At 43.1% G+C, this 72,089-nt stretch overlaps 2 protein-coding genes across 3 annotated transcripts; one reads left to right on the top strand and one right to left on the bottom strand.

Moving 5' to 3' along the window:
- Positions 1 to 15,195: 15,195 nt before the first annotated feature.
- LOC124012483 (centrosomal protein of 44 kDa-like) lies at positions 15,196 to 26,292 on the bottom strand. 2 transcript variants are annotated; one of them, XM_046326139.1, is made up of 11 exons: positions 26,147 to 26,292; positions 25,799 to 25,897; positions 20,792 to 20,939; positions 17,346 to 17,492; positions 17,046 to 17,141; positions 16,705 to 16,857; positions 16,363 to 16,578; positions 16,023 to 16,089; positions 15,764 to 15,882; positions 15,466 to 15,503; positions 15,196 to 15,329 (listed from the first exon to the last, which is right to left on the bottom strand). In XM_046326139.1, exons 2-11 carry the CDS (start codon positions 25,888 to 25,890, stop codon positions 15,281 to 15,283), a joined length of 1,125 nt encoding a protein of 374 aa, XP_046182095.1. In that variant the 5' UTR covers positions 25,891 to 25,897; positions 26,147 to 26,292; the 3' UTR covers positions 15,196 to 15,280. The 2 variants fall into 2 exon arrangements, with proteins under 2 accessions (XP_046182095.1, XP_046182096.1); XM_046326140.1 differs by lacking the exon at positions 26,147 to 26,292 and adding an exon at positions 26,075 to 26,095.
- A 377-nt stretch (positions 26,293 to 26,669) lies between these two features.
- LOC124012485 (F-box only protein 8-like) lies at positions 26,670 to 41,264 on the top strand. Its single transcript, XM_046326142.1, has 6 exons — positions 26,670 to 26,950; positions 31,942 to 32,339; positions 33,576 to 33,702; positions 34,465 to 34,583; positions 34,695 to 34,891; positions 38,490 to 41,264. Exons 2-6 carry the CDS (start codon positions 31,951 to 31,953, stop codon positions 38,675 to 38,677), a joined length of 1,020 nt encoding a protein of 339 aa, XP_046182098.1. The 5' UTR covers positions 26,670 to 26,950; positions 31,942 to 31,950; the 3' UTR covers positions 38,678 to 41,264.
- Positions 41,265 to 72,089: the final 30,825 nt, after the last annotated feature.

The raw sequence follows: 72,089 nt of genomic DNA, 5'->3' as shown, positions 1-72,089 counted from the left end.
GTGGTGAGGGTAGGCAACAACATCTCCACCCCGCTGATCCTCAACACTGAGGCCCCACAAGGGTGCGTTCTGAGCCCTCTCCTGTACTCCCTGTTCACCCACAACTGCGTGGCCACCCACGCCTCCAACTCAATCATCAAGTTTGCGGACGACACAACATGGGTAGGCTTGATTACCAACAACGACGAGACAGCCTACAGGGAGGAGGTGAGGGCCCTCGGAGTGTGGTGTCAGGAAAATAACCTCACACTCAACGTCAACAAAACTAAGGAGATGATTGTGGACTTCAGGAAACAGCAGAGGGAACACCCCCCTATCCACATCGATGGAACAGTAGTGGAGAGGGTAGTGAGTTTTAAGTTCCTCGGCATACACATCACAGACAAACTGAATTGGTCCACCCACACAGACAGCATCGTGAAGAAGGAGGCTGAAGAAATTCGGGCTTGTCACCAAAAGCACTCACAAACTTCTACAGATGCACAATCGAGAGCATCCTGTCGGGCTGTATCACCACCTGGTACGGCAACTGCTCCGCCCACAACCGTAAGGCTCTCCAGAGGGTAGTGAGGTCTGCACAACGCATCACCGGGGGCAAACTACCTGCCCTCCAGGACACCTACACCACCTGATGTCACAGGAAGGCCATAAAGATCATCAAGGACATCAACCACCCGAGCCACTGCCTGTTCACCCCGCTATCATCCAGAAGGCGAGGTCAGTACAGGTGCATCAAAGTTGGGGACGAGAGACTAAAAAACAGCTTCTATCTCAAGGCCATCAGACTGTTAAACAGCCACCACTAACATTGAGTGGCTGCTGCCAACACACTGACTCAACTCCAGCCACTTTAATAATGGGAATTGATGGGAAATTATGTAAAATATATCACTAGCCACTTTAAACAATGCTACCTAATATGTTTACATACCCTACATTATTCATCTCATATGTATATGTATATACTGTACTCTATATCATCTACTGCATCTTTATGTAATACATGTATCACTAGCCACTTTAACTATGCCACTTTGTTTACATACTCATCTCATATGTATATACTGCACTCAATACCATTTACTGTATCTTGCCTATGCCGCTCTGTACCATCACTCATTCATATATCTTTATGTACATATTCTTTATCCCCTTACACTTGTGTCTATAAGGTAGTAATTTTGGAATTGTTAGCTAGATTACTTGTTGGTTATTACTGCACTGTCAGAACTAGAAGCACAAGCATTTCGCTACACTCGCATTAACATCTGCTAACCATGTGTATGTGACAAATAAAATTTGATTTGATCTTTTAATCATCTACAACTGTTGGCACAGTCAGAATGTGGACAAGACCGGGACAAAGGTTAGAACTAGGTATAAACAGGGCTTTTGAGAAGTATGGCTCGATTAATTAGATATTTAGAGAGAGTTTTCTTTCCACAGAGCAGCCCTTGATGGGAATATGGCCTTTTCAACATGCACCACTGGGAATTGAACTCACAACGATGTTGTTGGTGGTAGCTCCACACTCTTACCCACTGAACCAGACGGGACCTTTTTTTAAGGTTGGCAAGACAATTGGACAGACGAAAGCAAAAGTTCCACCTCAGTTTACTCAGATACACTGATTGGAAAGCCTTGACAGGTGTGAACAAAATGGTGGAAGCCCATCGTTAGGCAGCCTTTCACCAGAGGGATATGTATAAAGCAGCATCAATGAGTTAGCCAGCTAGCTAATTTGCCAAAATCTTCTGGAAAATTATTAAAATTTTAAAATAAAACTTGAAATTGGCATGGTCTAATTGACTCGACAACCAATAACACATATCAGAGTTCAGATTTCTTAAATGAACCAGAAAATAAAGTTATTTCTGGTTGTTTATCAAGGTTAGCTGGCTAACTCATTGATCCAGCTTTGTAGTGTACCCCTCTGGTCGGTTCTTTCAGATCAGTGAAATGAATGAGGAGAGAGGACAGGCCTTTCAGACTATGCAGAAAGAGCTAAAGCCTCACAGTGATTCTGGTCGTATTCCCCTGCTCAGACGTTGCACGCATCCTCCGATGGCCGAGCGCCATGTAATCAACTGTGCAGTCGGGCACCAGTTTGCTATAACACATGATGTGTTTAGCTGATACATAAAATACCTATCCAGATGTTGTAAGATCTGGCATGCATCGACAAAGCTTGGGCAGAGGAACGCGCCTATTGTAGGAAGTAGGACACAGAGCCCTCTAGTGATCTTCACTAGGCTGTACACCTGCACCTGCATGGATCCACAGCGAAGCCTTTTCATCACATGAAGAACCAAGCCTCTTTACCTGAGTCAAAGGTGAGTTTTAAGTTCTTGTTTACTCATAGACTCTTTGTTATTCTTACAGTGATTCGTGTTGACTTTTTCTACTCTGGAAATGCTTTTATTAGATCTGGTTCATCGAAAAAATATTGAGCAACAAGATGACTAATGTCTATGAAGAAACTCATGGGAAGGGTAAACCCATAGAGCTAGATAGAGGACTCATCTTTATGTCTGCGCCATTATAGAATCTGTGACAGCATGGGCAGTGCCATTGAGGCTACAACCCATAGGACCCGCCACCCAGTTGACTACTTTGACCACTTAAAATGGCAACAAAAAAAGCATGTTGGAAGCCCCCATGCTAAACTGGCCTTTTGGCATCGAGAGGCCTCTATCATTCTCTATGGGTAAAGCCCTTGAGGATCAGACATCTAGTTTCATCTCGGGAATCCTGGTGAAAACCAGTGACACAATGACTGCCATCTTGTAGGGTAACCCCCACAACATGCCAGAGAATGCAGTAATCGATACATTTGATAACAGGCAGTAAGAAAGACCAGGAACCTTTTAACCACCCGTCATACATTTAGCCATAGTGTTTCTTTCATTATTGCGTCACGCAGCACAATGTCCGCATAAACAAAATGCATAATGCTTATGCCAACTTTAGCAGTATGTTAGTCTTGTGTAAGCGCCATGATGATTACTTTACAGTAGTGTCACTGGCAGTTGAACACGTGATGTATGAAAACGTTTTGTCTGCACATTATTTTGAGATTTCCCTCCGTCATTTAGTGATATGATCTTTTAATGGCTTTGTAATGCAGTGTGTGTGTGTGTGTGTGTGTGTGTGTGTGTGTGTGTGTGTGTGTCTGTGTGTTTGCGTGTCTTTGTTGTATTACTGTGAAATAGGTGCATCAGCTTGACCTTGTGTAAAGTACTGTGACTGGCCTTAATGTGTGGTGCAGTGGAAAGAGGAGACAGATGGGTAGAACACAGCAGGAAAATCAGTGGTGTAAAGTACTTAAGTAAAAAAATACTTTAAAGTACTACTTAAGTCATTTGGGGGTCTGTATTTTGGGGGTTTTACTTTTAATATTTTTTGACAACTTTTACATTTACTTCAGTACATTCCTCAAGAAGAAAATGTACTTTTTACTCCATTAATTTTCCTTGGCACTCAAAAGTACTTGTCACATTTTGAATGCTTTGCATGACAGGAAATCTGTCCAATTCACGCATTTATCAAGAAAACATCCCTGGTCATCCCTACTGCCTCTGATCTGGCAAAGTCAATAAACACACATGCTTCGTTTGAAAAATGATGTCTGAGTGTTGGAGTGAGCCCCTGGCTAAAATGGTGTTGTCTGGTTTGCTTAATACAAGAAATGTGGAATAATGTATATGTTTACTTTGGTACTTAAGTATGAGAAATTACATTTAGGTTTGATACTTAAGTACATTTCAAATCAAATACTTTTAGACTTTTACTCAAGTAGGACTTTACTGGGTGACTCTTTTACTTGAGTCATTTTCTATGAAGGTATATTTACTTCAATTCAAGTATGAAAATTGGGTACTTTTTCCACCACTAAGGAAAAGTGGTATCCCATTGGCACAGATGTCAATTCAACGCCTATTCACGTTGGTTCAATGTAATTAAATTTAAATGACGTGAAAACAACGTTGATTCAACCAGTGTGTGCCCAGATGGATCCCGCTCTTCTGGACACATAGAACGAGCACACGACAACATGGGGATTTTCTCTCCTGTAAGGTTCTCGTGAACTCCTGTGACTCATTGCTTATGTTGTCTGAGGAGAAAATGGCACAGTGGAAATGACTTATGGTTGAGTCACCGCTGCCAAAATAGATTTCCCTATTCTATTTTTGACTATGATGATTCTCTTCATTTCAACCAACTACTGTTACTGTAAGGTCAAAGCAGCATGTTCTGGCAGAATGTGTTCAAAAAGTGATTTACACACATTGATATCAGCAGGACTACACCAAACTCATGACGCAAACTGTTGCCTTGTGCTGTGTAAGATAGGCTGCTAATTGGTGGTGGAGGGATGGTGCCAGTGTGAGAAGGTTAGGCTGCAAACACAGACAGTACTTACCAGACTAGAGGGTCACTGACTGGCTGCCAATTAATCTGATTGGCAGTCAGTCAACAAACTCCCTTCACGGTCTGAATAGAACGCCCCTTTAACCCATATATACCAACACAATATGTTGTCAGTATTCCTACGGAGCGTATAAAGCAGAAGATTATCTAATTCCTGTTGCATAGTAATAAGTAAGTTGACTGAGGATGGTGTGGTATTAGTGCCTCTGCTTTAGAGAACTGAAAAGCAACCAAAAGGTCAAAGGTCGTAGAGAAACAATACGAGTATATATGTCTGTAAGTCGAGCCGTCAACTTTCCCAGCATTGTTGCTTTCGCAAGAATGATATGACAACATGGAGCACATGTAGCAATGATGATTGACAGCCAGGGTTAAAATTAGTCACTCAAAGATAACGGACCAATTTTAAAGAGCATGCATCCATTGAAAATACCCTTAGGCTCTAATTACTGGCTACCCCTTAGAAAGAGTGTGAGAGACATTCTTATTCGTTCATGGAAGTTTACTCCTTTACCCTCTGTTTATCATTTAAGCTGCATTACATGACGCCTTGCTTCAGAAATGTCTAGATGTTTACGGAGACGTGTGTGACCTCGTCCTATCCTCTGCCGTGGTCGATTGGTTATCGACCACAGGATGTAGTTATTGTTTTGGAGGGGTTCGGAACCGATTTAAGATAAGAACTACAAAAGGTTAGTTAATATGTTCTTTACAAACTATGGTGGGAACGAGAGAGAGAGAGAGAGAGGGTACAACTCCCTGCCAACTCCCAGCGTTGCTCGGGGTTGAGATATCTTCAATGTAAACAGAGGCAGAAGGGCTTACATTGGCTCAGCATTCTATAAAAACTCTGCAAACCCTTAGCTCGGCGAGATAGTCTTGTGTTATTTATTCTCTAAACAGCCTTTATCCCAGCCATGTTTTTCAACCATGATGACTGGCCTGTTGCCACAAGGTCTGACAATCCGGCTGGCCTTTGCGAGAAGATGCTGTTTCTGTTTCATAACGGTCATGATAGAACAGATATATTTGATTCATTTTTCCTGGACAAATACAATTGAAGTCGGAAGTTTACATACACTTAGGTTGGAGTCATTAAAACTCGTTTTTCAACCACTCCACAAATTTCTTGTTTAACAAGCTATAGTTTTGGCAAGTCGGTTAGGACATCTACTTTGTGCATGACACAAGTCATTTTTCCAACAATTGTTTACAAACAGATTTCACTTATAATTCACTGTATCACAATTCCAGTGGGTCAGAAGTTTACATACAGTAAGTTGATTGTACCTTTAAATAGCTTGGAGAACTCCAGAAAATTATGTCATGGCTTTAGAAGCTTCGAATAGGCTAATTGACATCATTTGAGTCAATTGGAGGTGTACCTGTGGATGTATTTCAAGGCCTACCTTCACACTCAGTACCTCTTTGCTTGACATTGAAAAATCTAAATAAATCAGCCAAGACCTCAGAAAAAAATTGTAGACCTCCACACGGTTCATCCTTGGGAGCAATTTCCAGACACCTGAAGGTACCACGTTCATCTGTACAAACTCAGGAAGGAGACTCGTTCTGTCTCCTAGAGATGAATGTACTTTGGTGCGAAAAGTGCAAATCAATCCCAGAACAACAGCAAAGGACATTGTGAAGATGCTGGAGGAAACCGGTACAAAAGTATCGATATCCACAGTAAAACGAGTCCGATATCGATAGCAAGGAAGAAGCCACTGCTTCAAAACCGCCATAAAAAAGCCAGACTACGGTTTTCAACTGCACATGGGGACAAAGATCATACTTTTGGTCATACCTCTGGTCTGATGAAACAAAACGTTTGACCCAAGTTAAACAATTTAAAGGCAATGCTACCAAATACTAATTGAGTGTATGTAAACTTCTGACCAACTGGGAATGTGATGAAAGAAATAAAAGCTGAAATAAATCATTCTCTCTACTATTATTCTGACATTTCACATTCTTAAAATAAAAAGTGGTGATCCTAACTGACCTAAGACAGGGCATTTTTACTTGGATTAAATGTCAGGAATTGTGAAAAACTGAGTTTAAATGTATCTGGCTAAGGTATATGTAAACTTCCGACATCAACTGTATGTTTTCACCACTGATTTGTGGTGTGTTGTGGGCCAATGTGCCTCTTTCCATTCTATATCCTTCTTTACCCAGACTCTGATGCAGGTCCTGCCAACAGTCCACTGTCGTTTGTAGCATCTGCTCGGGCAGTGACCTCAGCAGCACATTCACAGTGTGAGAGAGTCGCAGTGTTTATTTTTCAACTCCATGTCTGAGTGACCTCCACAGCTCGCCTAGTGTGCTCGCTCACAATGATAAGATGTTATTGTAGGACTTCCTATAGCCCTATGGAAACTGTTTTGATTGGGAACCCAAAGGGCTTTTGGCCCTGATCCAACTATAACAACTTGGCTTCTATTGGCCGAGAGAGTGAGAAATAAGAGTCAATTTGCAATCAATCATTAGATGGAGAGGAGGAAATTATTTTCGGAACAAAACAATGAGGAGAAATAGTGGAGTTAAATTGGAGTTTTAGAAAAACAATCCTCAGCGTGAAGTAGGTAAATTGTCCACAGGATGACCGGCTTGGAACCGAGACATATGTTAGGTAAGATAATAACGAAAACTTAAAGTGAATCAAATCAACAATGACTGGATGTTTTTACACAGGGGCCCTAAGCGGGATATGGTTCGGCCATGAAGGTTTAGATAGCTGGCTAGACTAACTTACCTAGCAATCTTATCGACATGAGTGACTTTCAGTGACTGACATAACACAAGAAAAACTGCTGATGCACTAGCTAACAAATTTTGGTTTGGGCCCATACATTTCAGTCTTCACTGCCCGGTTTGGGCCCATACATTTCAGTCTTCACTGCCCGGTTTGGGCCCATACATTTCAGTCTTCACTGCCCGGTTTGGGCCCATACATTTCAGTCTTCACTGCCCGGTTTGGGCCCATACATTTCAATCTTCACTGCCCGGTTTGGGCCCATACATTTCAATCTTCACGGTTTGGGCCCATACCTCAGTCTTCACTGCCCGGTATGGGCCCATACATTTCAATCTTCACTGCCCGGTTTGGGCCCATACATTTCAGTCTTCACTGCCTGGTTTGGGCCCATACATTTCAGTCTTCACTGCCCGGTTTGGGCCCATACATTTCAATCTTCACTGCCCGGTTTGGGCCCATACATTTCAGTCTTCACTGCCCGGTTTGGGCCCATACATTTCAGTCTTCACTGCCTGGTTTGGGCCCATACATTTCAATCTTCACTGCCTGGTTTGGGCCCATATATTTCAGTCTTCACTGCCCGGTTTGGGCCATATATTTCAGTCTTCACTGCTCAGATTCGGCCCATACCTTTCAGTCTTCACTGCTCAGCTTGGGCCTGTACATTTCAGTCATCTATACCCGCAGCAGTCATTACAATGACTGATTACTCCAATTATCCTAGCATGGTGCCTGCCATGTCTGTCTGCTATGGGGCTAACCAATCAGAATGGTAAAGAGTTCATGGGCATGCTTGAGATCCAGCTAATTAGGGTGGGAATGAACTTGAATGTGGACTGGTGTGAGAGGAGGGAGGAGTGGCGGGGCTCACACAGATTCATATAGCACACACACACACAGGACCCTGAAGGAATGTGCCGAGGGCCAGCTCCCTTAGATTATCCCTCCTTCTTCCCTCTCTCTTTCTTTCTTTCTCTCGTTCTGTCTGTTTTCTCAGTGCTGCTGTGACTGATGAAGGTTGGAGTGGAGATGCAGATTAAGGTAGATGTGGGGCAGTGACAGACAGAGCCGTGTGTTCCAGGCAAGGCTAATCAACAAAAGACAATGACACATTCACTATGAACTTCTTTTCCTCTCTCTCACTCTGTCTTAATATCAGCCTCTGGGGGCTCTTAGTCTTGAGACACATTGTGATTACATTATGAATCATAGCTGTGGCTAGCGTATTTGTTTTAGAGCAGAGTGAATTGGGACGCTGATGGTTTCTGGCTTTCAGTTAAAAACTCTAGCTCAATTGGTAGAGCATGGTGCTAACAAAGCCAGGATAGTGGGTTTGATTCCTGGGACCACCCATATATAAAATGTATGACTAAGTTGCTTTGGATATGCTGAATGGCATAGATACTGAACAAAAATATAAACACAACATGTAAAGTGTTGGTCCCGTGTTTCATGAGCTGAAATAAAAGATCCAATAAATGTTTAATAGATACAAAAAGCTAATTTCTCTCAAATTTGTTTACATCCCTGTTAGTGAGCATTTCTCCTTTGCCAAGATAATTCATCCATCTGACAGGTGTGGCATATCAAGAAACTGATTAAAGAGCATGATCAGTACACATGGGCACCTTGTGCTGGGGGACAATAAAAGGCCACTCTAAAATGTGCAGTTTTGTCACAACAGAATGCCACAGATGTCTCACGTTTTGAGGGTGTGTGCAATAGGCATGCTGACTGCAGGAATGTCCATCAGAGCTGTTGCCAGAGCTAATGAAACTGTGGGTTTACACAACTGAAGAAGCTACGGACAACAAACACATTTGAATTGTATCGATGGCAATTTGAATGCACAGAGATACTGTGACGAGATCCTGAGGCCCATTTTCATGCCATCCATCCAACGCCATCATCTCATGTTTCAGCATGATAATGCACGGCCCCACATCTCAAGGATCTGTACACAATTCCTGAAAGCTGAAAATGTCCCAATTTATCCATGGCCTACTGACTCACCAGACATTTCATCCATTGAGCATGTTTGGGATGCTCTGGATCGACATGTACGACAGAGTGTTCCAGTTCCCGCCAATAACCAGCAATTTTGCAAAGCCATTGAAGAGTGGGACAACATTCCACCGGCCACAATCAACAGCCTGATCAACTCTATGTGAAGGAGATAGCTCACGCTGCATGAGGCAAATGATTATCTCACCAGATACAGACTGGTTTTCTGATCCACACCCTACCTTTTTTTAAAGGTATAGTGTCTGTGACCAACAGATGCATATCTGTATTCCCAGTCATGTGAAATCCATAGATTAGGGCCCAATGAATTTATTTCAATTGACTGATTTCCTTATGTGAACTGCAACTCAGTAAAATCATTGAAATTGTTGCATGTTGTGTTTTTTATTTTTGTATATGTGGAGGGAAGGGATTTTCTATTGAAACAGCTACTTGAGCAGATGGTGTTTGATTTACAGTATAATAGGTATGTTGTAGCAATAAGACAATGTAATATTAGAGCCTTGGAGGATTGACTGTTTTACTGCAATTTGTAATGAACGAAACTGATGACTGAGAAGACAATTGCAAAGAAAATGATTAATGGAATCAATGGGCTTCATTCAACATTCATTAGCCTTGGAGCGATTCCCTTTATTCAATACATATCAACATTAGGGAGGGAGGGTGCATGTTTCTAGTGAATACACTTCCTCCCCTTCCAAAAGCCCTACAGCTCCAGGTAATTACTTTGAGCTGAAATGGAGCGGGTCTCATCAACTCCACACAATGCAAGAGGTGTGTTTGTTCAACAGTGCTTCATTGTACTCTTTAGTCGTGTGTTGTATTCAATTCATAGAACATTCTTTTTCTTGGGAGAGGAATTTCTCTTGATAGACTACATACAGCAAGACACAGCCACAGAATCCCAACAACAATCAACACACACAGAAAACACAGGATGCACAGTACAGAACATAAAATCAAAACCCTCACACACAGCCAGTAAAAACAAGCAGGGTTTAGGGAACTATCTTGAGGAAACATAGCAGTGGAGAAGAAGTGATTAAGGACTTCTCCCCCGGCTTAGCCACATCTGGGTAGGGCAGGCCTCAGATCTGCTACTTTTGGTGCTCGCTCTGTAGGTCTATGATCAGACTTTACTACAGAGACTGTGTGGTCTCACTCTGCCAGCTGGCACCTGCTGAGCTCCCAGCATTAAGGTAAGCTGCTCCGCACACACACGCACACGCACACACACAAGCAGAGGGAAACATGCACACAATCACAAACAACTAGAGACAGACACACACACCACCTCCCCTGTCAGGGCTCACCTCTGATCTACCCATGTTTTTGCTGAGCTGCGTCACACTTACTCCTGACTCACACTGAAAGTCAATAACAATGTTCAGGAACAGTGCCTTGGATTTGCAATAGCAGACTCTGTTCCAGAATACTAATGTGTACATCCTTCCAGACAGGTCTAGACACATGACCTGGATGTTTCACCTCTCCAACAGCTTCAGCCAGCTAGAGGCCTGGGAGCTGAGCTAAACAACAGGTAAGAGGGAAGGAGAGACGGAGGGAGAAAGGTCTGAGAGGTTAGGCTAGCTCTGTTCTGACTTGCTGTCTCTAGAACAAGGGGTCAATGAATGGACCCTCTAGGAATGACCATTCAAATTTAGAGTGGCAATTTGCTCTGGAAACATTCCATCTCACAGAGCACTTTGCAAATATTCAAAGTAGCAGTGAAGGATAATTGTTCTCTTATACATATAATGACCACTAGAGGGCAACAAGGAAGCATTAATTAATAATGTCGGCTGGAATATACTGATAGTGAACTCCAGTGGTCAAATCCAAACATCACACTGTGGTCAACGAAATAAAGGATTGGCAAAAGCACTGCATTTTTGGTGAAATTGAGAACTGGTGAAATATAAAGATTTTGTCTGTGAAATATACAAGCATGAAAATCAAGAGGCATTTAAACACATCGAACACATTTGTTTTCTGACTCCGTTAATACATTCGGTAATGCAACATTTATTAGATGCCTTCATCGAAGAAGATGCATTGGGGGCAGTGGTGGAATAAGTACCCAACTGTAAAGATTCCTTAATAGAACATGACTCAAGTAAAAGTCATCCAGTAAAATACTACTTGAGTAAAAGTATTTAGTTTTTTTAAATATACTTAAGTACCAAAAGTAAATGTATAAGTAATTTCAAATGACTTCTATTAAGCAAACCAGAAGGCACCATTCCATGTATTGTTTTACTAATAGCCAGGGGCACACTCCAACACTCAGACATCATTTACTAATAGCCAGGGGCACACTCCAACACTCAGACATCATTTACTAATAGCCAGGGGCACACTCCAACACTCAGACATCATTTACTAATAGCCAGGGGCACACTCCAACACTCAGACATCATTTACTAATAGCCAGGGGCACACTCCAACACTCAGACATCATTTACTAATAGCCAGGGGCACACTCCAACACTCAGACATCATTTACTAATAGCCAGGGGCACACTCCAACACTCAGACATCATTTACTAATAGCCAGGGGCACACTCCAACACTCAGACATCATTTACTAATAGCCAGGGGCACACTCCAACACTCAGACATCATTTACTAATAGCCAGGGGCACACTCCAACACTCAGACATCATTTACAAATGAAGCATGTGTGTTTATAGAGTCTGTCAGATGTTCTCTTGATAAGTGTGTGAATTGGACCATCTTCATGTCCCGCTAAGCATTAAAAATGTAACTAGCACTTTTGGGTGTCAGAGAAAATGTATAGAGTAAAAAGTACATTAAAAGCTAAATGTGTCATAATTATAAATAGTAATGTAAAGTACAGATACCCCCCCCCCCAAATCTTTTTACTTAAGTACTTTACACCACTGATTGGCGGTTTGCCACTTAGAGAGCAGCAGGAGCTGCTGAAGACTGTCCAAGCTCCATGGACCTTTGTTTGAATGAAGGTCTTTGGTTCAGTTTGATTGAGTAATTTATGCTCTGACAGAGCTAGGCCTTTTGAATTAGAGTTTGCTCATGTTCTGGGCCACTCAGAACCATGGTTCTTAGCCTCAGAAGGTGACCATCCCTCCGGCGACCAATTTGGTGGTTGTTTAGCCCCAGGGAGGTCCTGGCTTTTGATCCCAGTCCCCAGCTAAGTTTGTCATTAAAAGTCTATATTTTGCCTTTAACCTGCCTCTTGAGTGTTTGTACCGTGGCCAATCCTCGATTACACCACAGCTTATGTGGTGCTTACAGGAATCAAAGCCAAATCTCTGGTGTTGCAAGCACCATGCTCCAGCACACTGGGTTGTCCTTTTATTTGGATCCACAACTCTCCTTGGTCATTGTTTTTTATTATGCATTTTTATGATATTTTAGGCCAGGATTCAATTAAAGAGCACTTTGTCAGCAAAGACCTCATTCACAGTACAACGCTGCATATCAAGAAGCTGATTAAATAGCATGACTATACACAGGTGCACCTTGTGCTGGGGACAAGAAAAGGCCACTCTAAAATGTGCAGTTCTAAAGTTGAAGGATTGTGCTATTGGCATGCTGACTGCAGGAATGCCCAAAAGAGCTGTTACCAGATAATTTAATGTTAATTTCTCTACCATAAGCCACCTCCAACGTAGTTTTAGAGAATTTGGCAGTACACCCAACCAGCCTCACAACCGCAGACCACGTGTAACCTTGCCAGCCCAGGACCTCCACATCCAGCTTCTTCACCTGCGGGATCATCTGAGACCTGTCACCCGAACAGCTGATGAAACTGAGGGCTATTTCTGTCTGTAATAAAGCCCTTTAGTGAGAAACTCATTCTGATTGGCTGGGCCTGGCTCCCCAGTGGGTGGGTCTATTCCCACCCATGGCTGTGCTCCTGTCCAGTCATTTGAAATCCATAGATTAGGGCGTAATGAATTTATTTCAATTGACTGATTTCCTTGTATGAACTGTAAAACTTAGTAAAAATCACTGAAATTGTTGCATGTTGCATTTATAGTTTTGTTCAGTATAGTTGACAAATTGAATAAGGTGTGTTAGCTCTGGAATATATCAAGTACATGAAAAGGTCTGGGGATCTCCATGAGAGGTTTGAGAAACCACTACTTTATAACATGCCTTGAATTGAATCTCAGCCTGAATGAGAAAAACTTTGAGCAGAATTAGACTTTCTCAAATGATTAATTCCTTGTCCTTTCTCCTAGCCTTCTTTTCAAAATGCAATTGATCTTCTTCATACATTTCAGTTCGTACAGGGCCTAGGGGAGCTCTACTGTGAGGAGGAAGGATGATTGAACGGGAGCTGGAGTATTGTCCAGTATAGCCAGAGAAGACATCTCAGAGGTCTGTTGGTGACCTCTACTGGTCAGGTCCATAGTCAAAGTAAAGTTACACAAGACCGGGTACTGTATGTAAAGTTGTTAGTGCAAATAAAATAGATTATTATAGTACCAGTCTAAAGTTTGGACATTCTCATTCAAGGATTTCATTTATTTGTACTAATTTAAACATTGTAGAATAATAGTGAAGACAGCAAAACTATGGAATCATGTAGTAACCAAAAAAGTGTAACAAATCAAAATATATTTGAGATTCTTCAATGTAGCCACCGTTTGTCTTGATGACAGCTTTGCACTCTTGGCCTTCTCTCAATCAGCTTCATGAGGTAGTCCCCTGGAATGCATTTCAATTAACAGGTGTGCCCTGTTAAGTTCATTTGTGGAATTTATTTTCTTATTAATGCGTTTGAGGTCAGTCAATCCAGAAAAGTGCAGTCGTAAAAACCAAGCGCTACGATGAAACTGGCTCTCATGTGGAACGCCACAGGAAAGGAAGACCCAGAGTTACCTCAGCTGTAGAGAATAAGTTAATTAGAGTTACCAGCCTCAAATCTCAACATCAACTATTCAGAGGAGTGAGTGAATCAGGCCTTCATGGTAAAATTGCTGCAAAGAAACCACTACTAAAAAGGACACCAATAAGGAGAAGAGTCTTGCTTGGGCCAAGAAACACAACCAATGGACATTAGACCGGTGGAAATCTGTCCTGTCTGAGTCAAAATGTGAGATTTTTGTTTCCAACCGCCATGTCTTTGTGAGACACAGAGTTGATGAATGGATGATCATTGAATGTGTGGTTCCCACCGTGAAGCATGGAGGAGGTGTGATGGTGTGGCAGGTAGCCTAGTGGTTAGAGCATTGGGCCAGAAACGGAAAAGTTGCAGGATCGAATCCTGAACAAGGAAGTTGGCCTACAGGGGAACAGTGGGTTGTCATTGCAAATTAGAATTTGTTCTTAACCGACTTGCCTAGTTAAATAAAAAAAGTTTAAAAACAAAAAAAATGGTGTAGGGTTGCATTGCTGGCGACACGGTCAGTGATTAATTTAGAATTCAAGGCACACTTAACCATCATGGCGCTAAGCCATCCCATCTGGTTTGCGTTTAGTGGGACTATCATTTATTTTTCAACAGTACAAATGACCCAAAACACACCTCCAGGCTGTGTAAGGGCTATTTAACCAAGCAGGAGAGTGGAGTGCAGCATCAGATGACCTGGCCTCCACAATCACCCGACCTCAACCCAATTGAGATGGTTTGGGATGAGTTGGACCGCAGAAGGAAAAGCAACCAACAAGTGCTCAGGATATGTGGGAATTTCTTTAAGACAGTTGGAAAAGCATTCCTCATGAAGCTGGTTGAGAGAATGCCAAAAGTGTGCAAAGCTGTCAAGACAAAGGGTGGCTACTTTGAAGAATCTAAAATCAATTTTGTTTGTTTAACACTTTTTTAAAGTTACTACATGATTCCATAAGTGTTATTTCATAGTGTTGATGTTTTCACTATTATTCTACAATGTAGAAAATAGTAAAAATAAGAAAAACCCTTGAATGAGTAGGTGTGTCCAAACTTTTGACTGGTACTGTATATAATGGATTGTGAACACAACCGATATTTATCCATGATACCTTTATTCATCACTCACATACTAATCTGGAGATCAATTACAAAAATACATATCTTTTTAAAGTCTGAATTTACATTGAGGGTTCTATACTTCTTAAAAGGCTGGACGTGTCTTTCATCCTAAAACAAAGGAGAAGAACAAAACTAAGTAAATAATTTAATTAAGTTAAACAAATGCAGTATTATTTTATATACAGTAGATGGTGTATTAGCCTGGGTTAACAGAGGGAATACAACATCGATCTAGAGTACTTACATGTTGGCTATCCTTTCCAATCTCTCTTTCATATTCTCCTAAAGAAAATGAGTCAAGACAGAATGAAAAACAAAGGGCTTGATTTAATCCGTATTGCGGAAGATCCGCGTAAAAATTAGATGGTAATTTCCAATTGAGTCGGCATATGCAGAGATTACCGTGAATGAAGTCTCCTCGAACATTGCCTTTAAAATGTCAAAATCCACGTACAACGTGGCTCTTTCACAATACGACAGATTGAATCCAGCCCAAATAGTCTAATGTTTCCATTATATTTACTTGTAATATCTGCCATTACCTCTGGGGGTGCCGTTGTCACACAGGGGCTGATGGGATAGCTAGCAGAAGGGGTGGAAGACTGAGGACGCTCACAGCCAGAGTTGTGTCGTAGGCTCTCTGGAGGACTGGGTCTTGACTCTAAGGGTATGTGAGCATCAGTTTAACTTTTATATCACACTGGGAATTTGATCTTTCTATTACTGTATTTCAGTTGTTGTATACGATGGCCTCAATAATACTACTAATACTAAGACACTTTTGTCCAAATCAGTTCCAACCAGTGACTTCTGTTGCATTATCCACCACGTGATGACTCCAACCTCCATTGATAAGTGACAACGACTCCTAGAGGGAAAAAAACAACCTTGAAAGCTGTACATGTTTGCATCTTTAATCAGCAAACAGAGATACAGTAGACATTCTGGAATGGACTGACATCATTAGTTCAACATCTGCTTCTACTTGACATTAGATAGAGGTACGGAGAGTTCTTTAGAAGAATCTCCAGATCGGACAGATGTGGTGTAAAGATCCCTTCCTACCTGGGCCATGGCTGACACAGTATCCAATAATCCCTTTGCAGTGGATATGGACGGACGGACGGACACACACACACACCTGGGCCATGGCTGTGGAGAGGGTCAGTCTGGTCTCCAGCAGTAGCACTCTGCTCTCCAGGTTCTCCCACTGGTGCTTGTCTATAGTGATCCTCCCGGCCGAGGCCTTCTCTAGAAGCTCCAGCCTCTGCTCCAGGGCCGAGAGCCTCCCCAGCCTAGTCTGGATCTGCGGCAGCTGGACCTCAAGCGCTGCCAGCCTCCCCTCCACCACCAGGTCCTGGAAGGGTGGTCACAATCCATTCTGTGTGTGTGTGTCACTTTGGTGCTGTGTGTTACAGAGAGAAGGGCTGCGTGGGTCTGTGTGTCTGTGCTTATAATTGTGGAGAAGTATGCTGGTACTCACTGTTTGAGGGACTGTAGGTGCTTGGTTCTGGACCTCCTCCAGTCCCAGCCCCTCCTCCTCTTCCTCAGACTCTTCATTATCGGAGGTTCTACTAGAGGAGCGCCAGGAGTCACCCCCAATGTGTCTCTCCACTAGTGGCCTGCTTAGGGACAACTGTGGGAAACAACCATCTCACCTAGTCATGTTTAGGTCGGGCCATGAACTCATGCAGCATTACAATAGACAATTTTATTATTTTAAAATGTTTTATTTAACTAGGATAGGTCAGGCCTTTTTGATAGAATGTAGAGAGTTGAACAGGTCTGTTGGTCTACACTGTCATGTCCTTGGCAAAGACTTACTGTGGTGGCCATGGGGTTCATTGTTTCAGCCTGAAATGGGAGAGCCTCACTTTTGGAGTCTGAACTCGAGGCCTGAAAACGAGCTCTGGGCTTTGGCTGCAACACACACAGATGCAATACATGGACCTTTTTATTTTACCAGATAGGATATTGAGAACACATTCTCTATTACAATACAGACATGGTCTGATCAAGAGGGTGCAATAGTTAATTGAACCGTGAATACCGTGTCATCATTACCATGTCGTTTGATGATACGCTTTGCTCTAGGCTCGTCAAAGCTGAGGGAGACAGACTGACCTTGTTGCCTTTGCTGAGCTCTTTGTGTTTCTGCAGGGCGAAGGCGATGACATCACAGAGGATGCAGTTCTTTCTTTCTGCATAGCCAAACTGGAGGAACTGCTGCTTGGTCAGGACGGGTTTGTAGTGGAAGAGATCCCGAAGTACCTAGATGTGGGTGAACAATAGACAGTATGACACACACACACACACGGCTGAATTTGCCCTGTTGTGTTCTAAATTGTGTTCTAAAAATGTTCTAATCAAAAATACACCATGGTTGTTTTTTCATTCAAACAGTAAAAAACACAAAGAGAAATACCATATTCATTGAAGAGAACTGAAAATGACATTGCAAAGTATCTGGTACAGGGGTTTTAAACTCATTTTGCGCCGGGGCCCACATTCATTCTTCAAGAAGGTCCAGAGGGTCACACTGAAAATGTGTTCATTTCTTCACCATCAAAACATGCAAAGAAATTTAATTTGAATGATTATTAGTGAGCTGGACACAGTCAAGAAACAGTATAAATGTAGATCCATGATATTTTCTACAGTTTCCATTTGGTTGTAATCACTTTTTTTTTTTAAGTATATGGAGTTTGTTTTCCCTTCCAAAAAAATGATGTGAATTAAGTGTATCGAGGCAAGTGAAACACATGAAATGATGTGAATTAAGTGTATCGAGGCAAGGGATACACATAAAATGATGTGAATTAAGTGTATCGAGGCAAGGGATACACATGAAATGAGGCAAGGGATACACATAAAATGATGTGAATTAAGTGTATCGAGGCAAGTGAAACACATGAAATGATGTGAATTAAGTGTATCGAGGCAAGGGATACACATAAAATGATGTGAATTAAGTGTATCGAGGCAAGGGATACACATGAAATGATGTGAATTAAGTGTATCGAGGCAAGGGATACACATGAAATGATGTGAATTAAGTGTATCGAGGCAAGGGATACACATAAAATGATGTGAATTAAGTGTATCGAGGCAAGGGATACACATGAAAATGTGAATTAAGTGTATCGAGGCAAGTGATACACATGAAATGTGAATTAAGTGTATCGAGGCAAGTGATACACATGAAATGATGTGAATTAAGTGTATCGAGGCAAGGGATACACATGAAATGTGAATTAAGTGTATCGAGGCAAGGGATACACATAAAATGATGTGAATTAAGTGTATCGAGGCAAGTGATACACATGAAATGATGTGAATTAAGTGTATCGAGGCAAGGGATACACATGAAATGATGTGAATTAAGTGTATCGAGGTAAGGGATACACATGAAAAGGGAATATTAGGAGCTGGAACACATGACAAATCAAAACATTCTACTGATAATTGTAAAACTCACTATAGTTGACATGAGTTCAGGGAAAGATGGAAGTAGGTATGACAGGAGGGCTAAATGAGTGCTTCCCTGTTACACAGACTATAATGCAGAGCAAATGGCTTGTCTCCTCTTTGCACCGTCTTCTGTATGAAATGCTGCTGGTGTGTCGGCCCAATCTGTCGCCCATATTTTTGTGTGTGTGTGGCAGCCAGGCGAAGCAGTGACTGGGCGCCAGCCAGAGGGTCTCGATCTTCCTTCTCCGTCTCCTCTCGCCAAAATTAACCGATGCTGTGAGAGGCAGATAGCTCGCCTGCGGCTTCAGCACTAAGAAAACAGAAGAGGGGAGTCTGATCCGAGATGAGAACTTGGACCAACATGGAGTTCCTGTGTTCACCGCAGGAATCAGGATTTCATGTGAGCCTTTATAAAATAATTGCTCAAGGACGCTGTGCTGCCAACCACCGGTTGCCAGATGGAAGGAAACACCACCAGAGTGTTTTAAATACAGATGCTGCAGATCAGGGCCCGCTCAGTTAAAACCCTTCTGGTTCTGATAGCAGGGTTAACAGAGTCTACAGTACAGCCTCAACAAAAAGACTGAAAAACCCCTGATGCATGTACACAAGTCATTCCTTCCAAGTCCTCAGTTGGTTGTGATGAGAGAGGAGCTGTAATATTAGAATGTGCGATAAAGGAAATGGCTTAGCCTTGACCGGACCAAGCACAATATCGTGAAAAAGGGAATTCCGACAGTGGGACATTTCCCATAGATAAGAATTAATGGAATTTCTAGACTACTTTAAGACTCCATTCATGTCATTTGAGCACCACAGGAATGAAAAGGAATCCCACATGTAGCCTACCTTTAAATTCTACAGTGGAAACCCTGCACTGTTTCAAAAGGACTTTATTGGTAGTGAGTGATGCAATAGCAATGTCTTCCATGTGTTTGTATTAGGGGAAAATATTGCAGTTCAACTCAAGCTTGGAGGGGTTAAACCACAGCAGAGCGTCTGGGTAGACAGCAATTGGCCTCAGGAGACCCCAAGGAATAAACTGAAGTCACAGTGTGCGAGTGTGTGTGTCCGTTGCCTGTGAGGAAACAACTGGAAACACTTTGCCATTTTGAACCATCACGACGATAACTGTGATGTATGAGAGAGGGGATCTAGAAGGGAGTCCCTGCTATTGGGAGAAACTGTTCCGTGTTAGGGAGACGACACTGCATGGGGCCACATGGGGAGAGCGGTGGTGGGGAGCCTACTGGAAAAGTAGGACCCAGGAAAGATCCCAGCACGCAGTGAATGAACAGAGCATTAAATCATAGGGAGGGCATGAAGGAATGAGCCTGGGAGATAACAGTCAACTGGGGAGTGATGCCAATGTGTTTCTCAAACGGGTAGGTCTAGATGTGGGATTGCTGCAGGGGGTACATTCAAAATCATGATTTCATCACGAAAGGTGTTCGTCATTAGAACACAGACACTCTGCGTCTTCGACCTACCATTCTAATGGAGACCTATGGAGTCAAATCCCTCCACTGTGCATGATGATAGTTAAATACTAAGGCTATGTCACAGAAACATGTTAACCTACAGTACCCAGTCAAGTTTGGACACACCTACTCATTCAAGGGTTTTTCTTTATTTTATTCTACATTGTAGAATAATAGTCAAGACATCAAAACTATGAAATAACACAGAATCATGTAGTAAAGTGGGCATTGCGTCAAAGAAGCAGTGGTTGGGTTGTGTTTCGGAGGATGCACGGCTCTCGACCATCGCCACTCCCGAGTCTATATGGGAGTTGCAGAAATGAGACAAGACTATAACTAACAATTGGATATTGCATTCCTCATGAAGCTGGTTGAGAGAATGTCAAGAGTGTGCAAAGCTGTCATCAAGGCAAAGGGTGGCTACTTTGAAGAATCTAAAATATATTTTGGTTACTACATGATTCCATGTGTGTTGTTTCATAGTTCTGATGTCTTCACTATTATTCTACAATGTGGAAAATAAAGAAACCCTTGTCCAAACTTTTGACAGGTACTGTACACTATTACCCTAAGATTGTTTTTTTTAAAGAACACAATAAAATCAGTGTGTGGATTTACCTTGTAGATGCATTCGATAAAACGTAGGTCGTTCTTCCCAGTGAGTTCCACTCCGAAGCGCACCAGGTGTTCAGCAAGGTGTGGTGAATAGGAGATGAATGCATAACTCACTATGGGGAGAAAGGCAGAAGGATCCCCTTTGGCCAAGCTGTAGAGATAAAGCATAGATTGTGTTTTACAATGTGTACTACTGTTTTCATATGCATTAGTATCATTGAGGCCTAAAAATATATGACAATAATGCTCTGTTCAGACAGGTAGACAGATTTTGACAACAACAAAAGTTGACCAATCAGATCAGCTCTCATAAAGATCTGATGTAATTGGTCAAAATACCAATTAGTGTAAAAAATAAGAAATGACCTGCCCGTCTAAACGCAGCCCAACACATTTTGACAAACGAGTTAGATAAAAACTAGAATAAATGTATATACACATTTGAAAAGTAGCCAACCTTTTGTCTCGTTTTAAAATGATCTCACATCCACAGAAAATTGTATGTGAGCCACATAATTTTTAAAATTCCAAGCATATTGTGTTTGACGCTCTTCACTTCAAAAGGAATTCCTGCTTCCCTGCTCATCAGTTGTGCAAACTGGGGTCCTCGTCAGAGGGGGACCCACGACTGGTTAATGTAAAGCATGTTTACAAACAGAGTTATAGTCGGGCAGGGCTCCGTACAACCCCCTCTGCCACCTACCGGAGACTTCAAAACAAACCCAGACCATGAACTGTACCCGTGGCTACAGCCCCAATCTGGATGTTTATAGGACTATAGATGTTTAGTCTGTCTTGCAGCCAAATCATTTACTCTTTGTCGCAAATAGCACCCTATAAAGTGCATTTTTTTTTAAACAGAACCTTATGGGCCCGTAGTCAAAAGTAGTGCACTATCTGGGGATTAGGGTCCCATATGGGAAACATCCAGTCTTGTGACATTATCCTACACTACAGAGGTTTGCCTATAGCACGAAGAACATCATACAGACTGTTGATAATATTAATTCTAGCCTGAATTTTAATTCTTAATTCATCACAAGTTCCATATGTCGTCACACTTGCAATGTGTTGGCACTTTCAAGACAAATACTGAGTGTAATGGACAAAGGCCATAGAAATCAGCGACCCCACAACCTGGATAAAGAGCTGGTCAGATATGCTCATCATAGCAATGGGATCATTGGAAATTAGGCTCATGGTGGAACAAAATATTAAATCATGAGAAATGCTACCATATGCACACCTGCCTCTCCTTCAAGGACTCATCTGCCCAAAATATTCTTAGATACTGCATGGATGGTTAATATTTGTAGAATAATAGTGAAAACATCAAAACTATGGCATAACACATATGGAACCATGTAGTAACCCCCAAAAAATTACGTATATTTGAGATTCTTCAAAGTAGCAACCCTTTGCCTTGATGACAGCTTTGCACACTCTTGGCATTCTCTCAACCAGCTTCACCTGGAATGCTTTTCCAACAGTCTTGAAGGAATTCCCACATATGCCGAGAACTTGTTGGCTGCTTTTCCTTCACTCTGCGGTCCAACTCATCCCAAACCATCTCAATTGGGTTGAGGTCAGGTGATTGTGGCGGCCAGCTCATCTGATGCAGCACTCAATCACTCTCCTTCTTGGTCAAATAGCCCTTACACAGCCTGGAGTCGTTTTGGGTCATTGTCCTGTTGAAAAACAAATGATAGTGGGACTAAGCCCAAACCAGATGAGATGTTGCGTCATACTGATGGCAGAGTCTATGGACACTGCCTGGTGTCAACAGTATAGGCTGGTTGCAGTGGTGTACCACCGACAAATCTGCAGCAACTGCATGACACCATCGCGTCAGCATGTACCAACATGAATGTGGAACATTCACGACTTGTATTATCCATGCCCCAAAGAATTATTGGTATTCTGCAAAGGGGGGTCCGACCCATGAGAAACAAGATTCTCTGATCTGATGAAACCAAGATTGAACACTTAGGCCTAAATGCCAAGCGTCACGTCTGGAGGAAACATGGCACCATCCCTACGGTGAAGCATGGCGGTGGCAGCATCACGCTGTGGGGACTGGGAGACTAGTCAGGATCGAGGCAAAGATGAACGAAGCAAAGTACAGAAAGATCCTTGATGAAAACCTGCTCCAAAGTGGACAGGACCTCAGACTGGGGCGAGGGTTCATCTTCCAACTGGAAAATGACCCTAAGCACACAGCCAAGACATCACAAGAGTGGCTTCGGGATGAGTCTCTGAATGTCCTTGAATAGCCCAGCCAGAGCCCAGGCTTGAACCTGATTGAACATCTCTGGAGAGACCTGAAATAGCTGTGGAGTGAAGCTGCAGAGAAGAATGGGAGAAACTCCCCCAAATCCATGTGTACCAAGCTTGTAGAGTCATAGCCAAGAAGACTTGAGGCTGTAATTGCTGCCAAAGGTGCTTCAACAAAGTACTAAGTAAAAGGTCTGAATACCTATGTAAACATACTTTTAAAAAATATATATAAATTAGCAATTGGGGGGGGACAATATCAAATTTTAGAATAAGGCAAAATGTGGAAAAAAGTCAAGGGGTCTGAATACTTTCTGAAGGCATATATATATATATATATATATATATATATATATATACACACAGTAATGGCAAAAAGTTAATGACAAATATTAATTTTCACAAAGTTTGTTGCTTCAGTGTCTTTAGATATTTTTGTCAGATGTTACTATGAAATACTGAAGTATAATTACAAGCATTTCATTACTGTCAAAGGTCTTTATTGACAATTACATGAAGATGCAAAGAGTCAATATTTGTAGTGTTGACCCTTCTTTTTCAAGACCTCTGCAATCTGCCCTGGCATGCTGTCAATTAACTTCTGGGCCACATCCTGACTGATGGCAACGCATTCTTGCATAATCAATGCTTGGAGTTTGTCAGAATTTGTGGGGTTTCGTTTGACCACCCGCCATTTCAGGATTGACCACAAGTTCTCAATGGGATTAAGGTCTGGGGAGTTTCCTGGCCATGGACCCAAACTATCAATGTTTGTTCCCCGAGCCACTTAGGTATCACTTTTGCCTTGTGGCAAGGTGCTCCATCATGCTGGAAAGGCATTGTTCACCATCAAACAGTTTCTGGATGGTTGGGAGAAGTTGCTCTTGGAAGATGTGTGTACCATTCTTTATTCATGGTTGTGTTCTGAGGCAAAATTGTGAGTGAGCCCACTCCCTTGGCTGAGAAGCAATCCCACACATGAATGGTCTCAGGATGCTTTACTGTTGGCATGACGCAGGACTGATGGTAGCGCTCACCTTGTCTTCTCCGGACAAGCTTTTTCCCGGATGCCCCAAACAATCGGAAAGGGGATTCTTCAGAGAAAATGACTTTACCCCAGTCCTCAGCAATCCAATCGCTGTACCTTTTGCAGAATATCAGTCTGTCCCCGATGTTTTTCCTGGAGAGAAGTGGCTTCTGTGCTGCCCTTCTTGACACCAGGCCATCCTCCAAAAGTCTTCGACCTCACTGTGTGTGCAGATGCACTCACACCTGCCTGCTTCCATTCCTGAGCAAGCTCTGTACTGGTGGTGCTCCGATCCCATATTTGTGCCATTCCGAAGGTGAATGGGCAAGACAACATATTTCAGTTCCTTTTAACGGGGTATGTTAGTAGGTGCCAGGCACACCAGTTTTTGTTAAGGGCTGCAACACTGCTGGGTTTTTCACACTCAACAGTTTCCTGTGTGTATCAAGGTCTTCCACACAAAGGACATCCAGCCAACTTGAAAAAAAATGTGGGAAGCATTAGAGTCAACATGGGCCAGCATCCCTGTGAAACGCTTGACACCTTGTAGAGTCATGCCACGATGAATTGATGCTCTGAGGGCAACTCATTATTAGGAAGGTGTTCTTAATGTTTGGTATACTCCATGTATACTGTATACAGTGAGCTCCAAAAGTATTGGGTAAGTGACATGTTTTGGCTCTGTACTCCAATAGTCAAATACTGACTGTCAGTTTTAATTTGAGGGTATTTTCATATAGACCCCCATTTTAGGGGACCAAAAGTATTGAGACAAATTAACATGTGTATTAAAGTTGACAAAAGTTCAGTATTTGATCCCATATTCCTAGCATGCAATGATTACATCAAGCTTGTGACTCTACAAACTTGTTGGATGCATTTGCTGTTTGTTTTGGTTGCGTTTCAGATTATTTTTTGCCCAATAGAAATTAATGGTAAATAATGTATTGTGTCATTTTGGAGTCACTTTCACTTTAAGAATATAATGTGCTTCTAAACACTTATACATTCATGGGGATGCTACAATGATTACAGATAGTCCTGAATTAATTGTAAATAATGATGAGTGAGAAAGTTAGACTCACAAATATCATACCCCAAGACATACTAACCTCTCCCAATATAATAACAGGGGAGATTAGCATTTGGTGGTGTATGATATTTGTGTATCGAACTTTCTCACTCATCATTATTCACGATTCATTCAGATCTATCTAATAACGATAGCAAAAATGGAGGGACTATGTACAAAAATTGTCATTTCTAAACGGTTCATACCCTCAAATGAAAGCTGACATTCTGCACTTTAAACTCAACCATTGTATCATTTCAAATCCAAAGTGTCAACCCACTGTCCACCAGTCTTGGAACACCTGATGGTCAAATAAGGTGCTGGAATACAGAGCCAAACAACAAAAATGGTTACTGCCCCAATACGTTTGGAGCTCACTAGATATCAGAATGAATGAATAAATATATGGGGGATTTATTTCTCCAATGTAAGCATGTAAAAATGACACAAATGTTCAAACATCTCCTACACTGCAACACTGAATAGTGGAGCCGTCATGTGGCCATCAACTGAACAACCACAACACAGGTGCCGACAGATTGTAAAAGCTGGCTCCTTCCCTCAAAAAGTTTGGGAACGTGGCACAATTGTTTAGTTAGCACTGGCCCAATTTTTATCCATGACCTAGCTAACATACCCATTGTAGTCGACCTCTCTTGGGTACTTCAATGCCCGTAGTTGAACATCCAGCTTCCGAAGACATCCTTTCAAATCACCGGTTGACATCATTGTGGACCTTGAAGATGCAAATGACAGACAGGTAACGTTACCACAACCATTCTCCCATTTAACTAATTTTGCAACGAATGGATAAAACACCAACTAGCTAACTAACAAACAATATCACGTTAGCTATGTAACGTTAAATGTTGGCTAGCTACCAACACAGCTTTCCAGCATGTTACTTGCTAACGTTAGATTTTGTTGAGGTGACACGTTGTAGCAGCTACTGGAACATACCATAACACAAAATTTAATAAATTACCTTGTATTTAAGTAGAAGGGCTTGTAGCGGTATTTAGCTCGCTAACTGGGCATGTATTTAGTTTGTTTTGCCCGGGTAAATAACATCACTGCTGCGATTGGTTGCCATGATAAGTGAATCAGAAAAACTAGAAGGAAGATTCAAAAGAGCACATTCGTAGCTACATGTCGGTAAAAGTTTTGTTTGTAGACTTCTGGTTTTAATGTCGATGGTGACGACGACTTATGAAACAAGCTGAACTTACTAAATCCATGTAAAACACCGTCTTTTCTGTCTGTAGTTGAAAGGAAAACAAAAGTATTCTGGTTAGCTACCTTTAATGTGTTAGAAGAAACAAAGCAATGCACTGCATATTTTTTGTAAAAAGTCCAATGGATTTCTGTGTAGGCCGACATTTTTTCTAGAATAATATTTTTTTAAACAAAACAATTGAAAGATTGTGTATATATCATAGTTAAGTAGCATTCACGATCGTTAGATGGATTTACTCAGTTACAGTCACGTCATTTCCACCAATAACAAGCGAAACGTCAAACCAGACAACTGTGCGTGTGAAAAGAGGAGGGAGAAAGGAGGAGTTGAGGAAGCCCTATATTGAGTGATAGGGGCAGATTAGGCCTTATGTCACTTTGTGGGCAGTTTTTCTCTACAACAGCGACGATAGTGGGTATTTTTGGCCAGCATTCAGCGGAGATGGGAACATCTGGTTACCGGTAGAAGACCCAAAACTATTCCCACCGAAGTTGTTTACGTTCTGGACTGTGTATACGTCGCGGCGGCGGTACAATCTTCCATACAATTCAGGTAGGTGGCGCTGGTTACAATGGTCGGTCATTGACAAGACGATGGCTAGTTGGCTTGTAATAATTATATTCAAGAAAGGCGAGGGCTTTATAGGTAAATTTGGCTTGATAGTGAAATTATTATATATCAGCTTCTGAACATAACTTCAATGTTGATGTTGTTTACAGCAAGACACTGAACGTATTTCCAGCCCACTACTGTCTGACTTTGTATGACAGTTTATCCAATTACTGAATTAGGCAAACGTCAACAGACGATGGGGCACATAACTCTAGTGCTTGACAGAGTATGGTCCCTCTTTTCACCAAGAGACAGTTCTTATTACATGACTACGGGTATGTATGAATGTCCTTCTCACTAGCGAAACGTTTGCATTAGTTTTTTAAAGATTGTACATTTAGTAGGCAGCTGATCAGAATGATTTCTCAGAATCTGTATTGTGCGTCACTTTATCGACTGTACACAGACGATTGGGTACAACATTCTCCGTACAGGTAGGCTAAATCAAATCAAATCAAATTTATTTATATAGCCCTTCGTACATCAGCTGATATCTCAAAGTGCTGTACAGAAACCCAGCCTAAAACCCCAAACAGCAAACAATGCAGGTGTAAAAGCACGGTGGCTAGGAAAAACTCCCTAGAAAGGCCAAAACCTAGGAAGAAACCTAGAGAGGAACCGGGCTATGTGGGGTGGCCAGTCCTCTTCTGGCTGTGCCGGGTAGAGATTATAACAGAACATGACCAAGATGTTCAAATGTTCATAAATGACCAGCATGGTCAAATAACAATAAGGCAGAACAGTTGAAACTGGAGCAGCACAGTCAGGTGGACTGGGGACAGCAAGGAGCCATCATGTCAGGTAGTCCTGGGGCACGGTCCTAGGGCTCAGGTCCTCCGAGAGAGAGAAAGAAAGAGAGAATTAGAGAGAGCATATGTGGGGTGGCCAGTCCTCTTCTGACTGTGCCGGGTGGAGATTATAACAGAACGTGGCCAAGATGTTCAAATGTTCATAAATGACCAGCATGGTTGAATAATAGTAAGGCAGAACAGTTGAAACTGGAGCAGGAGCATGGCCAGGTGGACTAGGGATGACCTGTTTTTCCATTACTAATAAGTCAAAAAACCCACTGTAGATAGTTGCTCATTTTAAACTCAAATGATATGTTTGCAACCACCATTTTAAACTCAAATGATATGTTTGCAACCACCAGATTCAGTTAAAACACCCCCAAACCCAACTAATTTGAATGCCCCACCCCATGAACCAACTACCAATTTAGACCAACCATATGCCTGTCCTGTGCATTCCCTATACATCAGTTCAGCCAATGTGATCACACCATACACTGTGCAAGTTTGCTCATTCTACTGAATTATTTGTTCACAAAATGATTAAAATAATTGACTAGCAAGCCAGGCCGTCATAAGTATGACAGTAAGACATCCATCCACATTTGAACAAATGCACCCTTAGGTCAGTTGAACTAATCCGAACAGTTTAGGCTATGTATCTAGACCTAGTCTAGGCCTACATGTCTAGGACCATCTATGACCTACAGTAACCCTCTCACCATATAACCAGTAGACAGACTCGTGTCAACTTTAAAGATGCACATGCAGAAATAGCTCTGCCTTTTCCTGGTTGCTAAAATTCTAATAGTTTTCCTAATTTCTGTTTGTGACAAAATAATCAGTCAGTGTAGAGAATCATTGTACTATCTAAACCGCTGTGAAATATGTTTTCCATACCCAATTTATTTTGTATTTTCAGCTGTTTAAAGTAGAGGTCAACCGATTATGATTTTAACGCCGATGCCGATTATTGGAGGACCAAAAAAGCCCATACTGATTAATCGGCCGATTTAAAAATAAAAAAAATAATAAAATTTTAAAAAATATAGAAAAATTATATATATTTGTAATAACGACAATTAAAATAAGTGTTAATTCAATTTATTATTGTAACTTAATATAAAACATCAATAAAATCAATTTAGCCTCACATAAATAATGAAACATGTTCAATTTGGTTTAAATAATTCAAAAACAAAGTGTTGGAGAAGAAAGTAATATGTGTCATGTAAAAAAGCCATGCCAAACATGCTTCTACTGCATTCGCGTAACAGGCAGATTACTCGTGGAGTGCAATGGTTAGAGCGTTGGACTAGTTAACTGTGCGGTTGCAAGATTGGAACCGCTGAGCTGACAAGGTGAAAATCTGTCGTTCTGCCCCTTAACAAGGCAGTTAACCCACAGTTCCTAGGCAGTCATTGAAAATAAGAATGTATTCTTAACTGACTTGCCTAGTAAAATAAAAGGTATAAAATGTAAAAAATATATACACATTTAATTAAAAAGATAATCGGAACTCGGCGCCCAAAAATACAGATTTCCGATTGTTATGAAAACTTGAAATCGGCCCTAATTAATCGTCCATTCCGATTAATCGGTCGACCCCTAGTTTGAAGCTTGTGTACAAAAGTAAAAGATGCTAAAAAATAAACATAACAGGAATCATGGACATGGCTTACAAAGAACATAACTAGCACTTTTTAGACTTGCTTTCAATGAGACTGACATATCTGGAACACACATTTCTTTGAATTTGGTCAGCTTGCCCAAAAAGTTACATAGTGTAGCATTAAGACATTCCCAAGTGTGTTTTTTGAGCAGCCTACAGTCTTAATGCTCCAGCAGCAAGCAGGGAATGCTGAATAACAAGTGCAATGTAGCGGCGAGAAGCCTAGGTGCATGCCCACATCACATGGGGAACCAGAGAATTGAGAACGTGAGGAATTCCGAGCAGTGGGTAGGCTAAATAGGCTGGAATTGACATTCAGCTGTAGTGACAGGGATGGAAGATTCTAGCTTGATCCCAGATGTGTTTGGGCTGTCTTAACAATCGCCAACTCCTGTGGTGATTGTTAAGATGGCACAAACAAATCTGGGACCAGGCTATGATTCCGCTCTGAACCATTCTAAGATGCTATTACAAGAGAGAAGAGAGTGCCTGTAGTGTAAACTGTCTGACACGTTATTTGTCACATGCCAACTACAACAGGTGTAGTAGACCTTACAGTGAAATGCTTACTCACAAGCTCTATCCGAACTAAGTTAAAGGGGAAACAAATGTGTGACTAAAACACAAGAATTAGAAATTAAGCTACAAACCCACTCACTGAGACTGACTGACAGGGGAGTCGGCGAGAGTTGAATGCATGTCACCTAGCGGGTTAACTGAGGCTACTTCTGGTTTATAAAATAATACCACGTCAATATGTGTTGTGGATGGTGTTTTGAGAGCAGGCTAAATGGTTTAGGCCTTGCCTAAGTTGCACTGTCTTCTGTCTGATGGGGTAACGGTTGAGATGGCTATAAATGGAAGGGGTAAGATAGTCATTCCTGGCCCAAGGATTATAAGGGTAAAGGTGGAGATGGCAGGCTTGATGCATATAGCAACTATACTGAACCAAAATAGCAACATGTAAATTGTTGGTCCCATGTTTCATGAGCTGAAATAAAAGATCCCAGACATTTTCCATCTGCACAAAAAGCTTATTTCTCTTCAATTTTGTGCACAAATGTATTTACATCCCTGTTAGTGAGCATTTATCCTTTGCCAAGATAATCCATCCACCTGACAGATGTGGCATGTCAAGAAGATGATTAAACAGCATGATCATTACACAGGTACACCTTGTGCTTCGGACAATAAAAGGCCATTCTACAATGTGCAGTTTAGTCACAACACAATGACACAGATGTCTCAAGTTTTGAGGGAGCTTGCAATTGGCATGCTGACTGCAGGAATATCCACCAGAGTTTTTGTCAGAGAATTTAATGTTATTTTCTGTACCTCAAACGTTGTTTTAGAGAATTTGGCAGTACGTCCATCCGGCCTCACAACCGCAGACCACGTGTAACCACGCCAGCCCAGGACCTCCAGATCCAGGCTTCTTCACCTGCGGGATTGAAACTTTGGAGTGTTTCTGTCTGTAATAGAGCCCTTTTGTGGGGAAAAACATATTCTGATTGGCCTGTGCCCCCCCCTAAGCCCACAAATGGCTGCACTGCTGCCCAATCATGTGAAATCCGTAGATTAGGGCCTAATTTATTTAAATTTGACTAATTTCATTATGAACTGTAACTCAGTAAAATCGTTAATTGTTGCATTTTTATATTTTTGTTCAGTATATTTCGAAATGGCTTGTTGTGTAAAGTCACATTAGAATCTGCCTTGACCCCTTACAGAGACTGTTCCAGAGTGCACTTTCAGGAAGCAATTGCTTTGATTTGATCGGGCTAATGTATGCGAGATGACCCATGAAAGTAGAGGCAATCGTTGAGATGTTTCTGCGGACAAACAGCTAGGGTCTGAATCCAGATTAAATTAACCCGTCACGGATGTTTCTCTATTTTGTGACAACCGCTGAGCCCTTCAGTGACTCAGCATAGCTATCTTGGAGTTCGCCTGCTATGCCTACCATCAGCTGTTACCGTGCCAGTGACTAAATTAACCAGGAATTCATCCAGCTGCCCAAACATTTAAACAAGGTAGAACGATGGCCTCCGTTTTACATTGGATTGTTAAAATAGGACTTTGGATCACTCAAATGTAATTATAAAGCCCTTTTTACATCAGCAGATGTCACAGAGGGCTATACAGAAACCCAGCCTAAAACCCCAAACGGCAAGCAATGCAGATGTAGGTGCACAGAAAAAAACTCCCTAGAAAGGCAGGAACCTAGGAAGAAACCTAGAGAGGAATCAGGCTCTGAGGGGTGGCCACTCCTCTTCTGGCTGTGCCGGGTGGAGATTATAAGAGTACATGGCTATTTAAGACCAGATTGGATGGCCAGGAAATTCCCAATTTAATGCCTAGTAACTAGACCACTGAGCTACTTCTGTTTGATATTCCTCCTGAGGGAACCTATTCCCAATGTGACACATGCAGACTGTGCTGCCTGTGTTGTCTTGCCTATACACCAGATCCTGCAGATGGGTCAGGGCCTGTGGAGGGTGGCCAGGAACCAGCAGCTGCAGCAGGAGTACGGAGAGCACTGGGATGCTGGACCTGGCCTTGACGGAGATCCCCAGGATTTGGTGATGGAGATGGGGGTTAACCCAGGCCAGGCTCCCCCCTTCCCCGGGGTGGGTGACCTGCCACCTCACCCCCACCCGCGGCGCCACCCCCAGCACTGCCAAGGGGCAGACATCTACCAGCTGCTACGTGCCCGCCGGGGGAAGGAGCAGCAGGGTTTTATAGACCTGGAGATGCTTCCTCCAGAGCTCAGCATCACCATCCTGTCCTACCTGAACGCTACAGACCTCTGTCTGGCATCCTGCGTGTGGCAGGACCTGGGCCACGACGAGTACCTCTGGCAGGGGTGAGTAGTAGACTGACAGGGTCTGTGGAATGGAGGCAGGGGTGAGTAGTAGACTGACAGGGTCTGTGGAATGGAGGCAGGGGTGAGTAGTAGACTGACAGGGTCTGTGGAATGGAGGCAGGGGTGAGTAGTAGACTGACAGGGTCTGTGGAATGGAGGCAGGGGTGAGTAGTAGACTGACTGGGTCTGTGGAATGGAGGCAGGGGTGAGTAGTAGACTGACAGGGTCTGTGGAATGGAGGCAGGGGTGAGTAGTAGACTGACAGGGTCTGTGGAATGGAGGCAGGGGTGAGTAGTAGACTGACAGGGTCTGTGGAATGGAGGCAGGGGTGAGTAGTAGACTGACAGGGTCTGTGGAATGGAGGCAGGGGTGAGTAGTAGACTGACAGGGTCTGTGGAATGGAGGCAGGGGTGAGTAGTAGACTGACAGGGTCTGTGGAATGGAGGCAGGGGTGAGTAGTAGACTGACAGGGTCTGTGGAATGGAGGCAGGGGTGAGTAGTAGACTGACTGGGTCTGTGGAAGGGAGGCAGGGGTGAGTAGTAGACTGACTGGGTCTGTGGAAGGGAGGCAGGGGTGAGTAGTAGACTGACTGGGTCTGTGGAAGGGAGGCAGGGGTGAGTAGTAGACTGACTGGGTCTGTGGAAGGGAGGTAGGTGTGAGTAGTAGACTGACTGGGTCTGTGGAAGGGAGGCAGGGGTGAGTAGTAGACTGACTGGGTCTGTGGAAGGGAGGCAGGGGTGAGTAGTAGACTGACTGGGTCTGTGGAAGGGAGGTAGGTGTGAGTAGTAGACTGACTGGGTCTGTGGAAGGGAGGCAGGGGTGAGTAAAGTTAGCGGGTGTTCAGAATGAATTATTCAAAACTAATATCACTAATTGGTATTTTGACCAAATAAGATCAGCTTTTAAAAAAAAGTGAAAAGTTCTGATGTTATTGGTCAAAGACCAATTATTGGACAAAATATCAGAATCGGGCTCCTTGTGTGAACGCAGCCAATGAGAAGTGTGCTGCAGGACAGGACCTGATACACCATTACAGATTCATCGATGTTTTTAATTGTCCACAAATGATTCAAATGGTGCTTGCCACAAGTAGGTGTAACATGTACCAGGTTGTGTCTTTAATGGTTCAAAGAGTTGATTGGGTGATCATGTTTCTAATCGCAGTCCTCCCTCTTTCTCTGTCGCTCGCTTGTTCCCTGACTTGCTCTCTCTTTCTCTCTCTGGCTGTGCCCTAGTTTGTGTAAGTCCACATGGGGTCACTGTTCCATCTACAATAGAAGGCTTCCCTATGGCTTCTCATATAGAAGACTCTACATGATGCTAGATGAAGGCAGTCTGACGTTCAACGCTAATCATCAGGAGGTAAGTCATCTCTTTTTCATCTTTATCCCCAATACCTCATCCACCTTTTTAAAGCACCACTTCCTCACTGAAACTCTCCGGTTTCCCAGACGTAGATAAAGCCGGCTTAATCTGTTTCCGGGAAATTGTTCAATATATATATGTATATGTATGTGTGTGTATGTATGTGTGTATGTATATATATGAAACTAAACACGGATTTTCACCTTGTGTGTCCAATTCTTGTTGTAATAAGCCCTTAAATCTGGAATCCTTAATGGTGAAACATATATATATATATATATATGTGTGTGTGTATATATTTATATGAGCCAATTAGCTTTTTTTCACTACGTTATTGATTCTTGATTTTTTTGACCACAAAAAAAATATGATTTAGAAATAGTGAGTACACATTGAACCCACCACACTTTACACATCAAACCCAACACACTTCAGCCCACCTTGAAGACAAATGACTACCAGCTAAATTACTTGTTTACTGCCGATGCATACATTCTGAAAGACATCAGCCTTGAAGGTCACTGCAGGTCAAAGCCTGGTTCCCGAGAATCTGTGGAACATTCTAATGGCGTTATTTGGTCTGTCTGTATCGCTAAGTGGATTAGGCTGACTATGGCCAGCCACTTAAAGGGCATGTGATAGCTGTGTGATAGACTGAAATGGTGCTGGGTCTCTACTCTCCCCCTCTAATCCCTCTTTCTCTCTGTGTGTGTTTCATATTGACTCTCTCTTTCTCCCCCCCCCTTCCCCCCCCAATAGGGTATCAGTTACTTCATGTCCAAAGGCATACTGGTGGACCACCCCAAGGAGCTGGCCAAGTTCATCTTCTGCACTCGCACGCTCAACTGGAAGATGCTGAGGGTATACCTAGATGAGAGGTGAGTTTTCTTCATCGAATTCTCACTGGGCTTTCTCAAATTCTCACTGGGCTTTTCTCGATTTCTCACTGGACTTTTTTCAAATTCTTATTGGCTTGTCTCTAATTGCAGGAGAGATGTGTTGGACGAGCTGGTCACGCTGCACAACTTCAGTAACCAGTTCCTGCCTAACGCACTGAGGGACTTCTTCAGGCACATCCACGCCCCAGAGGAGAGGGGCGAATATCTGGAGACACTCATCACCAAGTTCTCCCACCGCTTCTGTGCCTGCAACCCTGTCCTGGTCCGGGATGTGGGTCTCAGCCCAGGTCAGTGCACTGCAGGGAGTTGCAGTTCTAATCTTCAGGGTGTTTAGGGAAGTCGGATGAGTGGAGGAAATTGTAGTTCTGGTGCGTGTTATGTTAATTCAGCCTATGTGAGCAGAGGGAGTTGTAGGTCTACAGGATGTTTAGTGGGTTAGTGGGGGGGAATTGTAGTAATAAATTAATTCATGGGAATTGTAGACCTGACAGGTGTTGAGTTAGAGGCAAGATGTGTGTGGGTGCTGCAATGTTTGTTTTTCTTTTTTTGCCGATGATCTAGCTGTCTGTCCGCGCTATAGAGTGCTATATCGGTCTGCTAGTATAGGACTAGTAAAGGCCCAGCGCACTAATTTTGTAAGAGAAATGTATATTTTTATATAAACATATATGGGCCTCCTGAGTGGCACAGCGGTCTAAGGCCCTGCATCGCAGTGCTAGATATGTCACTATAGACCCGGGTTCGGTCCCGGGCTGTATCACAACCGGCCGTGATCGGGAGTCCCATTTGGCGGCAAACAATTGTCCCAGTGTCGTCCGGGTTAGGGGAGGTGACTTTAATTGGCTCATCGCACTCTAGCGACTCCTTGTGGCGGGCCAGGTGCCTGCAGGCTGACTCCGGTCGTCAGTTGAACGGTGTTTCCTCTGACACATTGGTGCGGCTGGCTTCCAGGTTAAGGGGCCATGAGTTAAGAAGTGCGGTTAGGTGGGTCATGTTTCGGAGGACGCATGACTCGACCTTCGCCTCCCGAGCCCGTTGGAGAGTTGCAGCGACGAGAGAAGATTGTAATTGGGGAGAAAAAGGGTGTAAAATACAAAAATGTATACAGTCAGATCATACATTTTTGGCCATTGACCATGTTGTTATTATTGTTTTAGCTGTCTTCCACAGCATATTGGAGTTAAAATGAAAGAATGAATATGAGCTTTAATTTGAGGGTATTTCCATCCAAATCAGGTGAATGGAATTACAGCACTTTGTGCCCCCCCCCCATTTTAAGGGACCAAAAGTAATTGGACAATATTGGCTGCTCGGCTGTTCCATGGCCAGGTGTGTGTTATTCCCTCATTAGTTAATTTACAGGAAAGCAGATAAAAGGTATAACGTTGATTTCAAGTGTGGCATTTGCATTTGGAATCTGTTGCTGTTAACCCTCAATATGAAATCCGAAGAGCTGTCCTTGCCATTGAAGGAAGACATCATTAGGCATGAAAAATCAAAACAAACCCATCAGTAACATTAGGTGTGGCCAAATCAACTATTTGGTACAATCTTGGAAAGAAAGAATGCTCAGGAAAACCAAAAGGTCCGGAAGATCACTGAAAACAACTGTGGTGGATGACAGAATTCATTCCCTGGTGAAGAAAACCCCTTTTCACAACAGTTGTCCAGATCAAGAACACCCTCCAGGAGGCAGGCGTATCTGTGTCAGAGTCAACAATCAAGAGAAGACTTCACCAGAGTAAATACAGAGGGTTTACCACAAGATGTAAACCATTGGTAAGCCTCAAACAGGAACACTGCTTTAGAGTTTGCCAAAAAAAAAAACATTTTGAAAAAGCCTGTACATTTCTGGAACAACATGCTATGGACAGATGAGACAAAGATCAAATCGTACCAGAATGATTAGAAGCGTATGGAGAAGGGAAGGAACTGCTCGTGATCCGACGTATACCACCTCATCTGTGAAGCATGGTGGAGGTCGTGTTATGGCGTGGGTATGTATTGCTGATTTCCTTGTATCTATTGATGTGACTGCTGACAAAAGCAGCAGGATGAATTCTGAAGTGTTTACGGCTATATTATCTGCTCAGATTCAGCCAAATGCTACAAAACTCATTGGAGGGTGTTTCACAGTGGAGAGGGACATTGACCCGAAGCATATTGCGAAAGCAACCCAATACTTTTTTACGGCAAAGAAGTGGAATGTTCTGCAATAACCAAGTCAATCACCTGACCTGAATCGAATTTGAGAATGCATTTCACTTCCTGAAGGCAAAACTCCCCAAGAACAAGCAGGAACTGAAGACTGCTGCAGTAAAGGCCTGGCAGAGCATCACCAGGGAAGAAACCCAGCATCTGGTGATGTCTATGGGTTCCAGACTTCATGCAGTTGTTGACTGCAAAGGATTTGTGACTGCAAAGGATTTGTAACCAAGTATTAACTCATTTAATTTGATTGTAAGTTTGGCCAAGTATGTACAAAAAATGTTTGTAATTCCTAAATGGTTCATACAATAATTTTTACAAAACCGTTAAATTTAAGGATAAATCTACACTTGAAGCACATCTTGATTGTTTGTCTATATTTTTACTATTTTCTACATAGTGAAGACATCAAAACTATGAAATGGCACGTGGAATCATGTAGTAACCGAAAAAGTGTTGAACAGATAAATATATTTGAGATTCTTCGAAGTAGCCACTCCACAATCACCCGACCTCAACCCAAGTGAGATGGTTTGGGCTGAGTGGGGCCGCAGTGACAGATGGATTCAACCAGTCTAGACGTAGGTCTGCTTTAGAGGACCGAGCCCTAGAAGACCCAAGTACTGTAAAGGCCCTTTACTCCACTAGGAGCTAAAAGGAATAGGTGATGTCACTGTAAACACCTGACACCATGCGTCTGTCTGGTCTTGTCTTGTCGACAGTGCCTGCAACCACCTGCCAGTTTCTGCCACAGTCGAACAACTCCTAACTCGGGGTTCACGCTCATCAAATCCCACAGGCTTTAGGTCTTCTCTCGTCTGTTGATCTCCCCACAATGCCTCTGGAATTTACAAAGGGCTCTGATGTTGCACTTGCCCCAAGTTGTCCTGTCCTTGTTGCATGATTCAGATGTGTGAGAAATCTTTGTACTAACACTGTCATTGGTCCCTAAAGCCACAATAATCCCACGGGTTTAAAGTGTTTGGCTGGAGCGCTGCCCTCACTCTCCTATCACAGAACGGCGTTGTAATAACATCTGGCGCGGTTCTCGGCCGCTCTGCGTCGTCCTGGAGGAGAAGCCGGCTGATTTATTATAAACTTACTGGCGATAGAATTGGCAGAGCAGTAAAGGAGGAGTGGAGATGTACGCTCTCACACTTTCTCTCGCTCTCTCCCACTCTAAAGAGACCCCCTGTTCAACCCCTCTTAGTCTGCCCAGAACCAGGGCTGATACCCACACTGTAAGGTCTGAGAATATGAGTAGACACGTCTCTTTCCTTCCCTGTTATGTGTCCTGTAAAGGAATAGTATTCACGTCATTATGAAGCTATTTTTCTTTATTTGCCCTTCTCTTGTTCTGATGCTCTTTTCTGGTCTTCCCTTCGCTCTTTCTCCCTGTCGTCTATTCTTAAACTCCACCCACCTTCTCAGCCAAGTGATGACCACACAATGAACAGAGAAAGTATTGCTGGACTGAGAAAGACAACTAAAACATTGGGGCTGGCTAATATACTGAATACATGTATATTACTAAGCAAGATAACATTTACTGGCCCAACTCTCTTAACCGCTAGGCTAGCTGCCACCTCACAGATCCATATACAACTTTATCGTCATTGGATGCTTGTTGCTGGGACTTGTTTGACCTCTCACATTCTGTCCATCTCTCCTCTCCAGATGCGGTGTATGTGCTCTGCTACTCGCTCATCCTGCTGTCTATAGACTTGACCAGCCCGCACGTCAAGAACAAGATGTCCAAACGCGAGTTCATCCGCAACACGCGCCACGCTGCCCAGAACATCAGCGAGGACTTTGTCGGCCATCTTTACGACAACATCTATCTCATCGGCCACGTGGCGGCCTAACCGGGAAGTGACAAGGAGTGGAAGTCGGTGAATACATGAACCGGTGATTGCACTGATGCAAGATACTACTTTGGACAATAGTTGTTGCTGGTCATTCTTAATATAGGGTCCTGTACTGCTAGCAATGATGCTTGTTTCCATACTGGGTGGGAGGCGATCTCTTCTCCGGCTGTAGAGCCAATGGAGACCAAGTAGCGTAGCGATTTGGCCCGCCCACATGAAGTGACATCTTAAGGTGTGAGATATAGCCTCAGACAGGCTAGACGTATATTCAGCACACAAGTAGCATACGACAATATAACCAACTACTTCCAGCTTAACCACGCAGAAGTGTAGCTCCAGTATGTTAACGAAGTCAAGAAGAAGTTAAACATATGCTATGAACAAGGACTGAATATTATTACAGCAACAATTAGCAGTTGTGGTTCACATTATACTCTGTTTTTGTTTTGTGAATTACTCTTGAGTTTTGAGTTTAATATTCTGGCTTTCTTTTTTAAATTAATGTTTTTGTTGGAATGTTTTTTACAATTAGAGGAACTTAAAAGAATGACTAATGGGCTGGTAGAAACTCCACTGCATTTTTGTCCTTAACTTTGTAAACTGGATTAAATTGGATGGAATGAATGAATTTCCAAGAGGCACAACAATAATTAATCCACAACAATAATTAATCCAACCACATTTACAACATGGAATCCTTTTATTTTTATCAGAGTACTTCAAAGGACTATTTGCGTCCATTCCAAAGTATTTTATGAGTTGTAAAGTAATCGCCATGGGTCATACTCTGAATTGATGTATGTGGATGAGTAGGATGTCCATGGGAATCTCAGAGCATCCAATTTTGAGTTTGTAATGTGAACTCTCATCTGCATGCATCTCGGCTGGGTCGTATTAATTGTGTGCAAAATTGAAAACGTTTTTCGCCTACAGAAGACGAAAATAAATGTTTCTTATTGGACAAGTCCAATTTTGTTTCTCAATGTTGCAATCCATTTTATTCTATTTGGTGCCTAATGAACACACCACTGGTAATACAGCTATTGATTGTTGATGGAAAAATAGGTGTCAAAGTTGAGGACAATTGTTCAGTGAATTTTTACCTCGGCCCAAGCTGGGATAGGTAATGTTGGTAAATGAAGGTATCTATGTTACTTTATCCTTTTGTGTTGACAAGCATTCTACCCCTTCAAAACAGGCTGAATCCCAAATGACATCCTATTGCCTATGTGTTGCACTACAGTTGAACAGGACCCATAGGGCTCGTGTCATAAGCAGTGCACTATATAGGGAAAAGGGTGGCATTTGGGACACATTCCGGCACTGACTCTATCACAGATGCCTGTGTTTACACAGGCAGCCCAATTCTGATGTTTTTTTTCCACTCATTGGTCTTTTGACCAATCAAATCTGATCTTTTCACGTCCAGATCTGATTGGTCAAAAGACCAATTAGTGAAGAAAAAGATCAGAATTGGGCTGCCTGTGTAAACAGCATAAGTGACACCACAGATATGAACGTTAATCTTTCCCACCATCCTTTGCGGACAACATTTATCTTGTGATTTGTTTTATGTGTGTGACTCTGGACTGATGCCCCTTATCATGTGTAAATCTTCCTGTCAATCTCTTATCTATTCTATGACTGCAACGTCACTCTTTCTCTCCCAACCTCTTCCCAGTGACTCGAAGGGCTTGATTCTATTTGCTACAAATGTCCAGAAATATGTAATATAGATCAGACATACCTCTGATATGTAGAATAAGGAATCAAGTCCGCTCTATTCGTGACATTTCTTTATGCAGTGTTCAGTATTGCACGTGACCCAGGACTACCAGATTGTTTCTTTTAATGATTACTAACTAGTGAGCACTTTAACCAGGGGGTGTTTTCTCTCCACACTGCTGTCTTCTGATTCATATATAAATATATATCACACTATTTAGTTTTCACATATCTGAAGGACTGTTTGTTTTCTATCTGTTGTCTTAGCCATGCAGTCTTTATTATTAGTTCTAGTGCCAATAAACAAAATGTTGAAAATGACAACCACACTGACATGTGAACCTGAGCAGAATAACAACTGTGGTAAATGTTTGCATACAATTGATTAAACCCCAGATTTGATTTGCACATGTATATATTTAAGTGTAGAGATTTATATAAGAAACATTTTATTTTGACATATTTGAACAGATGTTTTTTTCCCATAAGTAGACCTGTTTATGCACTGACATTTTGTATGAGCACTGGACTGCATGCAGAGAACTGAGTCTTTGCACAGTTCATGTTCTCCACTTCCATGATAAATTTAAGTGATTTTGAGATTATTATTGTAATATTTATGAAATGTTAATTACACTTAGTTTAACAGCAGCAAATGACAGTACAGACTTTTCCTTTTCTTCAATTCCGTGTACTTTTTTAGTTTCCTGTGTGGATTTATGGATTGAGATTTTTATGGACAATTCCCTTTTCAACAGCCTAAAAAAAAAACATTTACATCTGAGATGGGTTGCTGAATGACAACACTGGAAATAAAACCTGTCTAGATTGTATACAAATTAAACTCTGAGAAAATATTCCCCTTGTGTTGAGCTGTGACTATTTCTACAGTGATCATAATGTTTTTATATATTCAAGATCGTGACCATTACTGATTCGCCCTTCGACTCGACTATGTACACTATATTTACGAATTAAGTCACCTATATACACCTCTCGAAACGACCAAACCCCATTTTCAAAGCTCCAATCCATAGTGTATATATTAACCATAGAGTTCATCTGAGCCTGTCAGTGTATAGATAGACAGGAGTAAATCGACTCCAGACACAACATGACCCTCGACCTCTAGCGGAGTGTGCTTTATGTGCTGTAAATGAAAAGGGAGAGCATCACAGGGGCCGTCAGCAGAGAGATACAGGGCCCTTGGAGCTGCATGGGAGAGGGGTCAATCTGAGAAAGTTTAGAGAGTGGTGATGCAATGTGTACCCTGACCCCTTTTTAGCTCTCCATAGCGCAGGGAGACAAGGTACCATGTCAAGGAGGGAGAATATATAACTCAACTTTATCTGTCTTCCTCAAAGACTCCTTTCAGGGCCTACGAAAAAAAACATAGCAATGCCAAATACTAAGCTAAATTGGATGGAGAACTGAAATGGTTCATGATTGAATGGTTGGTAACCTACTTTAGATGACACGATCCATTGGCTTAATCATTCATTTAGTACCAGCTTTTTCAGTAAAACACATGTTCGTACTAATTAACATATGATTAATAGCCTGCCTATCATTGTTGCAACAACCACGGGGTTATTCTACATTGAGGACCTATAACTACAACTGTGCCAAAAGGAGCTCCGAGCTCCATTACTCGTATTATATAAAAGTTTTAAAAATTACTTTCTGATAAGGCAGATTCTTAACTTGAGTAAAGCGAGAACGCACGAGTTGACCCTGTAAATCAGTCGATGAAGATTTGTGCCAAACAATCGATTATGCGCATAGGGAGGAAGGATGGGACATAAGATATACAAATAAGGATTACAGTTAGTTCAACACACTGACCATAAAATTGTACATGCAACATTACATGTAGGTGTCTTATTATACTTTGTAGTAATTTGCAACATTAAATGGAAATTGTGAATGTCTATTATTCTGCACTATTTTTTTTTATTCCACATAACTTATTAGCCTAGCTCATACATGTTCATTTATTGGGTCATACCGTTCATTTAATTTAGTCTCGGTGCATCTGAATCTGAAATGTATGATGAAATTAGATTTTTCTTTCTACCTTCCAATGAACAGGCTGTATTTGATTCTGCTCTGTTCCCATAGCCTAATCAGGGTTTCCGATAGTTGATGCTGTTTATTATACAGGTAACTTCTTTTTCGGGGTGGCTGACACCGAGGTTGCCTTTCATTTGGAATGATTGATGAAGTCCTTACGGTTCTCCATATTCTGCAGTTTGTCAACACAACTACCTGCTGAGGGAGCGGGACGCCACGCTGTCGCTGCTGAGACGCGCGGTCTCTGGAGGAAAGCAGGGGGAATTTGGGTAGGCTTCGATCCCATAGCCTAGCCTATATGATAAAACTATACGCTGTAATTTTACAAATAATAACAACAATAATAATTGTAATAACATTTACCAACATTCATATTGTATATTATTCAGGAACAGTAGGCCTATTCTGAAATTAACCCTCAGAATAGGCCATATACAAAATACAGTTTGAGAGTTCAAGATAAAATCTAACTAAGTTTACGAATTTTTTAGCAAACGTATAATATCTTTCTGGAAAGGTTACGGCGAATGTTGAGTTCCATTTACCAGACTTTTGGTCATGTAAATCAAAAACGGATGCTAATCTGAAAGAAGCCAGGTATAATAAAAGTAATACAACTATCATTGTCATTATTATAGTCAAATAGCCCCCCCAAGAAAAATAAAATGAAAAGAATAAGAATATGGATGGATAAGAATATTTCGATTCTGGAAATAGGGCTATCTACTATTTCGTCTAGTTGACGCCAGTATGATAGGCCTACTTTCACTAGTCTCGTACACTTTGGCGAACTGACCATCAAACTCTAAACGCGATCATACTGGACTAATTATGTTCATCCGAAACACAGCAACCGACATTTTTGCAATACTATCCATGACATCACAGTTTGAAAAGAGGCAAGAGGGGGGACATGGCACCGCATGCATCTCCTTTCATTATTTTGGTATGGAACCACCAATAATGTTTTCTGCCCAAGGTTTTAAATGTGCTTTGGCATCTTTATTGGCGTTACTCTCACGCAAGGCTTCCTCGGGTCCAAATGTCAAGCAGATGCCAAAGTTGGGGATGTTCTTAACAATCTGAAACCGCACCTCCCAATTTAAAGCCCAAACCCAACGATCTTGGAAATTGGAAATTCGGTTCCCATAGCCTTTATTCTTTTTTTTCTGTCATTTTACAATTTATGGTTTAGGATTATTGGGTTTTTAATGATTCTCTGCTCTTTTTTAAGTCCTAAAATAGATCTCACTCAATGTGACATTGAACTATTGTGATGTCAACAGACAGCAGTTATAGAAAGGCAGGAGTTTTGAGTGTTTGTTTTGTTTACCGATTTGATCCATGAGTATAGGCCTATATTGTCTGCAGTTTGTTTCAAAAGCATGCCAATAACTCCATCTGACTGCAAACGTGCACTGATTACGTTACGGAAGTTTTGGTTGGATCCACTCTGCCCCATCACAACCCTGCGCACAAGGGGATGTGTCAATAAGGTTTTAAAAGCGTATTAATACAACTGAAAATGATGATGAAGATCATTTCAAGAAAACACGTTAACTCGGGGTAGTCCTTTGAAAGAAATGAATTACCCATCGGCAGTCCCGCGATGATGGTGCTTGTCGCTGCCCTCTCTGTCTCCGGGTCTTCTTTGGTGCTCTTGAGAACTCTATTTCCTATCGAAAAAGCCTCGAATTGCGATTATTTTAGGGAGTTACATGGCCTAATAATAATATAATTATTTGCAATAGCATCGTTATAAGATTTATCTAATACGTTCTCAATACTTAAACAACGTATATTGGTTGTAGGGAATAAAGCAATTTACGTGATATATAACGAGATGTCCTTATGATCATTCTTTCAACATGATTCTCTATGATGAAAATATTTCAGAAATACGTTCCATTATCCTTATGAAATACGTCAGTTCACGTAAATAAATTAAAAGCAGAAACATTTTCACAACAATATTTCCTCTCGCACGTATCAAGTAGCCTTATTGGCCATATCATAAATAATCATGATACGATATTATACTGATATGATTACCTGATATAATTGCTTGTTAGTCCGCTGAAATGTCACATTTGATTTGATCAAGGAACTGCACAAGAGATAACGGACTTTCGTTCTGTCAGAGGTTTGAAAGAACTGTAATCTCCAGATGGCCTTCTAATTGAAAATGGGCTGCCTTATTTTGTACTTAAGGTAACAAATGAAAGACGCAAGAGGACTTGATTTTTATGGCCGTTAAGTCATGCATGGGGAAGTCCTTTCAAGGAAGATGGAGGAGTATTGTAGCCCACTGAATGTTTATTTATATAAATGAACGAATCCTACGTGTGCTATATGGTTACATGGATACATATTGTTGTTGGGTGGGGAAGATTAAAACAATATCCTACCCTTTTTCTGACCTGACAGAGCAGCAGCAAGTTGGTTTCAGTTGATACTAATGTCACAGTCCATCCCAAAAACAAAATGGGATAAAACGTTAGCAAAAATCTGAAATCTTCTAATGATAATGTAAATAAATGTATGTTCTCATAATGAATTACAATATGTCCAGGTATAGCCTCTGTATAGTATACTGGCAATGAAACCAAGCCAGTGAAGCAACTAATTGTATAATATAAGTCCAATATATACCATAAACATAGCCCCATCTTCAAACAGGGTCATTCTCCACACACACACACACACACACACACACACACACACACACACACACACACACACACACACACACACACACACACACACACACACACACACACACACACACACACACACACACACACACACACACACACACACACACACACACACACACACACACACACACACACACACACACTTATCTTGCAGCCTAAAGTGTCCCCTATTTTCTGGAGTGGACAGAGAGTCTTCTGGACATCCAACAGCTCTGGCCAGCTGTTGTCCAGCTGTGGGGAGCGTTCAGTGACCAAGTCTCTATACCTATCATAGACATCCCATCACAGACACGGCCCATAGGCTGATTCTCTATACCTGTCATGGCTATGCTCTGATGAAGGGGTTAGGGAACAGTTGTCTTCTGTTTTATACAGGGAAGAAGGAAGGAGACTTCATATCCTATTGGACAGGGTACTTTTCAAAACCTCGGTCTGGCGCTCAGCGGTACGATATAATATTTCGTATTTGATTTATTTTGAATTCAGATTGGGAAGGAATATGGCCGCGATATGACATGACAATCATTTTCAGCACCAGGACAGTAGTGTCATAGCCATGTACATAACCTAGTTGACTGTTGCAGTCCGCTCTCTCTCCTTATGGTTCTCGTTTCTGAGTCGAATACTCAAAGGTGAGTTCCTGATTCTAAGGCAAGTCCTGAATAAGCCGTTAGGTGACGTAAGTGCCGGGGATATGTTTTATGGGATGTTTGTTTTTCATGAGACCATATCTCTCTGACAACTTACATTACATTACTGCCTCCCCTCCCCCAAACGACATAAAGATATACTAGGGAGAGCCGCCCTGCCTAGACGTGACAGGCTGGGGTGTCTGACACTTGTCAGATTACAAGGAGGGGAGATCAGTGATCAGTCTATAGGCTGTTGAGCTGTTGGATGGAACTACTGCTTTAATCTATCTGCTTATACATCCCCATCACATCGCAATCGCTGCGCTGCTACTGTTACTAGATTGGCACTGAGAGATGGAGAATAGAATAGAATGGGCTGGAATGGAATGGAATAGAATTGGATAGAATGGGACAGAAAATAAAACACCAGAATATCCACTCATTTGTCCAACATAGCCCACACATTATAACACACTGGAGTACATGTCCAACATTTGGAAATGAACTCTGCTGTAAATTTGGCAATAAGCTTTTTTGGAAGGAGGCAGTTCCTTTCCGGATGGCGAGGGTCAACTTATTCAAAGGCTCTCTTCTGACATACTGCTGTACAACACCAGGCCATTCAGCAGCACTATGACAGTGTTATTAGATCCTGAGTGCATCTCAGGAAGTGTGGCCCAGGCTTTACTGGCTATGCTATTGAACATTAAAAGCCCACAAGGCGTAGGAGCGTAATCTATATAATAACCCACAAAGGTTTAATTTACAGAAAGCCCCCTTGTGTCTCACCTCAGTGTCTATGTCTTAAAATGTATCCTATTCCCTACATAGTGCACTACTTTTGACCAGGACCCACAGGGCTCTGGATAAAAGTAGCACACTGTGTAGGGAATATGGTGACATTTGGGACGCAAACCAGTGAATTCCATAAGAGTTACATTGTATCAAGCGTCAAATCTAAACAGGATCTGCTGGGCTGGTTTCCAGCTAGGGGTTCCTAAAAGATCGGACAGGAAATGTGATGGAAACCATTGACACACAATCTTCGGTTAAAGCTGTTTTCTGGCCTTGCGAGGGTCTAGTTTCTGTACTGAATGAAGAGGCAATAGGTTGGGGGGAAAGTGGGGAAGTGACTTTCAGTGAATTGTCCAAAGTATGCAGTATAAAGGCAGTGTACCCTGGCATAAAGCAAGGGTGTCCCCACTCTCCACAAGAGCTCACCAACTCCAATGCCCCCTGCTTCAAAGCACCAGGAGGGAGACCCAGAGATCCAACGAGACCTCGGTTGGGAGCAGCCCTCTGTGGGTATGGAGGGCACCAGAGCCAGGGTACCGGGCCCTCCTGGGGCCTCGGAGGTCCAGCCCTCGGCCTCTCTAAGGGCCCAGTTCTTCCAGGTTCCTTTGGCCCTCTGGCTAAAATAATATCCAGTGGCTCCAGTCACTGAGCCTGGTTAATGCATCTGTCCAAGGTCTGCAATTACCTGGTCATAACATTACCCCAGCCGTTGCCAGCCAACCAATCAGGACAGGGCTTCTATGGGCTTCTAAACAGCCACATTTCGCCAATGTCAAGCTGTTTGATCTCTGAGGGTAATATTGCTGAGAGAAACGTATCAAGAGAGAGAGGAGAGGGGACCCAGTTCCTATTGTTTGCAGGTATCCACCTTCATCACAGACTGGGACATGCGAGGCATACTACACACACAACTGTGCACGTTTACACGTTTAGAGACACACACACACAGACAGATAATCATGCATTATGTTTATACACTTTTAGTAAGAAATAAATACTATGGGCATGTGTTCAAGATGACTTGCTTATAAATCAATCTGACATTTTTCTTTTTTATATGTCAAATAATTAATCAGCTCTAGTGTTTAGATGTAAGCTATCCGTTAAATATGTGTGGGGTTTTAAGATCATTCAAATGACCTCATTTCTGTAGGCCTATAGCTGCCCTGTGTTGTGCCTGCATGCTGCCTCTTCATTCTAGCTTAATGAAGCATGGACGTTTTGCTTGTTTGTGATTTGGTCAAGTCCAGCGTCGTCTGTGTACCATGTTTTGCTGCTGTGCCTATGAGCACTGGTGGTATAGTGGCTCCGTGTCTGCCTACTGAAAAACATAAAACGGCGCGTGATTAATCGTGCAATTACCAGGGTAATTTTCCCTCTTATCGGTGACGGACTGCAGAGTGATTTGCTTTATTGACTGGGTTGTCCTTGTTTTCACACATTACTACATTGTAAAAAGTCTAGGTGCGTTAATAAAAGGCAGAGGTGAGCGCTGTGTAATTAAAAAACACACATCATTTGTATTCCCGAGCCATCAAAGCGGTGAGACATAATTATCATTACTATGACAACCGATTATGTTTGTTTTTCAGAATGATTTGTAACGGGTTTTGATTTGTAATCGATTCGTTTCATCATAATTATCGTAATCAGAGGTAAATAATCACATTGAGGGGATGAATTAGTGCTTCAAGAAAGCCTAGAGGAACATTTGACCGCCTGGTTTATCATTATGTCCTTTACATAGAAATGAAAACATCCTTGATTTTGACCCACTCAACATGCAAGGAAAATATAGCAAACTCTACTTAAGTAGGCCTAGCCTCGGTAAATGAATGTTTGCTTTGAAATGCAATGCAATAAGGCTTTATTGATCTGGTAGACGACATTGGAACTAAATCTAGAATTTTTTTGAAACAAGGTGACATTTATCCAGTTATTCTTTGTAATGATTAATGCGATACGTATATGTATATACGCAATATTAACATAGCCTTATTGCGTTTCACTTCAAAGCAAACATATTAATTTACCCGGGCTAGGCCTACTTAAGTAGATTTTGCTCAATTTTTCTTACATGTTGAGTGGGTCAAAATCAAGAACGGTATATATTTGGGTCGACTGTTAGAAAAAAATATAGTGGGTGATCGGCGATTTTCGTTTAAAAAAAATATGGGTAACAAACGTTGGAATGAAGATATTTACGTGTTTTTTAGATACAGCTTAGAAGAGATTGAATGTATCAGTTTCCGTGTGTGTGTGTAATGTATAATGCTGTACTTTTCTTATAATAGAAAAGCTATAGGCCTATCGTATATCGAAGATTGAGGTGTCCCTTCGCAATCATCCGTGCAATGCAGACTCTTCCCCCGTTGTTGGAAGAGGAGTAAATCGGCTATATAGGCCAGTCAAGCATCATCTTTACATAGCCAGAAAAAGCGAATGATTTGATTCAAAGTGACCATGAGTATGGCATTCTTTTCAAAAAAACGATTAAATTGCCACGAAACCAATGAATAAACTATTCAAATGAAAATTAAACGATTCATAATCATTCGATAGTGGATAGGTCCATTAAGAATTGAAAGTGAAAAAAATCATGCTTTCAAAATAACGACAATGAGGAATAAATTCACATAGACAACAATGATGGGTTCAACAATTAGATTAAAACATTTTACAGTTGCATTCAGGTTCAGTGAGCGAATTGTATGTAGTTTAGGCGATTTCTTTTCCCTTATTTAACTTGGCAATACGGCCAGACAAAGCAAAGGCACGACATGATGATTTGATTTGATTTGATTTGATTTGATGACATAGGCTTAGAATACGTCATACACAATAACATTCCTAGAACGTTATGCATTGTTTCGAGTTGTGCTCTTATACGATGACGTATGCATGCTACATCGTTTACATTGTGTTATAGGCCGAATAATGAATCATGTTATTCTTTTTTAATAAATGAACGACATATTTTTCGCTAGGGTAAAATAAAAACGAACGGTAGGCTGATTCATTTAGAAAATAATGGATTGTAGTATATTTTACTCTGTATATCTCATATTTGCGTGCGAAAGGAAATTCTACACACCATGAGCAAGGCCTTTTGACACAAAACAGGCAGGAAGAATGACTTAATTAATTCCTGATCACATTTGGTATTGCATAAAAAAAGCCTTTCTTCAATGAGAGCATGAATTTCTCTCCAATAGTTTTTGTGTTTCGTTTTCAGATGTTTTCATTATACACATGCCTGACATATGAATTCAATGAATGAAGAGCAAATCTGCCCACAATATTGATGCTCTACGCTATTTGCTGTTCCATCCTTCGATGCGTCAAGGACACATTACAAGAGCTGGTCACAACCATTTTAGACCAAATAATAAGTCCAATAAGAAATCCATTCACGTAAAATCGACCTACACTCTTAGAAAACAGTCCCAGTAGTCATTGCCCCATTTTCGCATAAACGAACAATATACACTCTCAGAAAAAAAAAAGTTTCAGATAGTTCCAAAAATGCTTCTAGGGCGTCATATAGGGCACCTCTTAAGGGTTTAATTTGACGCCATGTATGAAGCAATCAATATAACCTTTTTTTGTTCTGTCCGGATTTTTTTTTAAAGACTGTATGTTTCGTTTATGCCAAAATGATACAATCAATACTGGGACTTTTTTCTTCTGAAGTCGACCATCTTCTCATCGAATGTGGAAAAACCATCATTGCTACCCGTAAGGTAGACCACACTCTACTCTCTCTCTCTCTCTCTCTGCACCAAGGCATTGTCCAGGATCACTAGGTGGCGATAGAAACCCCCACTAAAACACAACGTGGTTTCAGAGATACCTGCCAACTTTTCGCCTCAGTCGAAAGAACCAAAACAAAAACATGTCCCAAGTGTAAGCAGCATTCGGAAAGAACACAACCTTCCTAATAAACAACATCAATTACCGTTTTTCTCTAAAACATGAGTTCATGCTCTGTAGTTAACTTGCAGGCCTATTCCAGCTGCTCCTCCAATCAGATCCCACTGGGAACACACTGGTTGAATCAATGTTGTTTCCACGTCATTTCAATGAAAATATGTTGAACAAACGTGGAATAGACATTGAGTAGATGTCTGTGCCCAGTGGGATATCAACCATCCATCAACCCCATCAACACCTGGGGCGAGTGACTAGAAAGCGTCCAGTTTATGTTCAAGTTGACTTTTCGTAGCAGGTTAGAAGAATTTACGTAGCAGGTTAGGATAATTAGGTCAGGGTTAGCTAAAATACAAAACAAATCTACTTTTGACATCAATTTGACATAAACTGAATCCCATCTAGACATGGCCACATCTAGCTGAACAGTGAGGGAGAGAGTTCTAATCCCCACTGTTGTGCTCTTGAGTCTCTCTCTCTCTCTGCCTCTCTTGGCTGCTCTACCAGTCTCTCATCTGTCTTTCACTCTCCCCATCTCTCTAAACCTCTTTTCTCTAGGTGAGTGCAGCCAGTCGCATCAAACAATCTCTCACTCCAGTTCTTTATTTTATTTAGTCTCTCTCTCTCTCTCTCTCTCTCTCTCTCTCTCTCTCTCTCTCTCTCTCTCTCTCTCTCTCTCTCTCTCTCTCTCTCTCTCCTCTCCTCTCCTCTCTCTCCTCTCCGCTCCGCTCCGCTCCTCTCCTCTCCGCTCCGCTCCGCTCCGCTCCTCTCCTCTCCTCCCTCTCTCCCTCCCCATGGGGCCCAGGGTGCCCCTCTCACCCGCTCCGACCGCCTGCGTGGCCCTGTGGGCGGCCACGGGTCATAAGGCTGGCCTGGACTGCCACAGGAATGCCCCCGGCTCCAGGCCTTACTCACAGCTGTTGGCATACACTCAGTCCTCTGGCTCAGACCGTCCAGACACACTGTGCACTTTCCCCACATTCCTCCACACGTTGTTCCTCCTCAACCCAAAACTGACTGACATCTAGTCAACCCCAAAGCCAGCCTGGACAACCTAGTCCGTCCCAGACAGAGACATGTGTGGATATTTGTTGCCTGACTGGCAAGGGAGACGCACGGTAAGAGGGTTGCAACGCCGCACACAGCATGGAAAACACTGTCCATTGAACAGTGTATCTAAAGTAACATTCCATACACAAAACAATGGGGGGAAGAAGGTAATCTTGCAAAAGATTCATTCAATTATAAACCGACGGAAGGACACTACAACATGTCGCGCATTTTGATTACACTCCATCGAGTAATCTATTAGTGAGACATTTCCCTCATTAAAGATCTTGATTATTTTATCATACAATTATATTGATACAGTCAGCTAGAGAGCTGGAACCCCCATTCCAATCAAGCGCGGTATAAAATCAATCATCCTCCGGTTTCAGTGGCCACAGTTTTACGGCTGCTACAGACGTGCGGGGCCGGAGAAGCTAAACGTGGAGGGCCTGTACCTGGATTATGTAGCCGTTTGAAGTTTCTCCCTCTCAGATGGGCCCTTCAGTGGAAAGACACAATCAAATTGGGCCCCCTTCCTAGTTTAAAGGGGCTAGAGTGGGACCACCAACAGCCAGGGAGAACCAGGGCTGGGGCCTGCTTTTATGGCCTAGGTTGGGGCTGGGCTGAGGGGGTTGAGGGGCCGGGGTAGGCTAGTAGCTAGCTGGGAAACCATTTCAGCAATGGAAGTGAACAGTTGGATAATGGCCTTCTTCCCTCAGGGGTGGCTCGATGCGTTGTAAATCCTAGGAGTCCCATACTCCATTTTTACTATGTGCTTGCCTTGCCTGCTGATGTGAATGGATGAGTGAGTATCCAGTTTCAATTTAAGTTCGAAATAGTAGAAACAAGCCTGAAAAGGGACACTTATAAGGCAGAAGTCTTGTTTTTCGTTCTCCGCAAAGACACATGCTTCAAAGCGACATAGAATGGGAGATCTTAATCCACCTTTCCACTGTTCATTAGGTTTTTTTCTGAGACAATAGGCTTGGGTTGCCCTGTCTGTACCAGAGAGAGAGAGAGAACGAGAGAGAGAGAGAACGAGAACGAGAGAGAGAGAGAGAACGAGAGAGAACGAGAGAGAACGAGAGAGAGAGAACGAGAGAGAACGAGAGAGAGAGAACGAGAGAGAACGAGAGAGAGAGAACGAGAGAGAACACGAGAGAGAGAGAACGAGAGAGAACGAGAGAGAGAGAGACAGAGAGAACAGAGAGAGAGAGAGAACGAGAGAGAACGAGAGATAGAGACAGAGAGAGACAGAGAGAGAGACAGAGAGAGAGAACGAGAGAGAACAAGAGAGAGAGAGACAGAGAGAACAGAGAGACAGAGAGAGAGAGAGAACGAGAGAGAGAGAGAACGAGAGAGAACGAGAGAGAGAGAGACAGAGAGAACAGAGAGACAGAGAGAGAGAGACACAGAGAGAACAGAGAGAGAGAGAGAACGAGAGAGAACGAGAGAGAACGAGAGAGAGAGACAGAGAGAGAGACAGAGAGAGAGACAGAGAGAGAGAGAGAGAGACAGAGAGAGAGATAGAGATAAAGAGAGAGAGGGACAGAGAGAGAGACAGAGAGAGAGAGAGACAGAGACAGAGACAGAGAGAACAGAGAGACAGAGAGAGAGAGAGAGGAGAGAGAGAGAGAGACAGAGAGAGAGAGAGAAAGAGAGAGACAGAGAGAGAGAGAGAACGAGAGAGAGAGAGAACGAGAACGAGAGAGAACGAGAGAGAGAACGAGAGAGAACGAGAGAGAACGAGAGAGAACGAGAGAGAGAGAACGAGAGAGAGAGAACGAGAGAGAGAGAACGAGAGAGAGAGAACGAGAGAGAGAGAACGAGAGAGAACGAGAGAGAGAGAGAACGAGAGAGAGAGAGAGAACGAGAACGAGAGAGAACGAGAGAGAGAGAGAACGAGAGAGAGAGAACGAGAGAGAACGAGAGAGAGAGAACGAGAGAGAACGAGAGAGAGAGAGAACGAGAGAGAACGAGAGAGAACGAGAGAGAGAGAGACCGAGAGAACAGAGAGAGAGAGAACGAGAGAGAACGAGAGAGAGAGACAGAGAGAGAGACAGAGAGAGAACGAGAGAGAACGAGAGAGAGAGAACAAGAGAGAGAGAGACAGAGAGAACAGAGAGACAGAGAGAGAGAGAGAACGAGAGAGAGAGAGAACGAGAGAGAACGAGAGAGAGAGACAGAGAGAACAGAGAGACAGAGAGAGAGAGAGACAGAGTGAACAGAGAGAGAGAGAACGAGAGAGAACGAGAGAGAGAGACAGAGAGAGAGACAGAGAGAGAGACAGAGAGAGAGAGAGAGAGACAGAGAGAGAGATAGAGATAAAGAGAGAGAGGGACAGAGAGAGAGACAGAGAGAGAGAGAGAGAGAGAGAGAGAGACAGAGACAGAGAACAGAGAGAGAGAGAGAGAGAGAGAGAGAGAGAGAGAGAGAGAGAGAGAGAGAGAGAGAGAGAGAGAGAGAGAGAGAGAGAGAGAGAGAGACAGAGAGACAGAGAGAGAGAGAGAGAGAGAGAGAGAGAGGAGAGAGAGAGACAGAGAGAGAGAGAGAGAGAGAAAGAGAGAGACAGAGAGAGAGAGAGAGAGAGACAGAGAGAGAGAGAGAGGGACAGAGAGAGAGAGAGAGACAGAGAGAGAGAGAACAGAGAGAACAGAGAGACAGAGAGAGAGAGAGAGAGAGAGAGAGAGAGAGAGAGAGAGAGAGAGAGAGAGAGAGAGAGAGAGAGAGAGAGAGAGAGAGACACATAGAGAGATCGAGAGAGATCGAGAGAGATTGAGAAGTAAAACAGAGAGCCTAAAGAACCCTTTATCTCCACCCGTCCTGATCAGTTACTCTCTCCAAAATGGCCGCCCATGTACCACTACCAAACACCCCTTCCTCCTTCGAGCTGGCTACCATAGAAACGGGTCATTACCATAGATACATGGGTCAGACCCGGTATGACCTCAGAGCAACAGGATGCCAGCGGCCAATCACGGGCCTCCCTCACATCCCTCTGGGTTAGCGGTGGCATAGAGTGAGACGTAACAGATGCTTGCCCTCCTTCATCACTCAGCCACAGCAAGGGAGAGCCGAGCATTTCATCATCCTTCTTCACAGCTCCAGTCGCAAAATCCAATAGAAGCTTAAGCCACAAACGTCTTGAGTGTTTGGGAGTCTTGCATTTAAAAACAAACAAATGTTGTCCACAAAACCAGCATTGTTTGACCATAAGGACAACACATACACTAATATTTGCAGAATCAAATCAAATAAGGAAAATTCATTTTTTGTTTTTTACTTGTCAGATTACAAATCAACCCGGATTGAGTTTCCAATCACAAAACTTGATGAAACTACACCTCCCATGATCCTCTGTAGTGGCTTCATCATAAACCGTGGTGGTCAGAGTAGCCTAACAACATTGTTGAAAGCTGTGGAGGAGCGGCCAATACTAAACAGAGCTGGTCCCATGGTGTTAGCACCTGGGTGGGCAGGCAACTTTCCCATGTCACGGCGGTCCTCGCCATTCCTGTCACAGCGATTACACGCCCTGTAAAATACTTGAAATAGTGTCGCATTAGTGAGAATATGTGAATGAGATCGACTGTTCTGCGATAGCCGGGGTTTGCGTTCATGTCCGTGTGTCGTGGCGTGACGCCTACGTGACAGGGACAAGTATGCGGTGCCTCTTCATAACAACAACACTACTTTACTCAATGGCCTGCGGAAAGGATGTTTTCCCAGGCGTCTAAACATTATCCTGGTGCCCTGTATGGACATTTTGAAATCATGGAAATCAGTCACACACATCAGAATTCAACCATCTAACCCACTTGCTAAACCCTTCTGAATGGGCCTGAAATAAACTAAATGACCAAAAGTATGTGGACACCTGCTTGTTGAAATTTTAATTCCAAAATAATGGCCATAAACATAGAGTTGGTCCCCACTTTGCTGCTATAACAGCCTCCACTCTTCTGGAAAGACTTTCCACTAGATGTTGGGACATTGCTGCAGGGACTTGCTTACATTTAGCCACGAGTGAGGTCAGGCACTGATGTCGGGCAATTAGGCCTGGCTCGCAGTCGGAGTTCCAATTCATCCCAAAGGTGTTCGATAGGGTTGAGATCCGGGCTCTGTGCAGGCTAGTCAAGTTCTTCCACACCGATCTCGACAAACCATTTCTGTATGAACCTCGCTTTGTGCACAGGGGCATTGTCATGTTGAAAAAGGAAAGGGCCTTCCACAAAACTGTTGCCACAAAGTTGGAAGCACAGAATCGTCTAGAATGTCTTTGTATGCAGTAGTGTTAAGATTTCCCTTCACTGGAACTAAGCGGCCTGAACCATGAAAAACAGCCCCAGATGATTATTCCTCCTCCGCCAAACTTTACGGTTGGCACTATGCATTAGGGCAGGTAGCGTTCTCATGGCATCCTCCAAACCCAGATTCGCCCGTCGGACTGCCAAATGGTGAAGCGTGATTCATCACTCCAGAGAATGTGTTTCCACTGCTCCAGAGTCCAATGGCGGCGAGCTTCACACCACTCCAGAGAATGTGTTTCCACTGCTCCAGAGTCCAATGGCGGCGAGCTTCACACCACTCCAGAGAATGTGTTTCCACTGCTCCAGAGTCCAATGGCGGCGAACTTCACACCACTCCAGCCAATGCTTGGCATTGGAAATCCATTTCATGAAGCTCCCGACGAACAGTTCTTGTTCTGACATTGCTTCCAGAGGCAGTTCGGAACTCTGTGGTGAGTGCTGCAATTGAGGATGGACAATTTTTACATGTTACGTGCTTCTGCACTTGACAATCCCGTTCTGTGAGCTTGTGGCCTACCACTTCACGGCTGAGCCATTGTTGGAATTGTCAGACATCATCTAAAGTAACCTTAGAGCAAAAGAAGAAAAAAATACAAAACACTCAAATGAAAAAAAAAATCTCTGTTGAGTGAAGAAAAGCATAAGTATTGCTTTATGTTCAGGTTACATAATGACCATTAGTCATTTGGAAAATGATTCATTATGATGAGGGCATGACAAAAACAAACAAAAATGAAGAAATTCAAAATAAGGTGAAACTAGTCCTGTTGCAGCCTGGTAGAGATAGTTGTTATTGGGGAGACCAACGAAAGTCTCTCTCTCTCTCTCTCTCTCTCTCTCTCTCTCTCTCTCTCTCTCTCTCTCTCTCTCTCTCTCTCTCTCTCTCTCTCTCTCTCTCTCTCTCTCTCTCTCTCTCTCTCTCTCTCTCTCTCTCTCTCTCTCTCTCTCTCTCTCTCTCTCTCTCTCTCTCTCTCTCTCTCTCATAGTTCATACTTCATTCATTAGCTAAACTAAAATCCATCCAATGGTTTAATTGTTAGTGGCCTGTATATCTTTAAGGCACCTTGTTTTGGAGGTCGGAGGCCAAGACGAAACAATGGAACACTGTTTTCCTTTTTCTGTTCATTTGTTCTCCCGGCAACCCTGCCGTTATGGCTCTTCATCTAAACATCTAATCATCCAGAGGTTTATATGTCTGTAAACCTGTTTCTATTGTTTCTATATATGTACAGTATATACAAAAACTTGTGTTTTGGTGGTACAGTATCCCTTCACTGAAACATTCATTAAGATGAGGGTTAACGGACACTACTGTATGTTGGTATACGATGTAATTCAGTGTGGTTCTTTGCTGAGTGGCTATGTGACAGAGCTGTCTTATAAAGAGAACTTCATGACAGAGTGAGTGTACTTTGCGCGTTAACCTACCTTGTTAGTCGAAAGACGACTTTTACAGGCCTGTTAAAATGGCAAAATAGACCTCTTTTTTTTACCTCACCTCTGCATGCGTGTAAACTAAGAGTTTGTCATTTCCTGTGACCGTATCTGCTTCCCATCCTCCTGTGTTGAATTTTTACTATATTTTTTTACTATTTAAAGTCGAATTTTCTTTCTCTATTCAGCATTTCCTCCCCGCTGTGGGGCTGATTCCAACCAATTTGTGTGTCTGAGGTCTGGTGCCTCTAGTATTACATTTATATCAGCAGGCTATAGACCTTTTCTAGCATGAGAGCTACTTTTCTCCTCTCCCTTGCAACTCTTCCCCGGGTCCTTAGTGCACTATATTCTCTTGTACACTATGTTTTCTGTCAATATACCTGTCCAAATAATGGTTAATAAACAACTCTAAGGCGGGCCCTAAAAAAATCTGATTGAAAGAATAGGTTTTATATTTTCACAAATGATGTTTTCTCAGTTAGATTTTTCCTGGTGTTAGATATCTTTTAGTTTTTCCACTCTCAAAATATATATATATTTTTTAGAGAGAAACAACGAAATTGGATGTTCTGAGTAAATGTCAATGGTTAAATCACTTCAGAAGACCTTCTTTTTTAGGTCTGGAAGAAAACCAACACATTCATTTTTTTAGTGTAATTCCCAATTCTTTGCGCATCTGGCCCTTTAATTGCTCATCTAGTGAGTGAGGAATGTGCCGTCTAATGTGCAGGTCTAGCGATGGTTCTGTACTGCTGCTCCTCATTTCTTAGCAAAATTTGCTAATAACAAGTAATCGACACAAATGATATACTCACTCAAGGTATACTTCTGCCAGGTAATCCTACTTTGCAGTTAACATTTCATTGAGAAGTATTCCTGTCAACCTACAAGATGGCTATCACATCAGCTGGCTACACATGAAGTAATAGACAAATGTCTGCACCACACAGACAGACACCGATCATATTGTTGGAAATGAATTGGCCCTCATCACAGGAATATTGACATGCATTTCACAGTAATGTCTACGTCGTGGCCAAAACTTTTGAGAATGACACAGATATTCATTTTCACAAAGTCTGCTGTATACATGGAGTATACCAAACATTAAGAACACCTTCTTAATAATGAGTTGCCCTCAGAGCATCAGTTCATCGGGGCATGACTCTACAAGGTGTCAAGCGTTTCACAGGGATGCTGGCCCATGTTGTCTTGAGGAAACTGTTGAGTGTGAAAAACCCAGCAGCGTTGCAGCCCTTAACAAAAACTGGTGTGCCTGGCACCTACTAACATACCACGTTAAAAGGAACTGAAATATGTTGTCTTGCCCATTCACCTTCGGAATGGCACAAATACAGGCGTGAGTGCATCTGCACGCACAGCGAGGTGAAGACTTTTGGAGGATGGCCTGGTGTCAAGAAGGGCAGCACAGAAGCCACATCTCTCCAGGAAAAACATTGGGGACAGACTGATATTCTGCAAAAGGTACAGCGATTGGATTGCTGAGGACTGGGGTAAAGTCATTTTCTCTGATGAATCCCCTTTCCGATTGTTTGGGGCATCCGGAAAAAAGCTTGTCCGGAGAAGAGAAGGTGAGCGCTACCATCAGTCCTGTGTCATGCCAACAGTAAAGCATCCTGAGACCATTCATGTGTGGGGTTGCTTCTCAGCCAAAGGAATGGGCTCACTCTCAATGTTGCCTAAGAACACAGCCATGAATAAAGAATGGTACCAACACATCCTCCAAGAGCAACTTCTCCCAACCATCCAGAAACTGTTTGATGGTGAACAATGCCTTTCCAGCATGATGGAGAACCTTGCCACAAGGCAAAAGTGATACCTAAGTGGCTCGGGGAACAAACATTGATAGTTTGGGTCCATGGCCAGGAAACTCCCCAGACCTTAATCCCATTGAGAACTTGTGGTCAATCCTGAAGAGGCGGCTGGACAAACAAAAACCCACAAATTCGGACAAACTCCAAGCATTGATTATGCAAGAATGCGTTGCCATCAGTCAGGATGTGGCCCAGAAGTTAATTGACAGCATGCCAGGGCAGATTGCAGAGGTCTTGAAAAAGAAGGGTCAACACTACAAATATTGACTCTTTGCATCATCTTCATGTAATTGTCAATAAAGACCTTTGACAGTAATGAAATGCTTGTAATTATACTTCAGTATTCCATAGTAACACCTGACAAAAATATCTGAAGACACTGAAGCAGCAAACGTTGTGAAAATTCATAATTGTGTCATTCTCAAAACTTTTGGCCACGACTGTACACTTGTTGTATTCGGCGACTGTGGCAAAAGCAGTTTGATTTGATTTGAATGACAATATCCATTCTAGTCATTTTATTTGTATGTAGGACATCCTCTCCACCAAAGGAGAGGAAGCAGCCATGTCTGTCTGACAGTTTGTGCATGTGTTCCATTGCATGCGCAGGAACATGTGTGTGTGTGTGTGTGTGTGTGTGTGTGTGTGTGTGTGTGTGTGTGTGTGTGTGTGTGTGTGTGTGTGTGTGTGTGTGTGTGTGTGTGTGTGTGTGTGTGTGTGTGTGTGTGTGTGTGTGTGTGTGTGTGTGTGTGTGTGTGTGTGTGTGTGTGTGTGTGTGTGTGTGTGTGTGTGTGTGTGCGTGCGCGAGAGAGAGAGACGCTAGAATCTGCAGTGGCAGATTTCCCCATGGAGAGATGGGAGGGAAGGCCTTTCACCTTCTCTGGCCCTCCTTCTCTGACCCTGTCTCTCTCAGAGTGAGGTGTGTTAAGAGTTTTTTGTAATGTATTTATTTATTATACTCTCAGAGGTTTATAATATGGCTGCATTGCCATGTTTAAGGTGTACACAGATCCATTCTGTTGATTGGGTTATCATTCTATGTGATGGGGGATAACTCCTTAGTAACCCAATACATTTAATGTCAGGGGTTTTATACATACAAGATGTGAAGGCTACAGTTTGTTGTGTCTTGTATAACATTTTGAAATGTTCGAGCATAAATTGCTGTATTTTATTCGGGTGTTATTATTGGGACATAAGTCTGTTATTCATGTGTAAATGTAATAATGATGTAGCATATCTCCCAAAGTTACATGTCATTATAATTATGCACATCGTTTACCAGGATGGTTATACAAGGCTACAAACTGTACTTACAGGATTAGCCTACAAAGGCTGGATTATTTACTGGTGTTTTAGAACACAATATCTTGTATCTTGCTTTCACTCAGTCATTTTTACAGCATTAGTGAAGTGTCCAATCGTTTCACCATTACGCACAGGGGAGATTTCTAGATAATATCAAGATAGCAGAAAACTAAGAGCCACCACTTGTGGCTGATTGATTGAACCCAGGCCCTATTTAGTGACTGTTGGGCTGGCTGGGTTCTGTGAGGTTGTGGCACGCTGAGCCTGCTGCTATCAGAAGCTCTGCTCCCTTATCTGATCACTGTGATCACACCAGCCGGTCGGTCGGTCATCCCTGAGTCGACAGTACGTGGACCAGGCCAACCATGCGCAGACCGCGGTCCCAGTCACCCCTTTGGCCTTTGATTAGTCATCAGGATGGAGGGGCGTCTGGTCGTTGAGGGGGGCTAACATGATTAGGAGCCTGAATGGCCACTGCAGCAGCCTTGATGTCACAAATGGCCTTAAATCAGCTGCTTTAGTGGACTAGTCCAGGTTGGGGCCGGTGGCTGTATAGACCAGCTGCTAGACGCCTGACCAGCCTGATGGGGGGACATTAACAAGACTGTCAGGATGACCTGGCCCCCAGGGGGTCACAGCTGGACCACCAACTGGCCGGCACTTGTTCCTGTTCCTGATAGGGAGGTCTGAAATGAATGTTTCCTAACAGGCCGATGTCATTTCATAATTGGATTCATGTAATGAACATACTGTAAATGTTGCTGCAAATGCATGAAGAGCTTTTTCAAAGGTAACTTGAGAAGGGTTAGACTCAGATTTCACTAAAGCACAAGATAATCAGCTAGATAATATCCAGTTAAATGCATATGAAGGTATCACACTGTTTATTGCGTATGCATTACTTTCGATTAAATCATTTCTACTGCATTCCATTTCTTTTTCTGGAAAGGTTATGGAAATGAAACACATTTCTGCTAAATCATATGTATCTTTCCAAAGGAGAGAATGAAAAATAATATATAATAATGGCATATATTATTATATATTAATATAATACTATAGTTGCCACAGTGATATACATTCTGAATATTCCCATGTACTGTTAATGAAAGCACAACAAAGTCATTTACCATCAGCTGTTTTAAGGGGCTCATGTAAAGCGCTTAGGGTAAAGTGAGGTTTGCCAGAACACTGCAAGAGGATGCTTGCTGGATATCCTGGTCGGGGGTAGTTTGGTGGACTCACTCCAACGAGTGCACACTACCACAAAAACAACACACACACTTCAACGAGCGCAGACTCCCACAAAAAACAACACACGCACACTCCATCGAATACAGACTCCCACTGAAACACACTGATAACTACAATTTTGTTTGCCATCTCGTGATCTTTGTGTCTCCTTTCGAGGTTTCACACACAGTGTGTGTGTGTGTGTGTGTGTGTGTGTGTGTGTGTGTGTGTGTGTGTGTGTGTGTGTGTGTGTGTGTGTGTGTGTGCGTGCGTGCGTGCGTGCGTGCGTGTGTGTGTGTGTGTGTGTGTGTGTGTGTGTGTGTGTGTGTGTGTGTGTGCGAGCGAGCGAGCGAGAGAGAGAGAGAGAGAGAGAGAGAGAGAGAGAGAGAGAGAGAGAGAGAGAGAGAGAGAGAATGTCCCTACAGTAGAGAAATTGAAACGACACCATGTACAGCCGTACTTATTTCTGAATCCCCTTTGTGTTTTTCTATATGGGTCATACACCAGTCATTAGCCATTAGAGGAAGCATCTCTCTGCAACCCAGAGGTTACCCGCGTGCCAGCTTTCATGTCCACGGCCACGGCAACCCTCTGTGACTGCGGGTGGCACTGCCGCCGCTCAAAGGACCCCATTATGCTGCCCCGTCTCCCGCCTGCTCAGTTATAAATGATTTTCTTGTCCGCCCAGAGTGTGCGGTATCATATACCCTCATTATCTTCAAATGCAAAATATCCCGTTTTCTTTTTCCTGCAAATAGTTCCAAAGCCTTAGTCCTCTTCAACAAGCCATTGAGGATTTCCCTAATTGCCCTCGAAGGAAGTGTTTCTCATGTTAAAATAAATACAGTTAGTAATGACCTGCCGGGTAGCAGCCTATAAGCCCTGGGCTGCTGACTGATAAGGAGGGTTAGGACTGTTTGGGTCAGTTGGACTCTAAAACCTTTTTACACATTATCAGACAAGGCAGCGGGAGAGCAGAGAAAGAGAGACAGAAAGGGCACAGAAAGAGAGAGAGGGCACAGGGAGAGAGAGAGACAGAGAGAAAGGGAGAGAGGGCACAGGGAGAGAGAGAGACAGAGAGAAAGGGAGAGAGGGCACAGGGAGAGAGAGAGACAGAGAGAAAGGGAGAGAGGGCACAGGGAGAGAGAGAGACAGAGAGAAAGGGAGAGAGGGCACAGGGAGAGAGAGAGACAGAGAGAAAGGGAGAGAGGGCACAGGGAGAGAGAGAGACAGAGAGAAAGGGAGAGAGGGCACAGGGAGAGAGTGAGACAGAGAGAAAGAGAGAGAGGGCACAGGGAGAGAGTGAGACAGAGAGAAAGAGAGAGAGGGCACAGGGAGAGAGTGAGACAGAGAGAAAGAGAGAGAGGGCACAGGGAGAGAGAGAGACAGAGAGAAAGAGAGAGAGGGCACAGGGAGAGAGAGAGACAGAGAGAAAGAGAGAGAGGGCACAGGGAGAGAGAGAGACAGAGAGAAAGAGAGAGAGGGCACAGGGAGAGAGTGAGAGAGAAAGAGAGAGAGGGCACAAGGAGAGAGAGAGACAGAAAGGGCACAGAAAGAGAGAGAGGGCACAGGGAGAGAGTGAGACAGAGAGAAAGAGAGAGAGGGCACAGGGAGAGAGTGAGACAGAGAGAAAGAGAGAGAGGGCACAGGGAGAGAGAGAGAGACAGAGAGAAAGAGAGAGAGGGCACAGGGAGAGAGTGAGACAGAGAGAAAGAGAGAGAGGGCACAGGGAGAGAGTGAGACAGAGAGAAAGAGAGAGAGGGCACAGGGAGAGAGAGAGACAGAAAGGGCACAGAAAGAGAGAGAGGGCACAGGGAGAGAGTGAGAGAGAAAGAGAGAGAGGGCACAGGGAGAGAGTGACACAGAGAGAAAGAGAGAGAGGGCACAGGGAGAGAGAGACAGAGAGAAAGAGAGAGAAGGGGGAAACAGGAAACTATAAATCAGAAAAGAGCCAACGACTGATTGCTGTGTACTGCTAATTGAATCAGAGTGCTGCTCGGTGCAGTCGGCTCTCAAACCCCATTTCCATTTCCACCCCGGCCAAAAACACACAAACACACAGATCCTCATCTGACCATTGTCCGTATGTCCGTCTGTCGTCTGTGTCCAGCAGGGTTGGGGTCAAGTTCCTTTTAAATTCAAATTCAAATTCCACATTTTTCTAATAGAGATACATTGAGGAAAATTGAAATTAGAATCAGAAGTTCAGTATATTCCTTGAACTGACTGAATTGATATGGAACTGACCTCAACCAGCCAACGGTGGGGGAACACAGGAACGGGACAGGATATCAGTGAAGGTGGGCTATCACCATCACTATCAACAACACTAGAGGGGGGCCAAATCACTGTGTAGTGAAATCAGCGCTGCCGGACCAGACGGCCCCCTGGCCCTCTGACACTCACCAGATACCTTGCTGGCCCTGCTTTAATTCACTTAACCCTGTCCCCTATGTGGTTCTGGGACCTGACTCGCCCCTGGGCAAGGGTTTGGGTTTATTACCATAGGGTTAACTGGATTTGAGCGATGTGTAATTGATGCTTAATGCACGTGTGTGTGTGTGTGTGTGTGTGTGTGTGTGTGTGTGTGTGTGTGTGTGTGTGTGTGTGTGTGTGTGTGTGTGTGTGTGTGTGTGTGTGTGTGTGTGTGTGTGTGTGTGTGTGTGTGTGTGTGTGTGTGTGTGTGTGTGTGTGTGTGTGTGTGTGTGTGTGTGTGTGGTTGCTCTTGGAAGTGGACATGGAGATGGAGAGAAGGGTTTGATAACGTTGTTATATCTGGATTATAACGTCGGGTATATCGTTGATTTACATGCTAACATGAAACAGATCCACTGTCGTAGTTAACGCTGTGATTTATTTAGCAGACGTTGGACGATGTGACTTTGACTGGGAATGAGTCACTGGTACATGATAAATTCATCCGATCACCCGGTATATTGCATGTCTTTTGTCAGTTGTATCAAGGCATAGCAATGTCAAAATATATGGCGCATATGACACATTTGGCCTGTCATATCTTACTTTCATATCGTCTGTCAAACTATTTTGATTCGCTAATACATTACTATGAAAACATTTTTCTGGCATCTATTATTTTACTGCTAGAAAGAGAAGCCTCCATTAAAGTCGGTGGTGTGGGGTATCCGAGTGTAGACCTCTGCTCTGTGTAGGGAAGGGAGCAGAAAGGTCATAGGTCATTTTGTGGTTTTAAGGTGATGATTGCCTTAGCAACAGTGTCACCACCGACAACAGCCACCAACAGACTTCTCTGCAATGAGCTATAATAGCTTCAGAATCGTTGTGCACATAGCCCATTATCCAACTAAAGGGTTAAAGAATGTGGTTTATAGTGATGAGCTCTATGACGCTATCATTCAACCGCTATTATTTCATTGATTTAATAACTAGCACTATTGCAATAGATCTTTTAAATGACTTTGAATCAAGGCGAACAGGCCGTAAATCAGGAGGAGAGTTGACCGCGGCAGAGGAATGAGTCTCCCTCTCATATGTCTGTACACAGGTTATACTTCCTCTCATATGTCTGTACACAGGTTATACTTCCTCTGTACAGCACAGTGATTCTGCTCTGACGGTTCATTTCTCTAATTATCAGTTTTTTTTTCTTCTTTTCTTTAAAAAAAATGTTCTTCCTCTTGTCTTCTTATGGTGGAGTTGTTTGATGAGGTTTCTCCCAGAGCGTCAGAGAGCTCCGTATTATTGGTAGTGGCTGCATAGGGCTGGCCTGGACTGTGTACGTCCCTGTCACACACACACACACACACACGGACACACACACACGCGGACACACACACAAAACAGGAAACGCACAGCGCCAGGGCACACGTCTTCGATTAAAATGATTCAGTCACTTCTGTACACTGTGGAAAGATTGATATTGTCACTGTTTGTTTTGAGATTCACAGAATGTCGATAAATCAGGCCGATATTTAATGGATGATGGAATGGTGCAACACTTTTATTCCACATCGCGTTGCTTTCCATTCACAACTTGCACCTGACCCGATAATAAACGTTTTGAATACAATATCAATATGGAAAGATCAACGGGCTGTGTAACCAGGGGAAATATTTACACATGGACCAGGCTAATATGGAGAGGGGCATTGTGCCAATCGAGTGTGCCAAGGTCAAATGGCGCTCATCTGTGTGAATTGTGTGTGTGTGTGTGTGTGTGTGGGGGGGTGTCCCTGCCTATTTTCCCTGCATTAGCCACGGGGAGCGAGAAAAATGTGTCACTAGCTAAACATGATAGATAGTTCTCACAACTGCAATGGCAAGTGCTCTGTTGCTGCATTCAACACTACAGCTGGTGGTAAGCAAGCTCCATATTTGAACTTTTAGCTTAAAGCTACAGTTGAAGTCAGAAGTTTACATACACTTAGGTTGGAGTCAACCACTCCACAAATTTCTTGTTAACACACTATAGTTTCGGCAAGTCGGTTAGGACATCTACTTTGTGCCTGACACAAGTCATGTTTCCAACAATTGTTTACAGACAGATTACTTAACTTATAATTCACTGTCTCACAATTCCAGTGGGTCAGAAGTTTACATGCACTAAGTTGACTGTGCCTTCAAATATATTGGAAAATTCCAGAAAAGGACGTCATGGCTTTAGAAGCTTCTGATAGGCTAATTGACATCATTTGAGTCAATTGGAGGTGTACCTGTGGATGTATTTCAAGGCCTACCTTCAAACTCAGTGCCTCTTTGCTTGACATCATGGGAAAATAAAAAGAAATCAGCCAAGACCTCAGAAAAACAATTGTAGACCTCCACAAGTCTGGTTCATCCTTGGGAACAATTTCCAAACGCCTGAAGGTACCACGTTCATCTGTACAAACACTAGTACGCAATTATTAACACCATGGGACCACGCAGCCGTCATACCGCTCAGGAAGGAGACGCGTTCTGTCTCCTAGAGATGAATGTACTTTGGTGTGAGAAGTGCAAATCAATCCCAGAACAACAGCAAAGGACCTTGTGAAGATGCTGGAGGAAACAGGTACAAAAGTATCTCTATCCACAGTAAAACGAGTAATATATCGACATAACCCGAAAGGCCGCTCAGCAAGGAAAACGCCAAGGCTCCAAAACCACCATTAAATAGCCAGAACACGGTTTGCAGTACTTTTTGGAGAAATGTCCTCTGGTCTGATGAAACAAAAATAGATCTGTTTAGCCAAAATGACCATCGTTATGTTTGGAGGAAAAAGGGGGAGGCTTGCAAGCCGAACAACACCATCCCAACCGTGAAGCACGGGGGTGGCAGCATCATGTTGTGGGGGTGCTTTGCTGCAGGAGGGACTGGTGCACTTCACAAAATAGATGGCACCATGAAGGAGGAAAATTATGTGGATGTATTGAAGCAACATCTGAAGACATCAGTCAGGAAGTTAAAGCTTGGTCGCAAATGAGTCTTCCAAATGGACAATGACCCCAAGCATACTTCCAAAGTTGTGGCAAAATGGCTTAAGGACAACAAAGTCGAAGTATTGCAGTGGCCATCACAAAGCCCTGACCTCAATCCCATAGAAAATCTGTTGGCAGAACTGAAAAAGTGTGTGCGAGCAAGGAGATCTACAAACCTGACTCAGTTACACCAGCTTTGTCAGGAGGATTGGGCCAAAATTCACCCAACTCATTGTGGGAAGCTTGTGGAAGGCTACCCAAAATGTTTGACCCAAGTTAAACAATTTAAAGGCAATGCTACCAAATACTAATTGAGTGTATGTAAACTTCTGACCCACTGGGAATGTGATGAAAGAAATAAAAGCTGAAATAAATCATTCTCTCTACTATTTTTCTGACATTTCACACTCTTAAAATAAAGTGTCTTAGGACCTAACTGACCTAAGACAGGGGATTTTTTACTAGGATTAAATGTCAGGAATAGTGAAAAACTGAGTTTAAATGTATTTGGCTAAGGTGTATAATATAATAATAATAATATCAATTCATATTTTTCCTTCAATGTTACTTATCTGTTTCAGACTGTGCTGTTCTGTATCTCTATATCAAAAAGCAGACACTAAAATGTGAGATGACACAAAATGTGAAGATAAAAGAAAGACTCCTAATCAGCATCATAAGCCTCTCTGCTCTCATGCGTGACATCAATGGAAACGGTCCTTTTCATCAGTCCTTTTGGGTTTGTTTGTCTTGTTTCCACACAGTACTGATAATAACTTCCTGTCTTCTCAGAGATAGATAGGCAGTCATGCTGGAGCAGACCAGGGCCTCCACATTCAACTCACTCGTCACCACAAACACACTCAGAACCATAGAAATATCATCACTAGAACAGTTGAAAAAAAATGTAGACCACTGTGATACTCTTTCTATCCTGAGAATAACTTAATTCCATCCAAACCCATTCATATTCATGGCAGATTACTTTTATCTCTCCTCCTTCTCAGTCAGTAAGTACTCGCTCACACAGAAGTCAGCCAGCCAGGCCCCCAGACTCCCAGCAGTTAGAGGGGCTCTAGTCTGCACTCTGCCTTAGGGTTCAAAAGGTGAAGGAGTGGAGAGGCCATTGAGTAGTCAGAGACAGCCAGACTCTCTGGTCATCTCCATCTCTTTCCCCCTGGCTTTGATTTCCACTCTGGGGGCCTGAGAGAACGAAGACCCTGAGAGGCAGGGGGCGCAGAGCGATCGGACGTGTCACGGCGCCCGGCACAACCCGTGATTTATCCTCGCCGGTCGGGACCCACGTGAACACACCTCATTTGATTATGATGATGCAGAATGTCGGAATTCTTCGATCCGTGTTCAGTTACGGTTAAGGTTGGAATCCTTATGTGGACTGAGAAAAGGGACTGAGGGAATGGACTGAGAAAAGGGACTGAGAAAAGGGACTGAGGGAATGGACTGAGAAAAGGGACTGAGGGAAGGGACTGAGAAAAGGGACTGAGGGAATGGACTGAGAAAAGGGACTGAGGGAATGGACTGAGAAAAGGGACTGAGGGAAGGGACTGAGAAAAGGGACTGAGGGAAGGGACTGAGAAAAGGGACTGAGGGAATGGACTGAGAAAAGGGACTGAGGGAATGGACTGAGAAAAGGGACTGAGGGAAGGGACTGAGAAAAGGGACTGAGGGAAGGGACTGAGAAAAGGGACTGAGGGAATGGACTGAGAAAAGGGACTGAGGGAAGGGACTGAGAAAAGGGACTGAGGGAAGGGACTGAGAAAAGGGACTGAGGGAATGGACTGAGAAAAGGGACTGAGGGAATGGACTAAGAAAAGGGACTGAGGGAAGGGACTGAGAAAAGGGACTGAGGGAAGGGACTGAGAAAAGTGACTGAGGGAATGGACTGAGAAAAGGGACTGAGGGAATGGACTGAGAAAAGGGACTGAGGGAAGGGACTGAGAAAAGGGACTGAGGGAAGGGACTGAGAAAAGGGACTGAGGGAATGGACTGAGAAAAGGGACTGAGGGAAGGGACTGAGGGAAGGGACTGAGAAAAGGGACTGAGAAAAGGGACTGAGAAAAGGGACTGAGGGAATGGACTAAGAAAAGGGACTGAGGGAAGGGACTGAGAAAAGGGACTGAGGGAATGGACTGAGAAAAGGGACTGAGGGAAGGGACTGAGAAAAGGGACTGAGAAAAGGGACTGAGAAAAGGGACTGAGGGAAGGGAATTAACAATATGGTTCCCATTTTGAGTTTTTTTCTTTTTCGCTTCATTAAAAACATTTTTTTACAAGGGTGTGGGTTGGTGAGGAAGGGTGGATAAAATGGGGTTTGGGGGTGGTGGGTGAGGGAGGATTACGCATGCCAAAAGTTCAGGTGTGCCAGCTTTGAACGCATAAAACGAAACGAGAGAGAGAGAATGAACAAAACGAGAGCGAGAGAACGAACAAAAGAGAAAGAGAGAGAGGAGATTTTGTTGGATGAAAGCCTGGCACACCCTGTATCCCTGGATATTTTTACGGCCGCCTTTAAAGATTACTGTTCAGAAATACCGTCTGGGAGGTGGTGGAGGAGTGGAGGGAGGGGGGGTATAATTGTGAAATCAATTAGCCGGCGGCGCGGGGTGATGAGGTGTAGTAGGCCTCTCTCTCTCTGGTTGACACCCGCTGTCCCCTGCATTATTGTCCCAGTCCCAAATGGTACCCTAATCCCTGTATAATTCACTCGGGCCAATAGGACTATGATCAAAAGTAGTGCACTACGTAGGGAATAGGGACGCAGACGTTGTCAGCTAGCGCTAGACCGCCTCACGCCCACCTCCGCTACACTGGGCATCTGGACTACACATGTTAGGCTCTCCTACAGCCCCCCCACCCCCCCACCACCAAACTACCACCCCCCCCCTGTGTTCCACACTACCTTTACACCCTACACCCCTTCCCCCTTCTCCCCATACAGCAGTAAGGCCCTTGAACCCAGAGTAGGGTGGAGGAATATTCCTGGGATTGTGACAGGAATGAAGTCTTTTCAGCTTTGACTTTACTACCTTTAGTATTTACAAACTCAGGTACAGAAAATGTAGATTAATTTCTTTAAACAGACACACATTCATATGCCATAAGTAGCCAATGCACAAATGAAGTCAATCAAACTCCATTTGTAATACAATCAAGGAAATTAAGCTTAATAATTACATCAGAATGTATAATTATTTTCTGTAACAAGTTGCAATAAGATACCCCAAAAAAGAATGAGGTCAAACACTGTCCCCATTATGAAACACACTACAGCCATGAATCACTGGGCTACAGCAGAGATACAAGAGTCAAGTCAACTGGCTAGGAACAGTGACCGATGTTGTCCTTCCACCAAAGAGCCACGCTAAGGATCTCACAAGATAACCAATAAATAATCTCCCTATCCCAGCAGCCAGACACTTTCCATTCTTAGTGAGGTCACCAGAACCGTGAGTTCGTCAGGCTTCCAGCCCCCCCCCTTCCCAGGCCACCCTCTGCCACCCCCTGCTACCCCAACCACGGTGGCCCACTGCTGGGCTGGTGGAATAAGTTAACCCCCTCTTGCCCCTGGAGTTATGGAGCTCCCAGTCCCAGCTCCCAGCTCCCAACCCACTGGCAGTGGTAGGAGATTAGAGGGCCAGCTAGGTGCCAGTGTTATCTGTGTGAGTGGAGAAAAGGTTACACTACACTAACAAGAATGTCCCTGGCCATGCTTGACAAACTCCAGCTGCCTATGCCTGCCCCTGGTGCTGCCCGCTTTCCAGGGCGGTGTGTGTGTGTGTGTGTGTGTGTGTGTGTGTGTGTGTGTGTGTGTGTGTGTGTGTGTGTGTGTGTGTGTGTGTGTGTGTGTGTGTGTGTGTGTGTGTGTGTGTGTGTGTGTGTGTGTGTGTGTGTGTGTGTGTGTGTGTGTGTGTGTGTGTGTGTGTGCACGCTTTCCAGGGCTATGTAAGCTCTGAGGGCTGACAACAGGGCAGAAGGTTCTACTTAAAAGCAGGGGAGGGGAGTGTCGAGGCGTCTCTGGAGATTAAGCACTCTAACTAGCCGTTTCCACCTCTCCGAGGGAGAAAATGGACCGACCGGACTCATCACGACGCCATTGGTTGGTCTACACGTCTGCTACCATACCCTGGTCTCTGGTCACAGCAGATGAAATCATTTACCTTTATAACCTCTTGAACCTTCATGGTAGTTCTTTGCTTTAGTTGTCATGGCCCCAAAAGTGAAACATTTTTGTACGGAGGCTGAACATTTATCTCTTGACAATATCGGAAACAATTTGCCTACAACTTTTGATAATGCAACAAGAAGAAAACATGTAACATTCATGTGGTGTGTAGTATATATTTATTCCTAAGAATGGATATTTAGCTTCACTATGTATTTCATCAAGGTATCATACCTCAGAAACCTTGTGATGAAATCAATGGATATCAAATTGGACCCATGCCACATGTATTCGTATCTCCATGGTAACGTATTTAAGGAATTTAAGAGGTGGCGCCAGGGCGGCGAACACACCACCCTCCGCAAACCTCCTACCCGCCATCAATGATAGCCGTCGGTCTTTTGTCACTGTGGCGAGGGCGTCAGGCTTCCTGGTCATGTGACCGGTTAGTTGTCCTGGCCCTATTAGGCTGTCAGACTGTTGATAATGGAGAAGATTGCTTGTTTAGACTGTGTAGTGGCTCCCCTTAATTCACTCTCTCTCGCTCTGTATGTGTGTGTGTGTGTGTGTGTGTGTGTGTGTGTGTGTGTGTGTGTGTGTGTGTGTGTGTGTGTGTGTGTGTGTGTGTGTGTGTGTGTGTGTGTGTGTGTGTGTGTGTGTGTGTGTGTGTGTGTGTGTGTGTGTGTGTGTGTGTGGGTGGGGCAGTCTCCCCTCTCTAATTCAACCCCGGCTCTGCACTGACACC

Source organism: Oncorhynchus gorbuscha, linkage group LG24 (genome assembly GCF_021184085.1).
Source record: "Oncorhynchus gorbuscha isolate QuinsamMale2020 ecotype Even-year linkage group LG24, OgorEven_v1.0, whole genome shotgun sequence".
Lineage (NCBI taxonomy): Eukaryota > Metazoa > Chordata > Actinopteri > Salmoniformes > Salmonidae > Oncorhynchus > Oncorhynchus gorbuscha.
The sequence above is the reverse complement of the archived record's forward strand: the minus strand, read 5'-3'. Positions and strand labels throughout refer to the sequence as shown.

Excerpts from the sequence above, each read along its gene's own strand:
- LOC124012485 (XM_046326142.1), top strand. The coding sequence starts at position 31,951 with ATGGGTCAGGGCCTGTGGAGGGTGGCCAGGAACCAGCAGCTGCAGCAG. Across the intron at positions 32,340-33,575 it reads GACGAGTACCTCTGGCAGGG|TTTGTGTAAGTCCACATGGG; the intron begins GTGAGTAGTAGA and ends GCTGTGCCCTAG. Across the intron at positions 33,703-34,464 it reads TCAACGCTAATCATCAGGAG|GGTATCAGTTACTTCATGTC; the intron begins GTAAGTCATCTC and ends CCCCCCCAATAG.
- LOC124012483 (XM_046326139.1), bottom strand. The coding sequence starts at position 25,890 with ATGATGTCAACCGGTGATTTGAAAGGATGTCTTCGGAAGCTGGATGTT. Across the intron at positions 17,493-20,791 it reads TTATCGAATGCATCTACAAG|GTACTTCGGGATCTCTTCCA; the intron begins GTAAATCCACAC and ends ACCCACATCTAG. Across the intron at positions 17,142-17,345 it reads AGCTCAGCAAAGGCAACAAG|CCAAAGCCCAGAGCTCGTTT; the intron begins GTCAGTCTGTCT and ends TGTGTGTTGCAG.